Source organism: Schistocerca serialis, chromosome 2 (genome assembly GCF_023864345.2).
Source record: "Schistocerca serialis cubense isolate TAMUIC-IGC-003099 chromosome 2, iqSchSeri2.2, whole genome shotgun sequence".
Taxonomy (NCBI): domain Eukaryota; kingdom Metazoa; phylum Arthropoda; class Insecta; order Orthoptera; family Acrididae; genus Schistocerca; species Schistocerca serialis.
The window spans coordinates 277,503,516-277,575,604 of record NC_064639.1 but is presented as its reverse complement, the minus strand read 5'-3'; the positions used below and the strand labels follow the sequence as shown (position 1 = coordinate 277,575,604).

The following is a 72,089-nucleotide window of genomic DNA, read 5'->3' as shown; positions in this document are numbered from 1 at the left end:
GCTTTCTGGTAGTAGTAGTTTGTCGCAGATTGCTGGGGCAATTGAGGGTAACTAGCGACTGGAAAAAAAAACGCAGGAAATTCCAGTTTTCAAGTAGGTTCGTAAGGATAGACACATGTAATTATAGTCCTATACAGCTCACGTCAGTCTGTTACAGAATCATGGAACTACAAAATTATGGAATGTGTTATATGCTCACGACCTAGGACTTTTATTGGAAAGCGAGAAACTGCTTTATAGAAATCAACACGTATTCTCCAGAGATCTAGTGAAACCCAGCCCTCTCTGTTCGAGATCCACAACTGCGTAAACATCGGCGCCCAGGTTGACGCCGTGCTCCTTAACTGCAGAAAGACTTTCGGCAGAGTTCCGCATTATCGTGTAGTGAACAAAATACGAGTTTACTGAATATCGAACAGATCTGTGATTCGATTCAGGACTTCCTTGCAGACAGAACACGACATGTCACTCTTAGCGGAACGAAAATCAACAGATGAGAAGGTAATTGTAGGAGTTTTACAAGGAATGTTTACAATCTGTGTGGAATATAAGTAGGCTGTTTAGGTTTTTCTATGTAAGCAGGCTGTTTAGGTTTTTATGTTGGTAACGCCACGTGGTGCTCTGTACGAAAATCGCTGACTGCACTGTGTGCAGTCTGTGGCTAGTCGGACTCATTGTTGGAATATTCGCTTGTGTTGTGTTGGGCAGTTGGATGTGAACAGCGCGTAGCGTTGGGCAGTGGTGGACGTGAGGAGAGAGATGCCAGAGTTTTGAGAGGTTCCTATGAGCGGCGGTCTGGACGTGTGTCCGTCAGAAAAAGGAAATTCCTTTAATTGAATGTCACAAAATTATAAATATATGATGACTGTTGAACGCTATTAAGTTAAATACATTGTTTGTTCTTCATCAAAATCTTTCATTTGCCAACTATGCCTATCAGTAGTTAGTGCCTTCAGTAGTTACTATATTTTATTTAGCTGACAGTACTGGTGCCCGCTGTATTGCAGAAGGTCGAGTAACGAAGATTTTTGTGAGGTAAGTGGTCCATGAAAGATATAAGTCATTGTTAGTCAGGGGCATTCTTTTGTAGGGATTATTGAAAGTCAGGATGCTTGGCGCTAAAATAATGTGTGTCAGTTTAGTGATGATCAGAATAAGTAAAGAGAAAACTGTCTGAGTACTTTGAGTTTCGCTCAGCTACTTGAAATTCAAATGACGTAAGAGATTTTCCAGCACTGTCATTCTTTACATTCAAAGGAGAAGTTTCATGAAATGATCACATGCATAAAGTCAAAAGCTATATGAGGTTATTTTCAGATGATGTAGTTGCCCATGACAATGTAGCACCTCTAGAAAGACAAGCGTATTGCGTTAAGACCTGCAGAAGAGAGATTACACTTTTCGATTGCGATATAATCGACAAACCACTGGGAACAGTAACAACCATAGAAAATCTAGGCATAAACATCCGGAGTGACCTGAAGTGGAATGATCACATAAAACAAAAATGTCAGGTTAAGCCTCACTGGAAGTGTCTGAAGGAAATGTAGTTCATCCACGAAAAAGGTTCGACCAGTTCTTGGTTATTGCCCATCAGTGTGAAACCGTTATCAGGATGGATTAATAGAAGAGACTGACAATATCAACGAAGAGTGACATGTTTGGTTACAATATTGTTTACTTGGAGCGAGAGGTTACAGAAATGATCAACAAACTCCAATGGCAGACGTTACAAGTGAGGTTTTGTGCTGAAAGGGAAACGTAGTTTCTTCTTCACGGTTCTTTTGCTAGATCAGAAATCATCCCATGATCTGCTATTTTTTTGACATAAATTATAGTATACAAGAACCTGTGCAGAGGAGTGGGTGGTTTTTTTCTGGAGTTTGCGTTGCGTATGATATGCTGTACGTGTATGCATGTGTTATCTGCCACATGGCTGCAGTGGCTTTCATAGCTTTTGCAACTGCAGTTCCAAGTTGTTGCCAACCTGGGTGTGTGAGTCAGAGTTGTAGACGGAACTGCAGCTGCAGTCTGCCATGGTTGGCTATACTCGGAAGTTCGTCTTTCCCCCCACCACGAACCAGGGGTCCGGATGGTCTTTGTGACCGCCATGTTTCGCAGCTGGACGTTGGATGTGGAGATGCGAAGTTGTGTTTTACATGTGCACCGCAAGTTCACCACGTTGAAGGTACTGTATGTGAGGCAATTATGTGAATCCGATCTTTCACAAGAAATTCTTGTCGATAGGTTTGAGAAAAATTTGTATGACCATCCTTCCAACTGGAGGTCTGAAGGACATCGGCCGTTCACGTATGTAATAAAACTGAACACCTACCGCCGTCCTTACGGTCTTATTTATTATATGGCTACCTGTTTCGGTGCTTGAGTACGCCGTCGTCAGCCCTTAGGGGGTAACTGACGCTTAGGGGTAACTACAATCGTATACACGATTTATCAGTGACCAACATCTATGAACTGGTTTTCGCAGACTGTTGTCAACTATGGCAGTTGTTTCGAGGCACAACATCTTTCTTGCAGCTAGTCTGCGAAAATCAGATCATAGATGTTGACCACTGATCAATCGTGTATACTATTGGAGTCAACACCCAGTTAAGGCCTGAAGACATTCTACTGAAACACGGAAACTGGTAGCAAAGAATAAATAACATCGCAAGGATGGCAGTAGATGTTCCATTTTATTACAGATTTGTATTTTGTTCATTTTATTAGAATATTGAGTCTGAAAGTACTGAATCAGTGAGGGCCCTTTGTCCTTGCAACAGTCATTTACCTCAGGCAGTCCTTACCATAGTCATGAGAGTGCGTAGTGTTAAATTGCGGCATACATGCCGTATGGTAGAATAAGTTCTACAATTTACTTGCGTGTGACTCATTTTGTCCGGACAAGCACAATTCATAGGCCTGTAACGGAACCGTTGCCTTCGGGGCGGCTCGTGATCACTAGTTGCACGGAGAATGAGGTGAAAGGATGCTTGTACAGATTCGTGACAGATTTGTTTGTATAGTAATTAGTTACAATATCTTGTATATAATATCGACCGTATTAATTCTCAATAACTCCGGAACGGTCTACATTGAGTAATTATGCCATTGCTCTCACGGTCCGTAGATGGATATTGCACGAGATAATGTGACTTACCCTTTCTGAGGAATGAAATTAAACATAGGAAGTTCACGAATGTGAAGTAATTAGCAAAGTTCTAGAGTTCATTGAGTCGAGGTGAGTGAAGGATAGCGCTGAATTTGTCTGTTGGCTACCGCCCTGGAGTATACGGGGGATATGTACGAGCCTGTCATCCATGAATGTACCTGAAATACACTGAAGCGCAAAGAACCTGGGATAGGCATGTGTACGCAAATACAGAGATATGTAAACAGGCAAAATACGGCGCTCCGGTCAGCAACGCCTATATAACACAACAAGTGTCTGGCGTAGTTGTTAGATCGGTTACAGCTGCTACAATGACAGGGTGTCAGGATTTTGGTGAGTTTGAACGTGGTGTTATAGCCGGCGCACGAGCGATAGGATACAGCATCTCCGAGGTAGCGATGAAGTGGGGATTTTCCCCTACGACCATTTCACGAGTGTACCGTGAATATCAGGAATCCGGTAAAACATCTAATCTCCCACATCGATGCGGCCGGAAAAAGATCCTGTAAGAACAGGAACAATGACGACTGAAGAGAATCGTTCAACGTGACAGAATTGCACCCCTTCGGCAAATTTCTGAAGGTTTCAATGCTGACCCATCAACAAGTGTCAGCGTGCGAACCATGCAACGAAACATCATCGATACGGACTTTCGGAGCCGAAGACCCTCTCGTGTACCCATGATAACTGCACTATACAAAGATTTACGCCTCGCCTGGGCCCGTCAACACCGACATTGGACTGTTGATGACTGGAAACATGTTGCCTGGTCGGACGAGACTCGTTTCAAATTGTATCTAGTGGATGGGACACTCTCCTGAGTTTAAAATCTTCAGCTGGCAACCAAACTCTCCAGACATGAACATTATTGAGCATATCGGGGATGCCTTCCAACGCGCTGTTCAGACGAGATCTCCAACCCCTCGTACTCTTTAGGATTTATGGGCAGCCTTGTAGGATTCATGGAGTCAGTTCCTTCCAGCATTACTTCAGACATTAATAGAGTCCATAAAGGCGTCGTGTAGCGGCACTTCTGCCACTCGCGAGGGCCCCACACGATGTTAGGCAGGTGTACCAGTTTCTTTGGCTCTTCATTTTAGAACATAATGCAAGTGAACGTGTCAGTTTAGATGAGAATAGTATTTGAATAACTTATTTTATCTACGGGAATTATTGTTTTGTGGAGTAACATTTTGTGACGTTTGAGTGTTCTTCGTAATCAGTGTTGTCGTGCTATTTTCATTCAGCGACATTGAATTAGAGGAAATTACAGCGCGTTTTTATCTGTGTGTGTGAGAGGGTGTGTGGGAGTGCGAGGAGTTTGAGACAAAATGGTTCCAGTCACTAAATAATCGAGGCACATGCTGATCCATATTTTTCTGTGCAGTTCACATATTCGTAGAACATTTAGACTTGATTTGAGAGGAAGTAATAACGAGTGGTTAGAAAACTGAGAGGTCTTTTTTGTAGGCAGTTACATTTATGTTCAGTACCATAGAATCATTTTGTGGACGTGTTTCTTTCCCGCCAAATGTAGGTGGATGGTTCGAATAAAGACCATGAATTGGGTGTCCATATTGTTTTTCCACTCTGTCACATAGGGCCTTACCCACTGTTTTGTCGGCCGTCCACTGTGGCCGAGCGGATCTAGGCGCTTCAGTCTGGAACCGCGCTGCTGCTACAGTTGCAGGGTCGAATCCTGCCTCGGGCGTGGAGGTGTGTGATGTCCTTAGGTTATGTTTAAGTAGTTCTAAGTCTAGGGGACTGATGACCTCAGATGTTAAGTCCCATAGTGCTCAGAGCCATTTGAACCATTTGAACCACTGTTTTCTCAAGGCGTACCGCCATAATTCAGAATTCCCATGATTCAGGTTGCACTTTGGAATATCTTTGATGTGTAAATGGGACTGGACTGAGCGAAGCCTTCATCATTATTCAGTTAATTACTGGCGTTATCCGTTGCTTAGTTTAATTATCATCCACCAATAGAGAATGGATTTGTCATTAGCCGGTGTCGAAATACCTCGCCGATAAAGTCGTTTGAATGCAGTGCAGCACCTCGGTAGCGTGATTATCTGTGATCACAGGAGAATGTACACTTAATGTCCATATATTCTACATTACATAAAAATAAAAATATTTGACTGAATGTGTTGGTAGGAATACGTAGAAAAGACTATTTTCATATAAAATACAATTATTTAAATTAAAGCCAGAGTACACCAGTTGTAAATGGAAAATAATTAATCATTCCATCGGTGTAGTCACCTATCACTGCATATGCCGTGATTTGGTGTTGGATTTCCTAGAGAGTAAGTTCCGAACAGGGTAATTTCCGCCGCAAACCGTAAGGTGGCTTGCGGAGTATAGATATATATATCTCGATGCAAAACCAGGAACTCTCAAGGCGCCTCCCAGTACCTAGGCTAAACAACAAACTCCCGATGGAAAAGCAACTGAAGGGTCAAATTTTACGAGTTACAAGATTCTTAACAATTATGGGATGGACCCGTGGTCTAGGGGTAGCGTCTTTGATTCATAATCGAAACGTCTTCGGTCCCGGGTTCGACCCCCGCCACTGCCTAAATTTTGATAAATAACCAGCATTGGCGGCCGAAGACTTCCGGCATAAGAAGTCACCCTCATTCTGCCAACGGCCTTGTCAAAGAGAGCGGAGGAGCGGATAGAGGTTCAGGGCACTCTCTTGTCCTAGGGGTGGGAAATTGCCCCTAAAGGCGGCAATGATCAACGACATGAGGATGCAGAAGCCAATGGAAACCACTGCATTAAGGACACGTAACGTGTATCCACAGGACATGTGGCCTGTAATAGAACAGTCGGCTCGCAGCCGTGATAGCGTGCGGAGCTGCTCCGCGCGCCGTGGGCCGCTCCGCTTTCGGCGGTGTTTACTTCCGCGTCGCGGTGTTTGTGTCTATCGAGTCCAGTACTAACGTACACCATGGCGCACTCGTACCGCCGTGCAACGATCAAACTAACGTTTCAGGCCGAACATCCACCACCCAGAGCTTTCGAAGTCGAGCAGTTCGTACGTGAGGATCTACGTTTGAACCCCCAGGACGTAATCGGCATACATTTTTCCATCACTGGAAGTGTTGTCTACATCAAGATGTCGACGGAGGAAATTTGCAATGACATAATTCACCGTCATGCCACCGGACTGAAATTTAAACACTCTGATGGACATATGGGTGCTGTCACAGTCGCCCATGCTGGATTCGGTCTCCGGACATTGCTGGTGTTTGAGCTCCCGTTCGAGGTGCCTCAGGATGTCGTCATTGCCGCTTTCCAATCATATGGCACCGTCTTGGGTCACGTCGCGGAGAAGTGGCAAACATTTACGACCTACCCCGTATTAAATGGCGTCCGGCAAATAAAAATTGAGCTGACGAAACATGTCCCATCGTACCTGCTGATTGGCGGTGTGAGGGCCATCGTCATGTACTATGGACAGCCACGAACGTGCGCAGGATGTGGCCAGGAGGGACATGTACGTTCCGAATGCTTACACCGCCGTTTAATACAGACGCCATTACGTGAAGAGACCCAGGCTTCGATGGTCACGTCCTTACCCATCACCTACGCCAAGGTTGCACAGGACCCCGTCGTACCAATCTCGATTGCGCCAGTAGCATCGTCAACGCCACCGCAGCACAACGCGCCGAGGACACAAGCACGGCATCGCCTCCCGTGCTCGCTTCAGGACCGTCCGGGTTGCAGACCGAAACCGATGTTCCTGTTGGAACCATGGACGTCGACCTCGATGTCGTGCCGACGTCTACCTTTGTCCAGACGGGTTCGGCGTCCGACGACGGGCGACCACATTCTGATTCAGAAGGCCACGTCAGAAAACAACGGTCGCCTCGCAAACACAGGAAACGACGATGAACGCCTTCCGATGACGCCCTTTCTCAGACGGCCCCGCGAGATGTCGACCTGATGTCTGACGGTGATCTCCCACATTGCGTCCAGTCACGCGATGTGGCAGCAACAGGCGCCCCTCCAGTGACGCCTACTCTCCCAGCCAGGGACGTGTCCTCGCCGTTTTCAACGAATGATGACGGCGGTCCCCCTGCCACTCATGTTGCGGAATCCACAACACCCGTTCCGGAAGTACGTGACCGTCACATGTCCACGTCGTCAGCTTCCTGGGCCGATGACGTTGAAGAAGAAGTGGAACAGACTGCCAGCGTGTCTGCACTGGAGTCCACTTCGGTGACACTGGGGCTGGCGCCCCGCCAGTAATAATCACCACTGCGAGACCACCGGCGGGTCTCCACCTGCCGGCTACTTCTACCGCACGTTCTGCAAATACTGAGGATGGCCGTACACAGCAATATCGTATCGCCACGATGAATCTTGCCACCATTCGTGCCCCCCATAAACTGGCCATGTTCAGAGACACTATTTACTCTGCGGATGTGGATATAGCACTCTTACAAGAGGTGTTTGTGGCTGACTTCCTAGTTCCCGCCGGATACAACGCCCATGTTTCCCCCGCATCCGATACCGGTAGCGGCGTCGCCATCCTGCTACGTGACGGACTCCCTGCAGAGGACGTCATCTACCTCCGCACTGCGCGAGGCATGGCCCTCACACTGTTCGGTGTGCGTATTATTAATATCTACGCTCCGCCCGGCACTGGCCGCCGTCATGACCGACAAACTTTTTTTGCCGAAAGCGTCACACCCCTCTTCACCGGTCCGCAGGACGATTTGGTACTCGGTGGGGATTTTAACTCGACACAAGAACCAGCCGACCAACTCCCGCGACATTCCCCTTGTGCATCTCTCTCAGTGGTCATCGACCGTCTACGACTTGTTGACACATGGAAGAAGCTCCACGGAATTCAACCGGGCTATACATTCTACACCTCTCACTCGTCAAGCCGCATAGATCGCATCTACGTTACCCGCTCCCTTGCTGATGGCACACGTCATGCGGAAGTCTGGCCCTTGGCCTTTTCAGACCATGATGCGTACCTCTGTGACGTCACTCTCGCCCGACAGCAAGTGTGGCATAGTCGTGGTCTGTGGAAACTCAATGTCGCTCACCTGACCTCCTCAGCCTGTCGCCGTATGGTCGAAGAGGCGTGGCCACGCTGCCACCGTTGTCGCGAAGCCTATGACTCCACCTTATCATGGTGGCTCTCCTGTGCAAAGCCGACCCTCAGGAAGACTCTGATGAGTTATGGGAAGGAATTAAAGGCGTGGCAAACTCATACCCTGCACTTCTACTACACCATTCTACGTGACTGTACGACGATGCCTTTCTCGCCAGCCCGGCAGTCGATGGTCCATCGCACGAAGGCGCAGATCTCCTTGATCATGCGGCGTAACTTGGAAGGCACTGTAGTCCGTTCTCGAGCTTCTAATCGCATCCCTCAAGAACGTCCGTCGATGTTCCACCTCCTTCAGGAAAGACAACGACGACGACGAGCTCTGATCCAAGTCCTCACTGATGTGGAAGGGCGCCGGCACGACACCCAACAAAGCATCGGTCGTACTCTCCATGCTCATTTTGCCGGGCTCTACGCAGCAGTACCGCATTCTGCAGCACTGATCACAGAAGTCGCTCAGCTTACTACGAACACTCTTCCGGAGGATGCAGTGCATGACCTCCAAGACGACGGAACCACAGATGAAGTGGTAGACGCTATCAAGGCGGGTTCCGATAACAGATCTCCTGGACCTGACGGTATATCCATAGAATTTTATAAAAGTTTTCACTATTTGTTGGCTTCCACGTGGACGGCAATCGCACAAGAGCTGATGTCACCGATGACAGTGGTCCCGAGCGCCTTTCTAGAAGGCATTATTATCCCCGTACATAAACCACGCGGGTTATCGAGGATCCAGGACTATCGACCAATTACTTTGCTCAACAGCGACATGAAAATATTCACACGGCTACTCGCATCGCGTCTCAAGAAGGTCGCCCGTTACGTCACATCCTGCGACCAGACTTCCCTAGGAGGCGACAACAACATCCGTACGGCTCTTTGCCGTTAAAGAGACATGATAGCATTAGCGCATTATCAGCGTCTCCCTGGCGCCTTGGCTTCACTGGACTTTAGCCAGGCTTTCGACCGTGTTGACCACTTCTATTTACGAACAGTTCTTCAGCATATGGGTTTTCCTGGCGGTATTGTCACAGTGGTTATGCGCCTGTTGAGTAGTGCAACCTCTAAAATCATGTACAATGGTCGCCTTACACCGTCCCTGCTCATCGCACGATCTGTACGACAAGGCTGCCCTCTTTCCACGATTTTGTATGCTTTCGCCTTGGAACCCCTGCTCCAGGGCATGCGCCAACGTTTGGAAGGCATGGCTGTTCAAGGCCACCGTTTTTGTTGTACAGCCTACGCAGACGACATAGTACTATATCTGCGCAGTGAAGATGAAGTACGAGCAGCACTGACATGGGTGGCGACTTACGGCGAAGCTTCGGGGAGCAGCCTCAGCGTCTCAAAATCCAAGGTCCTGTTCATTGGTGAGGGCTTGCCGGAGAGATGCGTTGCTCCCCTTAGTGTCGCCGCCACCATACGGATTTCACAGCAGACCTGCGCCGCTCAGCGACTATCAATGGTAGACGCTTGCTACAGACAATCAGAGCAAATCTCGCAGATCACCGGCTACGAGCTCTCGACGTTATCCAACGCGCGCACTACGTGAATATGTATCATGCTTCCCGTATACCACACGTGGCTCAAGTACTACCAGTCCCAAATCTCCTGGCGCGACGACTGTTGATGGCTTTCGGCTCCTTCGTCAGCTCGGGGATGTTATTCAAGGTGCAGTATGAATCCCTTGCACTGCCACGAGATCGTGGCGGGGTGGGACTCATCCACGTGCCGACTCGTGTCAAGGCACTATACGTCAGCTCCCAACTAAAACTTTGGCATCGTTGCCCGCAGAGCCTTACTAGCCTCCTGCTTCACAACTTTGCACCGGCCTCCTTGTCCGCCCCAGTACTGGTATCGACCATTCCAACCCCCTTTTATTACATCCAACGATATTTCCTGGAGTTCAGTTATATCTACCGGTCCTTACCAACCCCATCGAACGGAAGTATCCACAGTACGTGTGGCGACACATATGGAAGGCGACCCATGCGCGTTTTCTTGAATCAGACGTTCAATCAGCGTGGTACATCACCGTGAATGGCAAACAAGTTAACCGAGATCGTCTGCACCGCATCCATCTCGCCGATTCATCCCTCTGCATCCACTGTGGAGTGGATGACACGGATGTCCACCGGTTCCACTGTGGCACAGCATTCGACGTCTGGACACTTGCGCGGCGAATTTTGGCGTTTCTTACTCGCCAGACACCGGCTCAGATCGACGTCCACATGCTTTTGTACCCAGATAAGACTTTCTACCCCTCCGCCAAAACTCACTCTGTGAATTGGATCTGTAGCCACACGATCCGCTATCTTTTTACTTCTGGCGACAAGTCTGCGCTAGGATATTGGACTTATCTCAACGAACGACACTGCGTCCTGATACGCAACCCACGCTATAAACAATATTTTTCCAATTTCTTACGGAGCACTTTCGATGACCCACCTAGTAGCTGGAACGTCCAAGCCCTGAGAAGCTGAAAACTGTATAAACCGAACCGAACTGAATAGATCTGCTACCCAGAACCCACGCCTACGTCATGAGAAGACACTTTTGGACGAGCTGGCATGCTGTAGGCGGATACACTTCAGGAGCTCCTGTAAGAACTGGACTTTAACTACAAGTCGCACTACGACTTTAATTTAAAAAAATAACTTTTCCTTATTTATTCCTCATAATTTGCTTAAAGGAAAAAGAAATTTGATTTTGGCTTTGAGAAACTTTTTTTTCTTTTTTTGTCCCAAAAGATTGCTTCTTCGCCAACAAGACGAAGGAGACTCATTTTTGTTTCCTGGAAGGAGAAACAAGTATAATTGGAGTCTTTGTTTTCTTTTGAAAAAAAAAACTTTTCCTTATTTATTCCTCATAATTTGCTTAAAGGAAAAAGAAATTTGACTTTGGCTTTGAGAAGGTTTTTTTTTTCTTTTTTTGTCCCAAAAGATTGCTTCTTCGCCAACAAGACGAAGGAGACTCATTTTTGTTTCCTGGAAGGAGAAACAAGTATAATTGGAGTCTTTGTTTTCTTTTGAAAAGAAAACTTTTCCTTATTTATTCGTCATAATTTGTTCTTAAAGGAAAAAGAAATTTGATTTTGGCTTTGAGAAATAAAAAAAAAAGAAAAAAAGATGGATAGAGCGTCTGCCATGTAAGCAGGAGATCCGGGTTCGAGTCTCGGTCGGGGCACACATTTTCAACATGTCCCCAATGAAGTATATCAACGTCTGTTTGCAGCTAAAAAGAAAGTAAAAAAAAAAAAAAAAAGAGATGGATAGAGCGTCTGCCATGTAAGCGGGAGATCCCGGGTTCGAGTCTCGGTCGGGGCACTTAATGCCTTTTAACTAAAAAAAAAAAAAGGGGTAGCGTCTTTGATTCATAATCAAAACGTCTTCGGTCCCGGGTTCGATCCCCGCCACTGCCTAAATTTTGATAAATAACCAGCATTGGCGGCTGAAGACTTCCGGCATAAGAAGTCACCCTAATTCTGCCAACGGCCTTGTCAAAGAGAGCGGAGGAGCGGATAGAGGTTCAGGGCACTCTCTTGTCCTAGGGGTGGAAATTGCCCCTAAAGGCGGAAGAATCAGCAATGATCAACGACATGAGGATGCAGAAGCCAATGGAAACCACTGCATTAAAGACACGTAAAGTGTATCCACAGGACACGTGGCCTGTAATTGAAGAATTGTCATCATGATCTCTCCATTGGCAAAAGATTCCGGAATAGTTTCCCATTCGGATCTCCGGGAGGGGACTGCCAAGGGGGAGGTTACCATGAGAAAAAGATTGAATAATCAACGAAAGGATAACAACGTTCTACGAGTCGGGGCGTGTAATGTCAGAAGCTTGAACTTGGTAGGGAAACTAGAAAATCTGAAAAGGGAAATGCAAAGGCTCAATCTAGATATAGTAGGGGTCAGTGAAGTGAAGTGGAAGGAAGACAAGTTTCTGGTCAGATGAGTATCGGGTAATATCAACAGCAGCAGAGAATGGTATAACAGGTGTAGGATTCGTTATGAATAGGAAGGTAGGGCAGAGGGTGTGTTACTGTGAACAGTTCAGTGACTGGGTTGTTCTAATCAGAATCGACAGCAGACCAACACCGACAACGATAATTCAGATATACATGCCGACGTCGCAAGCTGAAGATGAACAGATAGAGAAAGTGCATGAGGGTATTGAAAAGGTAGAGCAGTATGTAAAGGGGGACGAAAATCTAATAGTCATGGGCGACTGGAATGCAGTTGTAGGGGAAGGAGTAGAAGAAAAGGTTACAGGAGAATATGGGCTTGGGACGAGCAATGAAAGAGGAGAAAGACTAACTGAGTTCGGTAACAAGTTTCAGCTAGTAATAGAGAATACCCTGTTCAAGAATCACAAGAGAAGGAGGTATACTTGGAAAAGGCCGGGAGATACGGGAAGATTTCAATTAGATTACATCATGGTCAGACAGAGATTCGGAAATCAGATACAGGACTGTAAGGCGTACCCAGGAGCAGATATAGACTCAGATCACAATATAGTAGTGATGAAGAGTAGGCTGAAGTACAAGACATTAGTCAGGAAGAATCAATACGCAAAGAAGTGGGATACGGAAGTAATAAGGAATGACGAGATACGTTTGAAGTTCTCTAACGCTATAGATACAGCAATAAGGAATAGCGCAGTAGGCAGTACAGTTGAAGAGGAATGGACATCTCTAAAAAGGGCCATCACAGAAGTTGGGAAGGAAAACATAGGTACAAAGAATGTAGCTGCGAAGAAACCATGGGTAACAGAAGAAATACTTCAGTTGATTGATGAAAGGAGGAAGTACAAACATGTTCCGGGAAAATCAGGAATACAGAAATACAAGTCGCTGAGGAATGAAATAAATAGGAAGTGCAGGGAAGCTAAGACGAAATGGCTGCAGGAAAAATATGAAGACATCGAAAAAGATATGATTGTCGGAAGGACAGACTCAGCATACAGGAAAACCAAAACAACCTTTGGTGACATTAAAAGCAACGGTGGTAACATTAAAGAGTACAACGGGAATTCCACTGTTAAATGCAGAGGAGAGAGCAGATAGGTGGAAAGAATACATTGAAAGCCTCTATGAGGGTGAAGATTTGTCTGATGTGATAGAAGAAGAAACAGGCGTCGATTTAGAAGAGATAGGGGATCCAGTGTTAGAATCGGAATTTAAAAGAGCTTTGGAGGACTTACGGTCAAATAAGGCAGAAGGGATAGATAACATTCCATCAGAATTTCTAAAATCATTGGGGAAAGTGGCAACAAAACGACTATTCACGTTAGTGTGTAGAATATATGAGTCTGGCGATATACCATCTGACTTTCGGAAAAGCATCATCCACACAATTCCGAAGACGGCAAGAGCTGACAAGTGCGAGAATTACCGCACAATCAGCTTAACAGCTCATGCATCAAAGCTGCTTACAAGAATAATATACCGAAGAATGGAAAAGAAAATTGAGAATGCGCTAGGTGACGATCAGTTTGGCTTTAGGAAAAGTAAAGGGACGAGAGAGGCAATTCTGACGTTACGGCGAATAATGGAAGCAAGGCTAAAGAAAAATCAAGACACTTTCATTGGACTTCTCGACCTGGAAAAAGCTTTCGACAATATAAAATGGTGCAAGCTGTTCGAGATTCTGAAAAAAGTAGGGGTAAGCTATAGGGAGAGACGGGTCATATACAATATGTACAACAACCAAGAGGGAATAATCAAGAACGAATTGCTCGTATTAAGAAGGGTGTAAGACAAGGCTGTAGCCTTTCGCCCGTACTGTTCAATCTGTACATCGAGGAAGCAATGATGGAAATAAAAGAAAGGTTCAGGAGTGGAATTAAAATACAAGGTGAAAGGATATCAATGATACGATTCGCTGATGACATTGCTATCCTGAGTGAAAGTGAAGAAGAATTAAATGATCTGCTGAACGTAATGAACAGTCTAATGAGTACACAGTATGGTTTGAGAGTAAATCGGAGAAAGACGAAGGTAATGAGAAGTAGTAGAAATGAGAACAGCGAGAAACTTAACATCAGGATTGATGGTCACGAAGTCAATGAAGTTAAGGAATTCTGCTACCTAGGCAGTAAAATAACCAATGACGGACGGAGCAAGGAGGACATCAAAAGCAAACTCGCTATGGAAAAAATGCATTTCTGGCCAAGAGAAGTCTACTAATATCAAATACCGGCATTAATTTGAGGAAGAAATTTCTGAGGATGTACGTCTGGAGTACAGCATTGTATGGTAGTGAAACATGGGCTGTGGGAAAACCGGAACAGAAGAGAATCGAAGCATTTGAGATGTGGTGCTATAGACGAATGTTGAAAATTAGGTGGACTGATAAGGTAAGGAATGAGGAGGTTCTACGCACAATTGGAGAGAAAAGGAATATGTGGAAAACACTGATAAGGAGTAGGGACAGGATGATAGAACATCTGCTAAGACATCAGGGAATGACTTCCATGGTACTAGAGGGAGCTGTAGAGGGCAAAAACTGTAGAGAAAGACAGAGATTGGAATACGTCAAGCAAATAATTGAGGAAGTAGGTTGCAAGTGCTACTCTGAGATGAAGAGGTTAGCACAGGAAAGGAATTCGTGGCGGGCCGCATCAAACCAGTCAGTAGACTGACGACCAAAAAAAAAAAAATTATGCGACAATTTTCGTTCCCACTTGGTGACGTAGTGTAACAAGACAAGAGCCTGTGTTTATGCGGAGCGTCGTGTGTGGAGCTAAGCACTGGGGTCAGTGTCTTAGCCATGGCGCAGCAACACGTCTGACACCTGGTGCAGCAGAGAGTGAAAGAAGATTTTGTGAGCAATTACTCATACATCAAACTATAGTCTGTCTGTAAACTCAAGAGCGAACAGCGCTTTTGGTGGGGGAAGGGGCCTCTTCCGGAAGAACCCTGCCACCGGCCTACAGGGGCACCAAAACTCAGTTGCCCGTTACCAGTCTAGCATTGTAGACTGGCGTGCAGTGATATACGTCGTTTCTGTTAGTGTGATCTTAGTTGACAATTTCAGCTCGTTAACTCTGTATATTCACTGATCTACTTCGGTTTCCTGAAGAGATGGGTAATCACCCTGCATTGCAAGCAAATGAGCAGAATACGAAGAAGAGGAGGTATTTGGGAAGCAACTAGCCTTCGATCGTTTCTAATGTTATTACAGCGTGTGTTAAGGAGGCGACACAAAAAGATCTGTTGGCTAATATTACCAGTCCCAATCAAAGGGTTGCAATTTATGCAAACGTCAGCGTCGTCGCAATAGGACGCACAATGAAGGAACGCGAAAAAAACCGCATGGTTTACTGGAATCGCCACGAAGGAAAACTAATAATTTTGGGAGGAAACCCATCGTTATAGACAGTTTCACAATCACGTAAAACCTTTGATGCTATCGAAGAGCAGCATTTGAATGTATTCTGTCACTAAATCTCTATCTCGGCTACTACTCACTTCATTCTAAGACATATTGCTAAAAACATGCGCAATAGCTATTCTAAACACTGCTGAAATTTCCTTCGGAACATGTACACCGATTCTGGACTAGTAGTAAAAAGCTTTACATACGAGGTGCGTTCACACATAATTTTTTTATTTTTTGGTAATAACTTTATTTGTTAATCTACAGAAATGTTATCGTCTTCAAAATATTCCCTATTACATATTATACAATTAGGGCAAGGCTTTTTCCAATTCCCGGAACAATTTAGGAACTATTTCCTCGCGATATCTCATCCATGTTTGTAAAACTGCTGTCCTTTAAGGCCTGCTTCGAAATGTTTATACCTCTTGTATGCACTTTGTTTACTCATAACAGTTTCACTAAAAGCAATATTTAAGATTTATAAAAAATTTATACATTTTATACCATTATTATAACGAAATGTAATACAGATTCTGTAATCTATTTTTATACAAAACAAATAATCGTTAATGCTACCAAAATACTTATAACCTTTCGGACAGCTGACAACAGAGTAAATACCCAATATGTATAACATCGTACACATACTTTTATGACTTCTTTACGAAGACAGTGATAAAAAAATGGTTCAAATGGCTCTGAGCACTATGGGACTCAACTGCTGAGGTCATAAGTCCCCTAGAACTTAGAACTACTTAAACCTAACTAACCTAAGGACAACACACACATCCATGCCCGAGGCAGGATTCGAACCTGCGACCGTAGCGGTCGTGCGGTTACAGACTGTAGCGCCAGAACCGCTCGGCCACCAGCGGCCGACACAGTGATAAAAAAGTAATGCCAATAGGACTAATACAACACGCAAAATTATAAATTTCTGGTTACTTTTTAAACAATCTTCGTGTTGCAAGAATTGTTAAGTTTCAATGCAACCTTTCAAAGAAAACTTCTACCGTTTAGTAGAAACACAATGTAAGAACAGACCTTAAATTCTTCAGACCGATTGCATTATATGGGGTTCGTTTTGCGAATAGGAATAGAGCAAAATACAGTCATATGAACAGGCATTCTGTTCTATATTAGTACGCGTAGTAGAATCCTGACTTCCATTCTTATCTTAATATTATTTATTGTATAATGTTGTGCTTCGGAAGAAGCTATTGTCTTTTGTATTCGTTATGGTCTTCACGCATTTGCCTAAAAATAAACACAGACGGGACTTATCTGTATACGGCGTCGCCACAGATTTAAAGCGCGCACCGCGGCAGGGCCGGTACTACGTTGTGAAACTGCCTGTAGAAGTGCCTTCTAACGCAGCTGGGTAGGCAGAGCTCTTCAGTTTACCGACAGACTATACATGGTCAGAATGATATACGGGAGAATGAAAAAAAAATAGAAGATCTGTCATAATACGATCACCTTAGTCTGTGGAAAGTTAAAGACAGCAGAAAGGTTGTTACACGTTATGACCAACAAGGGAAGCAAGAATAAAGAAACATCAAAACATATATTCATAGGATTCTTTGACCTAAAAAACGTGTTGGACTTTGGAAAGTGATAGAAGATGTTTGAAATCTTTACAAATATAGTTATACCCGACGGTAAAAGATAGGCAATACACAACAAGTTTAAGTAAAAGGAGCGAACAATGAGAACTGAAGACGAGGAGGAAAGTGCTTTGGTTAAAATGGGTGTGTGACGAATATGGACCTTTTCTCTCCTCTGCTGTTCCACCAGTAGCAAAGGCGGAAATAAAAGAATGGCCCAGAAACGGAATGAAATTATGGGTGAAATGCTATCAGTGATACAGTCCACTGAGGAAACTGCAGCTCCATATGAAAACTACAGGAGCTGTTGGATCGAATGGAATGAACTGTCTGCATAGTACTGTATATGGATCGAGAGCGACCAAAGAAAAATGGAAGCGTTAAGGAGAAGCAGAAATTAGGAGACTGAGAAGCGTGGAATCAAAGTTGGAGATGACGTACTGAAAGAGGAGGTAAAGTAACGTGTAATGGACGACACAAGGAGGACATCAGAAGGGGCTTAATACGGGCAAAGTGACCATTTCTAACTAACAAAATTCTGTTAGTATCAGACATAGGTCTTAACGAGGAAAAGAATTTTCTGAGAATGGCCATCTGGAGGACAGCATGGTAATGGCACTGAATGCTTGATTGTGGCATTTCTTCGCAGAATAGGCAAGGAAAGCAATACAAGGAAAACATTAGCTATAACATGAGTTAAGATACAAGGGGGTAGATAATATGACACTAGAAGGACAATTAGAGAGCAAACGTTTAGTTGAAGGCAGATGTTAGATTATAAGCAACAAATAATTGAAGATACTAAGTGCAAGTATTATTCTGAGACTGAGAGGTGGTATATTTTGTATGACATATTCTCAATTATTTTGTATCTTCTGATGTAGGCCATGGTTTTAGAATCGACGTAAGTATTCGAAACTATTCAGCACTATAGATTACTTGCAAATATAAAAGAAAACTAAATAAATAAAGAATAAATTGAGTTGCTGGTCTTTTAAGCCAATGAATTGTTGGACCTGCACAAGAGAGAAAGTCGTGGCGGGTCGCATAAGACCAGTCACAGGTCCCCAATTATTATTTAATCGCGCTAAACGCAGAGCTCTCCCCAGTGTATCCAACAGATCTATTGGGCGGGTTCGCGCAGTGGCTACAATAAGCTACTGAACTCGCTTACCAGAAGAGCAACCAGCAAACCTCCGTCTGACTGATCATATTGAGGCTTTCCATGGTTTTCCCAGGTCTCTTCAGATGAACATTCGGGATGCTCCCTCGGTAGCATCACGGTCTAATTCTATCCTCATTTCTGACGCCTCAGAGATGCTGCTCTGTTTTTAATAGACTCGTCGTCATCTGGAGGTTAGGCCTAGTCCACCAGTCTTTCGCCCGTTTGACACAAACACGTCGTATGTCTTTTTTTCAATGAAATTTCTGGCTTACGTCAAAGTTTTTTACGGACTTCACGTGCACAATTCGCCTCAGTGAAAGCTATTGACGTGTCTGAGGTAATTACTTACAGATCTACACGACTGTTGCACAAAGAGTTAAAAAAAGTGACAAACGGGAATGGAGCGACAGTTTCTTGTACACAGAAGATGTACAAGGATATATATAGAGACAGGTATGAGATATACATACTTTTTGATAATATTGTCCCAGAAATAAAGTAAAATAGTCCCTAATCGCCGGTACTCGCCAAGGTTTTGGAAAGGCCCTCCTTGGTTACCACTCGAAAGTAGGAACTCCAAGTCCCCTCACAAATATTCCCAACTGCGATTCCCTCTGGGTCTCTGGCTGCAAAAAACCGCCATTCTTTAACAGGATTTCAAAGTCTGCTCTGCTCCTTGCAGTAAAAAATGAGAAGTGAAAAAAGTGCTTGATTTAGGTACGGGTACACTTCATATATTGAGCAAATCATCGGCCTTGCTCTATGTGTGCCTCAACAAGTGCACTTTCACGTACACTTAAGTTTCCAGTTTTTTCCTCTCGAACGTAATGCCCTACTGAATTAAAATTAGTTCCCATCTCCTGTTCGAATAAAGGTTTTCGAGAGATTAGCTATGGCTGCAAGTCAAATGCTATAGCAGGAAATACCCTCCCAAATATTGCACACTGAGAATATCTCGATCCCAACAGCAATCCGTCTTCCGGCTACAAGTGTTCCACCGGTACCATCCGACCGCCTTGTCATCCTCACTGAGGATGCGGATAGGAGGGGTGTGTGGTCAGCACACCGCTCTCCCGGTCGTTACGATTGTTTTCTTTGTCGGGAGCCGCTATTATTCGCTCGAGTATCTTCTCAATTGGCATCACGAGGCAGAGTGCACCCCGGAAAATGGCAACAGCGAATGGCGGCCCGGATGGTCACCCATCCAAGTGCCGGCCACGCCCGATAACGGTAAACTTCGGTGATCTGACGGGAACCGCCGTATCCACTTCGGCAAAGCCGTTGCCTCCTCGATCCCACCAAGAACTTATCTGACATTTGCCTGAAAAGTGGTTATCTCAACAAAGGTTCATTCTCGAATATCCTGCTGTGGCCAAAGAATGATAATTACGTAAAAAATTCTGAAAAAAATGTTCGTGGCCTACGGCAGACAGACTGAAAGCGTTGAATATGCCATAAATAGAATTCCCTTAAACTCATAAACGGATAGTCAAACACAAACGGAAATTCTTATTTTTTTTAGACATATTGGTCCAAAAGTTCAGCTCCGATTTGCCTTACCGGCTAATATTTTCGTCTTTGATGTACAGCAAATTCTGGAATTCAATCTCGCCCTCCAAATCACACACACACACACACACACACACACACACACACACACACACACACACACACATACACATACACATACACACAATGTAACATAGCTACAGCATGTAAATTATGATTGATATTCAATTTTTACACAGTTGGAAACATTATATTTACACTTAATATATCTAACATGTCATCAAGATTGCATAAATGTGCAGAAAGTATAAAGTTACGTAAAGCTGACAGAAATGGGTCTGTTACCACTGAAGGCATTTGCATTTACATTTATTTTCATTTACGCACTACACAATCTAAGATCAGCATTAAGCTTTGAGACTTTGAAATGGTATTTTTTCCTGTATGTTCTTTGAACTTAGTATTTTCTAGACACCATATTGGCTCCCTTCAGTGTTCACAAAGCGTGATCATGTATTTCATCTAACACAACAGGGGAAAAGATTCTGTTAGCACTGGATGTATTTTTATTTTACTTTAACATTTATGTTTTGTTCATCCTTTCAGTCAAAGACAATCACAAAACTTTGAGCAACGTTCAGAAACACTGCTCGTTTTTCTCTGTTGCACAGTGACACAGGGTACTCCAGAGTCGTAAAACTACACATAAAAGTCATATCAGGCCACATAAATTCATCTGGTGATGGAGGTTTCAACACGTTGTGGGAATAAATAATGACTGGTAACAACCACCTAATCTGTGCTTTCGCCGTCCTGACAGATCACTGAAAACCAACACGAGAAATAACTGCCAAATTTTATCTAAGTATGTTCACTCACTTCTCAGCTGAGAGCCTCAGATAGAACATTAGATTTTTAGAATCCCCCATCCAGTTCTGATTCAGAAACACCATCTGTTAAAGAAGTAAAGGAAATAATCAACTCTTTGAAGAACAACAAGTCTCTCGGCGAAGACGGAATCATAGCAGAAATATGGAAAATAATATTAATAATGACCGGTATCAGTAAAACTGTTGTTAAATTCGATAAGAGCAACTATTTCACTTCAGAAATGTGATATGAATTACCACTTTCCAGTAGTGGTCACCCTCAATAAGTGCAGTTTCGTATTGGAGGCCTTCACTTCTGCTCACCTGTACATTGCGAAGAAACCGAAGTCCACGGACAGATCCAACACTAATACAACGCTTTTGGTGGCCATCTTCCTAAAAATTTGGGTCATCACGGCTTATTATCCATCTGTATAGACTAAGTGTTTCTGTGGTGACGCAACCGCTGTTTGTGGTTGTCAACAATAGGCGGAGTCCTCGCTTCTCTTCGAAAGCGATGCTCACTCACTCACACTCTAAGACGTCTACCACGGATTCAAGTACGAGAGATGAAGTGCGCAACAATGGGCGAGGGTGATGGCTATAGCTTTGTTCGAATAGCAAGCGGCAAATACTGAGAGACTATGTAAGGAGCACCGATCCGGAATTCTCTCGCAGTTCGTCTGTGCATGACAAGCATGATTTTAGTAACTTTACATCATGGTCAGACAGAGATTCCGAAATTGCAGTGCAGCGTCGCTCATTCATCCATCGCCCGCCAAAGTTTACATTTTTGCCTTTTCCATACATCTTTTTCCATGAAGTGTTCCGCAAAGGGCATGATCAAATAGTGGCCTTCCACTTTACTATCTGAATACTGCAATAAATCGTCTCAAAACCGGTGTCTGCTCACATCTTTCAAATTGCGTGTGTTTCTTGTAATGGACATGCATAATTGTTGCCAATGAACGAAACCTAGAGTTCGTGCGAAAGCTTTCCTGTATGGTCGCTTAAAGGGTTAATTGTACTGGTCAGTAGAATGAATATGAATAAAAACTAGTTGCTGCAAGCTCTCCCTCAGAACTGACCGTTTTAAAAATATAAATTTGCCTGTGATTCGACGTTCTTAAGTTTAAAGAATAAACACGGCAATAACAATTTTCATTTCGCACGGAAGGTAAATACACTCTAGCGTTAATTTAAACGTGAAAAATTTTGATACAAATGGCAGTATAATAAATGCAACTCTTAGGAACATTCTCATTGGCTCCTTGTACGAATAATCAGCGCTAACAGAAAAAGAAATGATTTTTATTTTATGTTTTGCTTTGTAACATCTTCCTATTGGCAGAAGAAGCTGATGCGCAGTTTGTTTCTTTCATAATTTGCAACCAAGCGCAGGTGTTGAAGTTTCAGCAATTCACAGCTAACTGCAGGATACAAAAGAGTCAGCCCCGACAAGCATTAGAGACTGTGTTCGCACACAAATGGCATCTCCAGGATGCACCTGCAGTCGTTGATGGTTCCGTCCGCGTAAATATTCCCGCAGTCCTCGCCTTCCGGAGAACCGGGGAACATCCAGTTATTGGGCTCCCCCTTTGCCCACCTTACGCGGCCACTCGATTTCAGAGGTTCACCTGAAGCATAGGAAACAATCATTTCAGACACGTACAATTTATTATTGGAATAAATGTTAAATTTGCGCAGTGAGCAAAAACCCTTATTCCTAGGCTAAATACGTTTTGCAGGCTCGAAAAAATGGCACTCATTTATGATAATCCAAGTTCCCCACGTCATCTTCCGGTCCTTTTGCAGAACCAAAGTCGAAGTTTCAAATTTTTATTGAGTTCTTACAACTGAATATCAAATGTGAAGTGACCCAAACTGCTTCCTACTGAATCACTCATTTTCATGCTAATGCAGCCATAAAAAAAGTGTAACGTGCTAGCAGCTGAAATGCGATTCAGAGGCCCACAGGCACGTCATGTCCTAGAAGTTTACTCACTCGCGTGGCTCAGTTTCAGGACATGGTTAAATGTCAGAAGTTCACGGGACTTGGACGACAATGGGTGTACGCTGAAGGTGCGGGGGGAGTGGGGGATTTAGAGATGTCCCACCGACTGTACATGTAACGTGCTGAAATTATAACGTACATACTTTACTCATAGGAAAGAAGTAAACTGAAATTGTAACCTACATGTGATGTTCATGTAGTGTACTGAAATTGTAGCCCATATGTTGCACGTGTAGATGGTGATTTTTCCCATCGTGTACAAATTCTAGGGATTGATGGATGAGAGGATACGGAACAAAAAAGGTCTAATGAACTTAAGTTCAGAAAAGCTTTGTTTGCATGCAAGAGACCATTTATTCAATCATACTTTGTTGTAGAGACAGCGGTCTAATACACGCTGTACAATTCAGCCACAGTTACAGTGTGCATCGTTTCCTCCTAGAGGGTCGTACTGTATCTCATACGTCACGCCCGAGTGCCCTCTCCTGTCATGGTAATTGGTAATGTTGCGTCCGATTCACTTCTCTTGCTAACTCAACTTGTAGTGGATTTGATACAGCATTGTACACAATGGTTCCTTATGGTCACTGACACACAAGCTGCACTTTGCGTCGATACTAATCACGAATCCGCGGCTCTCAGTGCCTCTCTGATGATTGCTCGGTCCTCACGTCCTCTCTTCTCTCTAGGCTGAGCGCTCTCTTCTTGATGCTGTGTTCGGCCAGTGTTTACACAGCGTGTGCAGGGCGTATTACCGACTTTCCACATCGGGAGCAGTTTTGTCACTGGTTCCTTCACCACACAACCACGATTTCGGGGTTGGTATCATCTACTCTATTCATAGAGTTCAGTGGCATCTTAAACTTTCATAACGATTATCAATGCGATAGTATGCAGAGCCCCATGGTATGGTGACAGCATATCATCAGCATCGCTGACGCTGGAAACAGTGGGCAGGGAAATTGGCAACCATATTTTGGGACTAGTATTCTTCCCCCGACGCATAACAGGCCGGAACTATCAGCGTTTCTTGAGGGTGATTTTGCTTCTCCTTGCCGGAATAAGGCCAGTGATAATTCAAAGAGTTATGTGGCTGCTAAATGAGAGTGCTCCAGCCTACTTCACCATTAACATCTAGACGCATTTCAGTAGAGTCTTTCCTCGTCGGTGGATTGGACGAGGGTTGAAAATAGCTCTGAGCACTATGGCACTTAACTCTATTCATAGATGACGCCACATTTACGTTCAGTGGCATCTTAAACTTTCATAACGATTATCAATGCGATAGTATGCAGAACCCCATGGTATGGTGACAGCGTATCATCAGCATCGCTACTTAAACCTAACTAACCTGAGGACATCACACACATCCATGCCGCCGGCCGCGGTGGTCTCGCAGTTCTAGGCGCGCAGTCCGGAACCGCGCGACTGTTAAGGTCGCAGGTTCGAATCCTGCCTCGGGCATGGATGTGTGTGATGTCCTTAGGTTAGTTAGGTTTAAGTAGTTCTAAGTTCTAGGGGACTGATGACCGCAGCTGTTAAGTCCCATAGTGCTCAGAGCCATTTGAACCACACATCCATGCCCGAGGAAGGATTCGAACCTGCGACCGTAGCGGTGACGCGGTTCCAGACTGTAGCGCCTAGAACCGCTCGGCCACTCCGGCCGACAAATTGGACGATGAGACCCGGTTCCATGGCCTACTCGTTCGCCGGATCTCAACCCTTGCGATTTCGTCATGGGGCCGACTCAGAAGTATCGTGGATGCAGAGCCCTTTCCAGATGTGGAGACAGTGGAGCAGCGTATTCACGCTGCCTTTGACACTGTTCGTGTGCAGCCAGGCCGATATGAATGTGTGAGACAGAACATGCTACGGCGCGTACACACATGCGTTGAGGCACATGGAAACCATTATCAACACATAGTATATCTGTGGCTGCATGGTACAGCGCGTATTAGGCCACAAACTCTGTAACGGTGTATTATTGTATAAATTGTCTCTAGCATGGGAACCATGCATTTCCGGACATAAGTTCATTTGTCCTCCTTTGCCCCGTATCCTCTCATCGATCAGTCCCTAAAGTTTGTACACAGTAGAGAAAATCATCGTTTGGAAAAGGTGTATTGGTAGTAGTAAATGAAATTCTAACCTACATCTTATAGACATATTATGACGCACTGGTTGAAGATGTACTACGAAAATGTGATTGTAACACACTTGTCGTAGATATACACTCCTGGAAAAGGAAAAAAGAACACATTGACACCGGTGTGTCAGACCCACCATACTTGCTCCGGACACTGCGAGAGGGCTGTACAAGCAATGATCACACGCACGGCACAGCGGACACACCAGGAACCGCGGTGTTGGCCGTCGAATGGCGCTAGCTGCGCAGCATTTGTGCACCGCCGCCGTCAGTGTCAGCCAGTTTGCCGTGGCATACGGAGCTCCATCGCAGTCTTTAACACTGGTAGCATGCCGCGACAGCGTGGACGTGAACCGTATGTGCAGTTGACGGACTTTGAGCGAGGGCATATAGTGGGCATGCGGGAGGCCGGGTGGACGTACCGCCGAATTGCTCAACACGTGGGGCGTGAGGTCTCCACAGTACATCGATGTTGTCGCCAGTGGTCGGCGGAAGGTGCACGTGCCCGTCGACCTGGGACCGGACCGCAGCGACGCACGGATGCACGCCAAGACCGTAGGATCCTACGCAGTGCCGTAGGAGACCGCACCGCCACTTCCCAGCAAATTAGGGACACTGTTGCTCCTGGGGTATCGGCGAGGACCATTCGCAACCGTCTCCATGAAGCTGGGCTACGGTTCCGCACACCGTTAGGCCGTCTTCCGCTCACGCCCCAACATCGTGCAGCCCGCCTCCAGTGGTGTCGCGACAGGCGTGAATGGAGGGACGAATGGAGACGTGTCGTCTTCAGCGATGAGAGTCGCTTCTGTCTTGGGGCCAATGATGGTCGTATGCGTGTTTGGCGCCGTGCGGGTGAGCGCCACAATCAGGACTGCATACGACCGAGGCACACAGGGCCAACACCCGGCATCATGGTGTGGGGAGCGATCTCCTACACTGGTCGTACACCACTGGTGATCGTCGAGGGGACACTGAATAGTGCACGGTACATCCAAACCGTCATCGAACCCATCGTTCTACCATTCCTAGACCGGCAAGGGAACTTGCTGTTCCAACAGGACAATGCACGTCCGCATGTATCCCGTGCCACCCAACGTGCTCTAGAAGGTGTAAGTCAACTACCCTGGACAGCAAGATCTCCGGATCTGTCCCCCATTGAGCATGTTTGGGACTGGATGAAGCGTCGTCTCACGCGGTCTGCACGTCCAGCACGAACGCTGGTCCAACTGAGGCGCCAGGTGGAAATGGCATGGCAAGCCGTTCCACAGGACTAAATCCAGCATCTCTACGATCGTCTCCATGGGAGAATAGCAGCCTGCATTGCTGCGAAAGGTGGATATACACTGTACTAGTGCCGACATTGTGCATGCTCTGTTGCCTGTGTCTATGTGCCTGTGGTTCTGTCAGTGTGATCATGTGATGCATCTGACCCCAGGAATGTGTCAATAAAGTTTCCCCTTCCCGGGACAATGAACTCACGGTGTTCTTATTTCAATTTCCAGGAGTGTATTACGAAAAATGAAACGAAATAGTTCTTCATGAACTACATATTTCAGTGATTTAATTGTGATCAACCTGCTTGGTAGGCTGAATACTCCACTGTGATATTATCTACCATACGGACTGGAGGAACTGGTTGGTAAGGTAATCCTTACGAATATTTTAGCTCTAATATAGAAATATTATCCAGAGCAACGCTTGTCTGAAGTGAAGTTCGAATTGTTTTCATTCGTAACTGCGCCCCAACGAAGAAATTTTGTACTAGTCCTCACTCGTTGCTATGTTCATGCAATGTGCTGTCCAATGTGTTCTTCGTTTCCACCTCAACGCAATTCGTAAACAGTTGCTGTACTACCAAAGGTAAGATAGTGTTTTATGGAACAACAGTATGCACTTACAAATGTAAAAACACTGTGTTGCTATGCGCAGGACATGGAATCTTTTGTGTGGAATGTACCTGCAGACATGCACTTGGCCTTTGGAGCAGCAGGAACTATGGAAAGAACACGGCGTTTATACGCAGAACGTTATCCAAACAGACGAATACCAAATCAGAGGCCATTTGGGGCTGTGGATCATCTTCTCCGTGAAAGGGGCACACTGAAAGAGATTTCTCTGGTCGACGTCGACCATGGAGTACACACAGTCATGATTTCGATAAACGAGTACATCAAATGTCCGACAACAAAAATTCAATCTTTGTACCTCCGTTGCTCATGCTCTAAATGTTAGTTCTAGCAGGGTTATGAGAACTCTGTGTGACGATCATCCTCATCCGTACAAGCTGAGTAAGTTACAGGACTTTGTACCAGCTGGTTTTCCAATTCGGGACGACTTTGCAGCAAAGAATACTAATTCCCCCAATCACAAACATTGTTCTGTGGACTGATGAATTGACTTTCAAAAGCCAAGGAATGTTCAATAGTCTCAATTCCCATATATGACCTCGTGAAAATCCTCGGGCTACGGCTGTCAACCATTTTCAGGAATGATTTTCAGTTAACATTTGGGCTGCAATTATTCACAGGCAAGCAGTGCCGCCTTATATTCTGGCTCCGAGGCAAAACCAGCTTCCTCATTAAACACAGTAGACCTCCACACTGCATTCACATAGCTCTTTCTTGACACCACTGATTTCGGAAATGGTGGTGGTGTCGTGCCAGTGGAATGTGCGCTACAGGGCGTCTGGCTCGTAGCTGTCCTTGAATTAAGCGATTTGTAAAAGTTCGGTGTGTCACTTTGGGGCCAACTGCTACACTAATTTCTGCTGCCAAAGCCATACGCACAACACGATGGTCTTCCCTTTCGACGGTGCCACGTGGCCGCCTGGATACCGGTCCTTTTGCGACAGTACATTGTCGTATCCACCGCTGACAGCAATTATACACTTGGACACGTTTCTGTCAAGTCTTTCTGCATTATCGCAGAATGAACATCCACATGGAGTTAATGTCTAGAGTGGGATTTCATACGATAGCAAGAGCCCTCTCGTGGTTTTTCCTTGCACCCCGACAGCAAATTTGTACGTTAGACTGGTGATTCGAACTGTCGTCCAGTCTTTCATGAATATTATTCTAGGGAGTGTTTTCCGACAGGATAGTGCCGGCATTCCATTCTGTACAGAGTGTCGACGTGTCGCCTTGATCTTGTCGATCACGGATCTGTATCCAGTCGAGTACGTATTGGACGTCATCGGATGACAATTCCAGCATCTTCCATAAACAGCAAACTTTCCCTGCATTGACCGACCAAACGCAAAAGGCATAGAACTGACATCCGGCACCTGTACAATACAATGCAGGCATTCAACATTATGGCGATTGCACCGGATACTAAGGTACCAGCATATCACAATTGCTATAGCTTGTCTCACGCTTGCAGTAACCAATTTTTTTCTATGTTATTCTATGTTAACCACATAGATATGTCATCCAGACGTATTTTCGAAATATCATTACTCTACAGTAACTATTTTTTGGTGTTGCGATTTTTATTGGGTGATCAGAAACGCACTGAACAGCTTTGTAAGGGTGTTTCAGTGTAGGCCGTGTTAAGAAATAATTACTCAGAAAAAAATTAGCGCTCTCACCTAAGCTTCGAGAACAAGTGACACTAACTGCACCTGGCGGGCCGCTTGAATCTGGGCGCGCAGAGGCCTGGTTGGCTAACTTCAGTAGCAATTAATTAGGAAATGGTGCCATGTACCGAATTTTTTTCTTAACAATCCCATCTCAGCACAGATTACCTTGTAATAGCATTACGAGCATTTCAGCCTGTTTCTGATCGTCCTGTTTGATGAAAGAGAAAATTAGAACTCCTGATATTTGGATGTTTCCTCATCCTGTACGAACCACATCTGAAGTCGTCAACAGGACATCAACCCTAAATGATCACTCCTGCTGTTAACGTCATACAGTTACTTACTGCAAGTACTATCAGCAAAAGATGGAATGCGGTGGAAAGAGAGAGTCGAAACTTCTCTCAAATACTGGGCATCTCTTCAGAAATTACACACGAAATACTGACTGATTTGTTCTGTGAGTTCCGTTTTTCTTTCATGTTGAAGGATTGAAATACGATTCTTTCCAGCCAATCTAAATATGTTACTTACATAATAGTGATACTCACCCAAGACAGTGACGTATTCCCCTTCCTTGAAGATATCGTGGAAACCGATGAAAGCAGCGAAGTTATCTGACGAGTGTGCTCTCATTACTTCGCGTATAGCATTTTCTTCCGCCACAGAGTTCACAATGGCGAGGTGCGCACCTTCCTTTGCGCATGTTCTCCGAGCATTTTCCCAGTTCATTTTCTCAGTGTGCAGCTTATAGTATCCAACATTTCGAAAGAATTTGTAGTCGGCACCAACACGGGGAGGGGGTGCTGTCCGTGATAAATCAAATGACACATTAGGTTCATGATACAATAGGGAAAATAACGCTAATCATACAAAGATATGTCAACAATAGGTTAGTACAGACCGTCCTGTAAAAATCGTGTGTACTCTTATAGGTAGGCCAAAGACTGTTGCTATCGAATGACTCTGGGATGTGGCTAATTAAACTAACTGTGTATTACTTTTTGTGTATTACAAAGAGTATGTTGGCTACAATATATTGAAACTTAGTGCATATTAGGTTGGTAACACTGCTTACATGTATGCGAGATTAACTCGAACATTGGCATTGTTGTTGCGGTAGTGTCAGGCTGTAAAGGTTGTTGAACGTCCGTAGGGGTCTTGATTACACTAATGTGCGTTCCGTTTAGTTCATTTATGCACACTGAAAATAATAGCTTGATAAATACACAGTTTTGAAACATATACTGTGTGTAACTTATAACTGTTTCTTTTCAGTATTAGCCCTATATTATTTTATTTTATTTTTCAGCGACATTGAGTTAAAGACTTATAACAGATGACGATATACAGTATATACTGCACTTTTGGATGGGTTAGACCAGGAAAACATTAATTTGGAGGTCTAGATTCCGATGAAAATCCTGATTCGGTCGAAATACAGGAATCATCAGGTGCAGAAGAGAGTGGAGAAGACGATGATGATAGTCATGGTAGTTCCTTCATTTCAAAAATCTTTCTAGGTGAGAATGGCTATAAGTCGTCTTCAACCACACCATCTAAGAGAGAAAGGACTAAATCCAGAAATTTAGCTACTCACTTCCCAGGACCAAGGGGTCAAGCATGTTTTATTTCTAGTCCAATTAAAGCAAGTCAGTCATTAGTGACAGAAGAAATGCCAGACATGATTGTCACTTACGAGAACGACGAAATTACTCGCAAAAGTTCTTCAACCTGAAACCTGGAAAGTTACCATAACACTACAATAATATTGTAGAGCTAAGAGCTGCAATTGGACTCTTGTAACTTTGTGGCGAAAACATGGCTGGTCACACAAATTTAGAAGAACTTTGAAAATGCCCTGTTTTGCGCTACAATGTCACAAAGGCTATTTCAGTTTTTGACTAGTTGTTTAAGATTCGATGACAAAGCAACCTGCATGAAAGAAAACAAGAAGACAAATTTGCACTCATTCAGGACATCTGGACTAAATTTATTGACAACTGCAAATCCCTACACACCCCTTTCTTATACTATACAATAGACGGGCAGCTAATGGGCTTCCGTGGCAAATGCCCATTCAGAATATACATATCTTCAAAACCGGACAAATATGGAATTAAGATTTTGATGCTGAATGATTCCGAGACTTATTACATACTAAACGCTATTCCATACATTATGTGAGAAAGTTATTAGAACCGATCCATGGCACTAATAGGAACCTGAAGTTGACAACTGATTTTCGTCCATTCCACTTTGTCAGACAATGATTGAAAACTTTGGTTTGACAATGTTGGCAACTGTAAGAAAAAATAAACCTGAAATACCATTTTTACGTTCTAAAAATGACAGTAAAACACAATTTGCCTTTAATGCCAAAATATTCCGTAAAAATCAAATAATCCACTATATTACATTACACTATATTACTTTACACATTCAAGTCAGGCTCATGTAATAAAAAATATATATAAAACCTTATACTCAGCATAGTGCTGAAGTGTAACACTTACCAAATTTATAAATACCGTATGGTACTAATTGTAATAACTAAATAAAGTGAAGTAAGACATTCTATTCCATTATACACATTCAAATATGAGACAACTAAACATAAAGTAATACAAAATATCATTTATTAATAATACTATGCACATTTTATAAATACCATATGTTACTCATTCTTGTAATAATAAGAAAATCACTACAGGTAACTACATAGTTATTTACAACATCATATATACGTAAGACAGTCCAATGTATGTGTTAATGAGCTTGGAACACATGATGTATGATAATATTTTACTGGGCTCCAGTGGACCCCAGTGTGAGGTGCAAGGTAATGCAAATCAAATTTGCGGTGCGATGGTTAATACACAGGGTGGTCAGAAAAGGTCTGAAAAGCTTGTAATGGTGTAGCAGGATACGTTTCGCTGATAATAACTGTTAAAGAAAAATTTCTAAACTTTTGCTGGCTCTGAGTCAATTAACGACAGTTGATCTCACAGCCTAGATGATAGTGCACGAGACTACTCAGCCTTTGGCTCGGGTTCGATCCATACTATTGAACCACGTGCAGTTTGTGTATCTCTCACATTTTCGGTTTTAGGACACTAAGCGAAGAACATATTTGGCGATACCGTCTCTGATGGGGCTGTTGAACTTGCGCACCTGTCGGCCTGACTGGCTACCATAAGTGCTAATTAAGTCGGAAACGGCGCATCACATCGATTTTTTCCTTAACAATCATTTCTCAGCATAGACTACACTGCAACACTGTCAGAAGCTTTTCAGAATGTCTATCTGAAAGATAAAGGTTATCGTCATCTACAGTACAGTTGCGAAAGTTAATCAGTTCCAGTAGAAGCCGACTGTATTCGATATATCTTCATTAATATGACACGAGGCATGTAGGTGACTCTTTGTCGTGAGAATATCGCCTGCAAGGTACTCATTCCACAAGACTCAGGCCAAGTGTAGAGCACATACAAACATTACAAATACCAAGAGACGGTGTGAACAGATTTTATTGCATGTGCTCGGTTAATTTAGAACGAGGACCTTCTTCTAAATATACGGAGATAGACATAGCCTCAATGAAATTGCATAGAATAAACCTGCAGTACTTCTTGCTGTTCTTTTTTATATTACTTAAGTTCGACATTGTCAGACAAAACATACTTTCACTTATTCTAGAGCATAATTACTTTAGCTACAACAACAAACTGTACCAACAACATGAAGGTTTGGCAATGGGAAGTAGCTTAGCTTGGATATTGGCTGACATTTACATCAACCATATAGAACAAACATTTTTCTCAACCAACCAGCACACCTCAAACAAAATAGTCTGCTACAGAAGATATGTTGATGTTACAATCTTGCTTTTTGATGGTACAAGCAATGAAATAGGTACCTTAGCAGCAGGTCTAAGCAAAATGAACAAAAATATTAAATTCACAGTTGAACATGAAACTAATAAAAGCATTAACTTTCTTGAGCTGAAGATTTGCAATAGTAACAGTAAACATCAATTTAGTATTTACAGAAAACCTAACACCACACATGTCAGTATTGACAACTCATCTTGTCACCCCTGCCAACAAAAAATGGCATATTTCACAACGATGCTACACCGAATTAAAAAAGTGCCTATGAGTGACACAGACCAACAAAAGGAAATGAATATAATTAAAACAGTTGCTCATAATAATGGATATAAACCCATAATAATAGAAAAACTCCACAACAAAATGCAGACAAAAACCACAGATCCACTTCACAGCAGTCACCTGAAGCCAAATTAGTGTGCCACAGATGCCAAACCTAAATACGCTACTCCCCCGTACATAGGCCCACTATCATAACGAATAGCAAACTTATTTAAAAAGAAAAATATCATAATCAGCTTTTCCACAAATAATAAATTACAACAAAAAGTAATCCATGATGTAAATACCTCCAAGAGTTCCTACCGTAAGTCAGGAATATGCAAAGTGAAATGCGATACAGGCCCAAAATTCTACATTGGACAGACAGGCAAAAACTTTTGAAATTAGATACAAAGAACACATTGATGCTTTAAGACTTGGTAACTTGAACAAATCTGCATTTGCAGCCCATATTGCTGAAGAAAACCATCCAGTGAGAAACACTGAGAACAACTTAAAAATTTTACATCTAGCAGGAAAGGAGCCACCTTGAATATATTAGAAGAAACAGAAATACACACACACAAAAACAGCACCCCAGACTATATCCTTAATGAACAAACAGAGTTTGGTAACACCCCTTTCCTGAAAAATTTCCAAAAATTATTTTCCAGCCTCCAAAGCAAATAATATTAGTACGCCTATTTGCAGATCAAGCAGCAAATTTATATGTTACTATAATTCTCATGATGCTAAATGTAATTAGATAATGTACTATACCTATACAGTAACAAAATAAAGAAACAACTTTATAATTAATGTAACAGTATCAACTCAAAAAATGAATGTCTATATGCTAGTGTAAAATGCATTTCAGTTGCGTAAGTGAAAATATGATCCTTTCCAAACGTAGGACATCTTCAAATGTTACGATATATCATAGCATCTTTGACACTCATATGTTTGTAAGCTCTTTATATGTATCTAATCATGTGGTGCGTGGTAGAAATCTTCTCTGTGACAAATCTAAAGTGTTCAGTGAGAAAAATTTATATGTGCAACAATAAGAATGCAGTGGGATGTATTCACATCTGTTGGACGAATGTTATGGAAACAAACACTCCAAACCGACATCTCACGTAAGTCACATGCAACGAAAATCTGTAACGCAACCACTTGTGTGTGGCGTGCTTATAGTTATGTACTACTTATATTTTAGTACAATTAATCTGTAAAAAACACACCACATGTTATAAGGAAATCGTGTAAACCGTCTGAAGATGGACCACAACGATTTGAAACCGGTAACGGTACCCTTTGAATAAACGAACTGAAAGTAAATTTGTGGCAGGTTGATGTCCCAAAACCATCAACATTTGTCTTCAAATAACAGCCACGGTCTCCAACCATGTCATCATGTGAGAAAATTGCAAAACACAGTGATATTTGATAAAACTCTGAATGTTGATTTGTTAATAAAACTTACCCAAAGCTAGACGTAATAGTTTTTTTGATTACAATCCAAAACGTAGGGTAAGAAAGGATTATAATCGTTCCCGAAATATTCATCACTAGATAGAGAAGTGGAAACGGATTGAATATCTGATGTCGCAGACTAAGTATCTATACGTATTTGCTGTCTCTAAGGATACATCTCTTCCCACTGATCTCGCTGGAAACGACCGAAACACAACTAAAGTGTTTTCACCATGTCCAGACTATAAAGGGTGAAGATAAATACGTGCACCCAACCTTCGCAGCGCGATTCCTCACATACTAGCAGTACACAAATATCTATCACAAAATTTCGTTCTCCGCGTATTTCCGGCAGTGAATGAACGTTAAAGATTGGAAATCTGGCCATACGGTAATCTCATGTACAGGAACCACCTCTGCCAGAAGGGCGGAGCAGTGCCGTGCGTTTGGTGGATAGCGGTTTGGCTTGGCTTGGCATGAAGGAGATCGGCCGTTCGAATCTGGGTCAAGGTGTATTTGTTCTTGTAAGTTTCATTGTTCCAAGTAATACTGCAATATACACTGCTTCTTGAGCCACTCGTATCCGACATTTACATAGCACAGGCTTTTGAAACGGTGGACATAAAGAAAGGTGGTCAGACGAGTCAAAAAGAGACAGTTGAAACAAATGACATGTCTTAGGACAGAACAACTACAAAAAAATATCAATTTCGAGATGCCAAAGATGACTGCACAGTTAAATAACTCAACATCTGCTAGTCATTAATATTATATGCAGTATGGTTGCTCAGATGTAGCACATTAGCAACCAGTGACAATAATAATTTCCATATTAATGACCGAATGATGTTTAAAACAGGATATGTTGTTCTCAGAGCAGATCGTCGAAGTGACCTCCCTGTAGTCCAGTCATTAAACGACCCGACGGCTCGTACGGCTCTGGACTCTTCGCAACGTGGATGCATTCACAGACACAAGAGCACCATGAACACGCACAAGCAGCTCTTCCACTTATGTCGGCGGGGTAGAATACACGTGTCCTTCAAGTGTTCTCATGGGAACATGTTGATGTTTGGTTTGTGGGGCGCTCAACTGCTCGGTCATTAGCGCCCGTACAAAGTCCCAATTTCTAAACAGACCAACTTTTTTACACAGTTCACTCTAGCCCCTGTTACGAATGATGATGATGATAAAACGACAACACAAACGCTCAGTCCGCTGGCAGAGAAAATCCCTAACCCGTCCAGGAATCGAATCCCTCACAGGACGAAATGCAAGGGATTTAGGTCAGATGAACGCGGAGACCATACAACTGGACCTCCCCGTCCAACCCATTCCCCTGGAAATATTCTGTCTCACATGAATTCCAAAGTGTGGAGGTACACCTTCATGTTGGAACCATAATCTCTACCGAAATGAAATGGAACATCTTTCAGTGCGTCAGGCAAATAGTTTGAGAGGAATGTATGGTACATTCGTGCACTTAACCAGTCAGCTAACAAGCAGGGACCAAACTCCTGTCTCCCAGTTTTCCGTACATGCGAAAGCGAACTTGATATCCATAGTTGCGGGTGGCGAACGGGTTAACGTTACAACAATTTTGTGAGCTTTGTGCATATTGAAGACACCTTCACGAGTGAAGGTTGCTTCATCCGACCATAATACAGTGTTTATGACGACTTCGATGGCTTCCTGATGTTGCTGGAGCCATTCACAGAACTGCACCCATCTACATCTACATTTATACTCTGCAAGCCACCCAACGGTGTGTGGCGGAGGGCACTTTACGTGCCACTGTCATTACCTCCCATTCCTGTTTCAGTCGCGTATGGGTCGCGGGAAGAACGACTGCCGGAGAGCCTCCGTGCGCGCTCGAATCTCTCTAATTTCACATTCGTGATCTCCTAGGCATGTATAAGTAGGGGGATGCAATATATTCGATACGTCATCCAGAAACGCACCCTCTCGAAAACTGGACAGCAAGCTACCCCGCGATGCAGAGCGCAGAGCGCCTCTCTTGCAGAGTCTGCCACTTGAGTTTGCTAAACATCTCCGTAACGCTATCACACTTACCAAATAACCCTGTGACGAAACGCGCCGCTCTTCTTTGGATCTTCTCTATCTCCTCTGTCAACCCGACCTGGTACGTATCCCACACTGATGAGCCATATTCAAGTATAGGTCGAACGAGTGTTTTGTAGGCCACCTCCTTTGTTGATGGGCCTACATTTTCTAAGGACTCTCCCAATGAATCTCAACCTGGCACCCGCCTTACCAACAATTAATTTTATATGATCATTCCACTTCAAATCGTTCCGTACGCATACTCCCAGATATTTTACAGAAGTAACTGCTACCAGTGCTTGTTCCGCTATCACATACTCATCAATAAAGGATCCTTCTTTCTATGTATTCGCAATACATTACATTTGTCTACGTTAAGGGTCAGTTGCCACTCCCTGCACCAAGTGCCTATCCGCTGCAGATCTTCCTGCATTTCACTGCAATTTTCTAATGCTGCAACTTCTCAGACGGATGTCTCCAAGAAGCAGGTTTGCGTTAAAGTATAATGATAGGGGTGCAGCCGATGATCGCGCAGCTCATCAAACAACGTGCTGACTTGTTACGCTACGCGTACTTCACTGGGGTTCTTGGTGTATGACGTCAGTAGCTAAGAGTCCGTGGACAACTATTGTCACGCGATGGTGGAGGGAGAGAACCTGTCTCCCGAAGGCGAAACTCCAGATGAGGAAATACATTTTTATCAGTATGACGACGACCAGGACATATGGCTGCATATTCACGAGCTGCAACACCAGTCCAGTAATCAGATGCACCAAGGACCAGAAGCATATCCACATATTCATCGTTTGTGTATGTGATACGTCTGCCACACTGTTTTGAATAATGCAAGAAGAAAATACTATTTGTATAAATGTACGTGGAGTCGGCCACGGGCGCGTTACTTCGCTGTCAGCTAGTCCGTGTCTGGTGAATGGCGGATCCAGTAAAACAAGTCATAATTCGCAGTGGGCTATTCCACCTCTTTTACAGCTTTTGTTCTGCACGATTTATCCCCACACTGCCGATTTTGCAATGTTTATTTTCGAAATACACTGTTTCCTTACCGGTAAGAGACGTGATGTTCCCGCATTTCCATTGATGATAATATTAATAATAACAGTAACGCATGCAAATACCTACTAAACAGCATACATTTACCAGATTCCACGTTGAAAAGCATGATTAGTGTAGACAATATATACAAATGGTAACCGAGTTTGTAAATTATTTGTGAAGCAGTTTACTATCCCTACTGGTGACGCAAGGCCGGAACGAAATGTAATGGATCGGAATGCGGCAAGAATAATAGTTGGTAATAATCGATGGGACCAATGAGGGAGTGTATGCGTATACAGAAGACAGGTTTGGAATCTAGTAGAGGGAGTGGTGCGAAACATTTCGCATCCATGATGTGGTTCAAATGGCTCTAAGCACTATGGGACATAACATCTGACGTCATCAGTTCCCTAGACTTAGAACTACTTAAACCTAACTAAACTAAGGACATCACACACATCCATGCCCGAGGCAGGATTCGAACCTGCGGCTGTAGCAGCAGCGCGGTTCCGGACTGAAGCGCCTAGAACCGCTCGGCCACAGCAGCCAATTCCATGATGTCCAAAAATCTACTTTAAAAGCTAACCAATGAAAACTGTGGTACTTCCATTCCTGATTCGTTTTACGTAAGTAAAATCACTTTGTAGAATACCCACTGTAATCGCTGTATAACGATTACGATGCAAAATAATGTACCATGCAGCCTACATTTAGCACATAAAAGCACTTACGCCTCGATGGAGACTCGAACCCTCAACCTACAGCATGCTGACCCAAAACGCTGTCTACCGCAGCAACTTCACGGTACTACTGCTCTTTTCTGACAGAGATAGTTACCGTACATGCGGTTACAGTGTTGCTGATTGCCAATCTTAAACGTCCATTTACTGCCGGAAATATGCGGAGGACGAAATTTAATGACTAACATTTTTTTTATTGCTTGTATGTAAGGAGGACCGAGAAGGCGAATTTTTCTTCACCATGTATAGTAATTTTCTGACACATACTACAGAAGGTACCATCTTCGTAATGTGTCCCATTTGGCGATGCACTGCTGTTCACGTCGATATTTTTCCCTTCATTTGCTGCAGAAAATTCACTCTTCGTCATTTACGTTTTTATAGTTTACAATATAACTAAGCACTATAAACACTTCCGACAAATTCAATCGGATTCGTTTTATTTTTTGACACTATGAAACTTTTCTGAAAAACTCATCTCGATCATCGAAAATTTTGGACCACATTCACCTTCCTTATCTTACACAGAACTGAAGCACGTTTTAATTGTGTTGCTGTAACTGTTGACAATGAAGTAGAAGATAACTCATAAATATTCACCAACTTGAGATAAATATCATTTGGCGATAAATTATAAATAACAGAAGTCTGGCCGGCCGGAGTGGCCAAGCGATTCTAGGCGCTGCAGTCTGGAACCGCGCGACCGCTACGGTCGCTGGTTCGAATCCTGCCTCGGGCGTGGATGTGTGTGATGTCCTTAGGTTAGTTAGGTTCAAGTAGTTCTAAGTTCTGGGAGACCGATGACCTCAGCAGGTACGTCCCACAGTGTTCAGAGCTATTTGAACTATTTTTGAACAGAAGTCTACAAAGATGCAGTTTTACATGTCATTGATCCAAACGAAATAAATAGAACACTGTAACTAAACTAAAAGTCTGTTGCCGCTGATAAAGATGACTTTTGAGTAACATACTTTCACTATATCTGCAACGTAACATATATCGTAACATTTCATTGATATGAATACCATTTTTGTGTCACTTACAGAAATTTTCACTCTGATCTTTCATGGCAGCAATATTGCAAGTATATTTGCGTTCTTTATGAATTATCTTAATTGAATATTGGCGAAAAAGAAACGAGCAACATAGTCGGTAGTTTCTCAACTACCCGCACCAGCCAAGGATGAGGCATATTTTTTAAAAAAAGTGTAAGAATATTTAAAGATTATTGGACCGTTAGCTTCGGATATTGATATGCTTCGGAAAATCCTCAATAATCGGAAACATTTAAGACTTGTTTTTACATCTCACATTTGTTTATGTATTTATTTGACGGATAACATTCCACTCTGTATGAAGTGCTATTGCGGTTATCAATGCGAAGCATCTCGCAGATGTAAGTGGAGCTGCGGTAGGAAATGGAGAAATTGCAGTGGAGTGCAGAAGTTACGAACGAAAGTAACTTGCGTGATGTGTAACTGGCGATAAGCAAAGCTCGGTGAAAGTTGGACTATATGTAGATAGAAAGATAACTGAATCAATTACAGAATGAGATGAACAGAAATGAAACGTCTGTTATACAATAATAACACTTAAGTCATTGCGATTTATAATGAGTCCAAAGACATCACAAAAGCCGGGACATGGTTCTTAATAGTGTGTGTGGCGACCATGGGCAACAGTGCAACCTCTGCATCGTGTTCCCATGCTAGGAACAAGGCTGCTAGGGAGTTCTTGCGGTATGGCGTTGCATTTCTCCACCAGCGCGGTTGACAACAGCGGTTTGACAACTGCGGGATGTTCGTTGGTGCAAGTGTCCGTGCTGCAGCAGTACATCACCCGTCGCATTTTACTCGTGCCCCATGACATTTAACTCGGGCGAACGATCGAATCAGTCTATGCGCCGAATATTATTTCGTACCAGGAGCTACTTCACTTGTGCCGTTATACGCAGTCGCCCATTTTCATTCATAAACACGAAGTCAGGGCTGAATACACCCCTGGAAATCGCACATAGGGGTGAAATACAGTCTCACATTAACGTTGACCGGTGAATGGAGATATGGAAGTTAGTGCACCCATGCGATACTATTCCTCCTTCACAATAACACTGGGACTACCAAAGAAATATTTTTCGACAGCGCTCCTGGGTGCATTACATTCCGTCATATGGCGAGACGTGGGAACACGCGTTACACTCAGAAACAGTTCTGAATGTCTTGTGATACCTAATGATGATAAGAGAACTGAAACTCGTCAGTGAACTACACACCCGAAAAAAATGGCAACACTATGTAAGGAGTTCATTAGGGGTCCATTACTATTTTCTAGCGCACTTGAGCAGATGTAATTTCGATCGATTGCTCACCCGCTTCCTGCGATATTGAATATCTATGCTGCAATAGAATCGCAGGTCAGAGCAGTGCTAGCAGTAAGTCGAGTTTAGTAGCTTGCAGAGAGCAGTTGTGTTTTGTAGCTCGCACAGAACACTTGAGTTATGGATTTCGGACAGGGCAGTGCTGCAGTTGACTTGTGTTGGGCCGGTCGTGCATAACGATGGTGGTGCCTGAGCGATGCGGTATAAGGTAAAAAAAAATTATTGTTATTTGTTGCCTCACGCATATGTTAATTGCCACAACTGATTTAACCACAACTGTAAAGTTAAAGTCCCATGTAATTCCTTGCAGAAATGTTTCAATAATAACTTTTGTTCTGAAGAAAACTTTTGCAGTCATTTATCTGAGTTTGAAGATTTTACGAATTTTTCCTGTGCTTACCCATGTTGATTAAGCAAAAGAAAATCAGACTAAGAGCAGCCGACCAGTTGCAAAGGATAAAGTAATCTTTACCTAGGTTTCAATAGATATAAATCTATCTTCTTCAGAAGACGGCAGTATTATAACAACATGAAGTGATATGTCCTTATCGTTTAGGCAAACATCTGCATAGTTACATTAATCATATAAAATATAGCCCTGAAAACAGGGTTTGTCAGACAAATAAAATAGGTACATAGAAGTTGCAGAGCGCCTAAGCTTAGGCGCTCTGCAACTTCTATGTACCTATTTTATTTGTCTGACAAACCCATTTTCAGGGCTATATTTTATATGATTAATGTAACTATGCAGATGTTTGCCTAAACGATAAGGACATATCACTTCATGTTGTTATAATACTGCCGTCTTCTGAAGAAGATAGATTTATATCTATTGAAACCTAGGTAAAGATTACTTTATCCTTTGCAACTGGTCGGCTGCTCTTAGTCTGATTTACGTGGAACCGTTGCTGTAGCGCAGCTATGTTTAAAGTACCAAAAGAAAATCAGTTGTTTTCCTACAAATGAAAATCTGTTGGCCAGCATTGCACTGGGCTGCGCCAAAAATTTCTCATAGGAGCAAATATAAAGATAGCTTTATCCGGCGACAACATTGTGAGGTACGAATTTTTCAGCTTATTCAGGATGCTTTCACAGGGCCATGACGGAGCGCTGCTGGCGTCAAAACTTATGAATCTCGATATGCGGTCACTCTTTAATGCAAGATCACATTAAAAGTTGAAATTTTATTATTGGAAAGAAATTTTTTCTATTGGGAACCTAAAGGCGATATTTCTGTGGGGAGGTTACACTAAATGTGAATATTATAATTATTTTTTCTTTTGGGGGGTTACAACCAGAAAGGAGTTGCGTGACATAAACGGAAGTTGGTAGGTATGTTTCTACACATCTCGAGCGTTAGTTACCTATGAGACTGGACGTGGTGAATTGATGTTAGCCACCACTCCCTTGCAGACGACAAAGACGTCATTGTCAGCACTTCATTGAGTTTGAGAGAGGTCATGTAATAATGCTACGAGAAGATGGATGTCCTTTCTGCGATATTGCAGAAAGTCTTGGTGTTGTGTTGACTGAAGAGCCGAAATGCACGCGTTTTAGCTCACGCAGGCTGGCGTGAGGAGCGAAGAACTATACTGACGTGAGGTCTGGAACATGACAAGGAATTAGAATTCAGAAAGCGGACGTAAGTAGTTTGATACTTAACTTTAATCAATTAATGATGAACGTCGCTCTTGACGGTACATGAGTCACAATATTATCTGTTCAGAAGACATAGTAACTGGATATGGCGCCTTGCTAGGTCGTAGCAAATGACGTAGCTGAAGGCTATGCTAAACTGTCGTCTCAGCAAATGAGAGCGTATGTAGATAGTGAACCATCGCTAGCAAAGTCGGCTGTACAACTGGGGCGAGTGCTATGGAGTCTCTCTAGATTCGACCTGCCGTGTGGCGGCGTTCGGTCTGCAATCACTGATAGTGGCGACACGCGGGTCCGACATATACTAACGGACCGTGGCCGATTTAAAGGCTACCACTTAGCAAGTGTGGTGTCTGGCGGTGACACCACACTAGGCAATAATGCAGCCACTGTACCTTTTCTATTGGGAACTTAATCGAGATTTTTCTGGTCGAGGTTACACTAAATGTGAATATTACATTTATTTTTTTTCTGTTGGGAGGTTACAACCAGAAAGGAGTTGCGTGACATAAACGAAAATTGGTAGGCATGTTTCTACACCTCCCGAGCGTTACTTACCTATGAGACTGGACGTGGTGAATTGATGTTAGCCATCACTCCCTTGCAGACGACAAAGACATCATTGTCAGCACTTCGTTGAGTTTGAAAGATGTCGTGTAATAGGGCTACGAGAAGATGGATGTTGCTTCTGCGATACTGAAGAAAGACTTGGCAATAATGGAGCCACTGTATGTACCTGATCGGTGGCAGCGGTGGTCACGAGAATGTATGATCGCAGGAGGACTGCGCTACAGATGGCCACGTGGCACTACTGACAGGGAAGAACGTCGTGTCCAGTGTATGCCTCTGGTGCATCGTACTGCATGCATCATAATGCATCTACAGCAGTAATGTGAGCAGCATTTGGCACCACTGTGACACAACGAACTGTTACAAACCGGTTAATCCATGGACAGCTCGAGCGAGACACCAGTATTATGCGTTCCACTGACCCCGGTGACTTCAGTAGCGTAAAGTGAGAACTCAATGGAGGCAGGTTGGAGGGCTGTAGTGTTTTCTGATGAAAGCTTGTTCTGCCTCGAAGGCAGTGATGACTGTGTGTTGGTATGAAGAAGGTCAGTTGACGGTCTGCAACCATCCCGTCTGCGTTCGAGACACATGGGCCTACGTGTGGATTTATGGTCTGAGGTACGATTTCGTATGACAGCAGGAGCAGTCTCGCGGTTCTTCCACGCATCCTGACGTCAGTTTGGTGATTCGGCCTTCTGTGCTGCCCTTCATGAACGGCATTCCAGGGGCTGTTTTGCTACAGGACAACGCTGGTCCACATAACGCTGTTGCAGCCAAACATGCTCTTCAGAGTGTCGACATCTTGGCTTGGCCTGCTCGATCAATAGACCTGTTTCCAATTTAACACATATGAAACGTCACCAGCAGACAACATTACCGTCATCAACAACAGCATTATACGTTCCTGTATTTGCCTAGCTACTGAAACACGCATTGAAGTTCATCCCACAAACTGACATTCGGCACCTGTACAACACGATGCAGGCACGTTCGCATGTCTGTATTCATAATTCGGGTGTCTATACCGTTTATTAATGTACCAGCATTTCACATTTGCAATAGCTTATCTCGGGTTTCCATTAATCTGTGATCTTGCAATGTTAATCACTTGCATATGTTACGTAGAAAAATGTAATGCAGAAATTTCATATCCCTACACTGATTACATTTGGTCTTTCGATTTTTTTGTTTCTTATATGAAGCTTTTAGAAGGAAGAAAGAATCGTTATAACAATCATTCGTCGTAGAGGTCATGAGAGATGGCGTAGAAACTCCGATTCTGGGAATGAAGGAAAGCGGCGATGCCTTTCTTACGAAATTATCCCGGAATTTTCCTCAGACGACTGAGAGAAGGGGCGGAAAACCTAAAACTGGATGGATGGAAAGAGGTTTGAATCGCCCTGCTCCTGAATGCGAGTTCAAATACACATAAGCAAAATGTGCGAACAACACTCTGATGACCATGGAAGGAGGGGAAAACCAACAACATCAATGAGTAGCACAGACAATCTTCGCTACAGAGCCTAATTCGCGAAGATAGAAGCAACAGGAGAAAACAGAGAAGAGATTTCTTTCATTCTGATAGAACCAAGGTTTCCTTCCTTCTTTGGTACTCAGAGGCGAAACTACACTTAACTAAAATAAAAATTAGCTGGAAGTCGGAAGCTACTTTCGTGATGTTACGTACTGACCTACAACACTGAAAAACGTCGTCAGGGTTTCGTCGTCACCACAACCTTGACGGGTAACGTCGATGTCGTAATGCAACGGCCTTTCCTCAGCCAGCAGATCACTGACGTCTCTTCTACTTTTGCGGATGAGAGCCGCCTGTAACAGACCAGACAACTGATGAGTTTCGCTGGTGTGAGGGTAGTGTTAGCAGCCGGCGAGTGTACACCCACCTTGGTTATCCAGTGACCCGTAAGGTTGCGGAAGCTGCTCGCAGAGAGGCTAACACTGCTTGCAGAGGACGACACACAGTCGTCTGCGAGGAGCTCTCGAGGCGATGCCACAATGAAGAGTGTCAGCAGAAGCTGCCAAGTGCTTTCCCAGACCATACTGTCCTCTGAAAAACCAGACAGAACACGATTAGGAAGACTTGGCAAGGTACAGAAGTCGATTCGAATGCACAAAGCCCGAAAAAGTACGTAAATCATCCAGATTTCGTGGACGGATGTCAATGTAACTTTGTACACATACTCTCCGTCATCGGGCGTGTAAAGGGTCGTAATTCTACGTGATACGTTGAATTGGCACCAGAGCACATTAAGGGGTATTCGTGGTAGGTAATATTACCAGTCTTGGTAATATATACAGTGAAGAGACAAAATTGATGACCCTTCGTAATATCGTGTCGAACCTCCTTTTACCCGGCGTAGTGCAGCTGTAGCTGAGCACCACCAGACCACCGTTCCACCAACCGCAAGTGCTTGATCTGCAGCCATGGATGCAGCAGCGAAAAATAAGGGTGGTTTCTCAAATATTCAGATACCCCAAAAGCGTAACCATTGAGGATGGCTTCATGTTGCCTATGGCCTGGCTGCCAGCGATTCCATCCCGGGGGACCGCATGCGTTCACCGGACAGCAGCACCACTTGTCCCGCATTTAATAGCATAAATGGTGGCGTTAACACTTCCACACAGGGAAACACTGCACATTTTACAAGCTGCCGATTTGTTATTGTCTACCAGTCACCACGAAAGCTGCCTACCAATCACTTAGTAGTGGCACAGACAACCTGCCAGTTCGTTGTTTCCTACCAGTTTCATGCCAGAGTTGCCTTCCAATAAGCCACCAGAGTAAAACAGATAATACCCTGGAGTTGCGTTCAGTGATCCCCACCCCCCCTTGCTCCAACCCCTAATAGTACACACAGCAAGTGTCAAGTGACATCCCAGAGATGTGACTTTGTTTTTTTTTTTTTTTTTTTTTTTTTTTGTTATCAGTCTGCTGACTGGTTTGATGCGGCCCGCCACGAATTCCTTTCCTGTGCTAACCTCTTCATCTCAGAGTAGCACTTGCAACCTACGTAATCAATTATTTGCTTGACGTATTCCAATCTCTCTCTTCCTCTACAGTTTTTGCCCTCTACAGCTCCCTCTAGTACCATGGAAGTCATTCCCTCATGTCTTAGCAGATGTCCTATCATCCTGTCCCTTCTCCTTATCAGTGTTTTCCACATATTCCTTTCCTCTCCGATTCTGCGTAGAACCTCCTCATTCCTTACCTTATCAGTCCACCTAATTTTCAACATTCGTCTATAGCACCACCTCTCAAATGCTTCGATTCTCTTCTGTTCCGGTTTTCCCACAGTCCATGTTTCACTACCATACAATGCTGTACTCCAGACGTAGATCCTCAGAAATTTCTTCCTCAAATTAATGCCGGTATTTGATATTAGTAGACTTCTCTTGGCCAGAAATGCCTTTTTGCCATAGCGAGTTTGCTTTTGATGTCCTCCTTGCTCCGTCCGTCATTGGTTATTTTACTGCCTAGGTAGCAGAATTCCTTAACTTCATTGACTTCGTGACCATCAATCCTGATGTTAAGTTTCTCGCTGTTCTCATTTCTACTACTTCTCATTACCTTCGTCTTTCTCCGATTTACTCTCAAACCATACTGTGTACTCATTAGACTGTTCATTCCGTTCAGCAGATCATTTAATTCTTCTTCACTTTCACTCAGGATAGCAATGTCATCAGCGAATCGTATCATTGATATCCTTTCACCTTGTACTTTAATTCCACTCCTGAACCTTTCTTTTATTTCCATCATTGCTTCCTCGATGTACAGATTGAAGAGTAGGGGTGAAAGGCTACAGCCTTGTCTTACACCCTTCTTAATACGAGCACTTCGTTCTTGATCGTCCACTCTTATTATTCCCTCTTGGTTGTTGCACATATTGTATATGACCCGTCTCTCCCTATAGCGTTAGAGAACTTCAAACGTATCTCGTCATTCCTTATTACTTCCGTATCCCACTTCTTTGCGTATTGATTCTTCCTGACTAATGTCTTGAACTTCAGCCTACTCTTCATCACTACTATATTGTCATCTGAGTCTATATCTGCTCCTGAGTACGCCTTACAATCCAGTATCTGATTTCTGAATCTCTGTCTGACCATGATGTAATCTAACTGAAATCTTCGCGCATCTCTCTTACTTTTCCAAGTATACCACCTCCTCTTGTGATTCTTGAACAGGTTATTCGCTATTACTAGCTGAAACTTGTTACAGAACTCAATTAATCTTTCTCTTCTTTCATTCCTTGTCCCAAGCCCATATTCTCCTGTAACCTTTTCTTCTACTCCTTCCCCTACAACTGCTTTCCAGTCGCCCATGACTATTAGATTTTCGTCCCCCTTTATATACTGCATTACCCTTTCAATATCCTCATACACTTTCTCTATCTGTTCATCTTCAGCTTGCGACGTCGGCATGTATATCTGAACTATCGTTGTCGGTGTTGGTCTGCTGTCGATTCTGATTAGAACAACCCGGTCATTGAACTGTTCATAGTAACACACCCTCTGTCCTACCTTCCTATTCATAACGAATCCTACACCTGTTATACCATTTTCTGCTGCTATTGATATTACCCGATACTCATCTGACCAAAAATCCTTGTCTTCCTTCCACTTCACTTCACTGACCCCTACTATATCTAGATTGAGCCTTTGCATTTTCCTTTTCAGATTTTATAGTTTCCCTACCACGTTCAAGCTTATGACACTCCACGCCCCGACTCGTAGAACGTTATCCCTTCGTTGATTATTCAATCTTTTTCTCATGGTAACCTCCCCCTTGGCAGTCCCCTCCCGGAGATCCGAATGGGGGACTATTCCGGAATGTTTCGCCAACGGAGGGATCATCATGACACTTCTTCAATTACAGGCCACATGTCCTGTGGATACACGTTACGTGTCTTTAATGCAGTGGTTTCCATTGCCTTCTGCATCCTCAAGTCGTTGATCATTGCTGATTCTTCCGCCTTTAGGGGCAATTTCCCACCCCTAGGACAAGAGAGTGCCCTGAACCTCTATCCGCTCCTCCGCCCTCTTTGACAAGGCCGTTGGCAGAATGAGGCTGACATCTTATGCCGGAAATCTTCGGCCGCCAATGCTGATTATTTATCAAAACTTGGACAGTGGCGGGGATCGATCCCGGAACTGAAGACTTTTTGATTATGAATCAAAGACGCCACCCCTGGACCACGGTGACTTTCGTAGCTACCAGATAACCGAAACAGACTGTGTATATGGGAAGACATTTACCAGTATCCTCTAATTAATTGCCCCGAAAAGCACCACAGCAACACGGTGTAAACCTCTACTTTTAAGCTGATTTAGTGCTTCATAATAACGTGGCCTGATGCCTAAAATTATTTTGTTGAAAACCACACTACCCGTGGAAGGCTACGATACCATTGTATGCAGTTGTAAAACGTTTAGTTTGTGCTATTAGTTAGTGCTAAGCGAAGTATTATGTTTGATTACGCTATCGTTTGAAAGCTGCAGGAACTATAAACAACGAGATAGGCGGCAGCAAACTTTCTTTGTATATCGACGTGTTTGTCTAAATTGAATACAGGCAATAAGCGTAACAACCATTCTCATCACGGTGGGCGCTGAAAAGCTCGCCGTTGAGCGCCGACAGGCACCAAGCACAGAAACACTCGTTACGGTGACACCAGTGGAGAAGTGGTACGGTTCGTTTATGCTGCGATAATACGGTCAGCTCAGATAGAGAGAATACAGCCCCAGTAGTGTTGCCAGCTGCTTCTTACGGACTAGTAACTTCTTTATCATTGTTATGATTTTCTGTAATGACACCACACCTCAGTTTCGGGTATTTCAACAAAGTCAGTTCCTGTTTCGTGAACTCGAAGTGTCTTTAACGAAGTTATTTATTCCAAAGTCACTGTCCTCGCTTATTTTTTAGCTGACTCTTTAAACGCAACATAACTAATAGCAACATCTGGTCAGTCTACTGTTTTTGAAATTAAATTTTTTGGAACAATTGCGTCTCTTCTGAAATGCATCTGCACACTTGATATTAAAGTGTGTGATAGTTTGCACCAACACATGCCAAGCAAAATTGTGTTTTGTGCATAATTATATGCATGTACATAATATTGATATATTGTTACGAATGAGGTAATGTACAGATTTCATGTCACTTTCTGATACGCACTTCTTCAAGTAATGGAGATATTAATGGTGTTTTTAAGAATCTGGGACAGCCTACAAATGCGTTGTTATACACACAGGGTGTGAGAAACACCACAAATACAACGCATAGCCATGCCTTACAGGGAGTAGGAAAAACGTTGACGTTCAAAACATTTTCCAGTCATTTTGAAATGCGTTAACACAGATCCTCTATGGTTTTCAAGGGAATCTTATTCCATACTTCCCACAAAATAGTGGAAGGTGGAGGTAACGAAGGAGGAGTTGCATAGCGGTCGCACACCATTCTCTCCAGAGTAGAGCACAAAAACTCAATAATGATGAGGTCTGGCGACTTTCACGGCCAGGAGAGATGCTACAATTCTCCCTTGTGCTCACGAGACCAATCCTGAACGATGCGACTTTGTGGACACGGGCCCTGTCGTCTTCGAGCACATCATCATCACTGGGAAACAAACACTCTACAATACGATGGACCTAATTATCCAAAATAGACGTATGATCTTTGGCAGTAATGTGACTTTGCGGAGCAACAATGGAGCCATGGTTACCGAATCCCCGCCATGGTTTACTCTTAGCACATTGGGAGGGAAGCTGAGAGAGTGAAACGAGACTCATCCGTCCAAACGATATTTCTAAGTTTAATGGTTTCGGCACTACTGTTTGCTGTTATGAGAATCTGGTTCATGATGAATTGTTTTGAAATTCCAGCTCGCCTTGCAATGCTCTGTTTCTGGAACCCTCTTAATTTTGTTTCAGTGCTGACAGCGACCGCGATGGGACAAACTCTTGTGCAGTGACTTTTGTAGCTGTCGTCCTTAATTTTTTGTCCCAATCGTGTTCAGTGACGTTTATAACGATCACTCAACACAAATGTTGGTCGGCGTTGTGATTTATCATATGATGTTTTACCGAGTTCCACGAATGCGGTATAAATCTTCGACTCGGTACCTCTTCAAATAACAAACACTTTGGGTCTCTTGGTTACGTAACCACCTGCCATACGAACACCAACAATTTGCTCGCGTTCGAATTGTTCCAGCTGTGACATAACACTACACAGACCACTGTTCCGATCGCGACTGACACTTGCGTCGTATTGAGGCTACTGCACAGGTGCCGTTCGTGGCCAAATACAACAGCGCAACCTCCGGACGCGGCTATCTGCTATTATGTTCATGTATGTATGTCCCGCGGTGTTCCCATATTTTTATCCAACCCCGTTATTGAAGAAATGTTATTCAGAGGGATATATCCATGGGTGTGACGTGATATTACAGTGAATAAAGTCTTCAGTTTTTGATATTTTATAGTAAATCGAATTTTTTGTGTTTTTAATGTACTACCATGTTCAGAAGTATCCGAACGGAGTGAATTGCTTTCCGCCTGATTTGTATACGACATACTAAAGTAACTTTCTTGTAGGTCCCTTATCTGTTCTCGGTACACTCGTTTGACAAGTGCAGATGCAAATTAATAGAATAATAATGCTAGTATCAGAAAACACGTTATTAGAGGCGACAAAGCTTTTAACCCTCATAAACACAAAGTTTTATAAAAATCAAAAGTTAAAAAGGAAGTCTCAACTGATATTACGTGGCGAAAATTTTTGTACTTGACCGAAACCCTGATGTTCTATCCAGAAACTATAGTTCCCGTTGACTAACCAAGAAATTTCTTAAATATGATTTCATCCACAAGTAACAAAGTACACACATGTTCAAAATCGAAGTGACGTGACTTAAGGCATTTGTTAGACGGTGATTGAAATCCAATACATAATGTGATTGTTAAATAATAATAATATTAATAATAATAAATAAGCAGAATCAAATGATAGATACCGACATCCTTCAACGGATATAACAGAGATAAATGTAACTGAAACGACGAGAAGATAGAAGTTTCGGCTTACCCGGATTTGAATCCTGCATCTGTCGACATTGTTTTATAGTCACCAATAGAGGTCAAATAACGCTTCCTTTCAGCATGCAACATCGTTGCATGTACGAATTGGAGATGACGTGACAAAAATTCCGTCTCTGACTGGGAGTCAAAATCGGCACCAATCGAGATTGTTGACAACACACGAAGAAATTTTAGAAATCAGGATAGTTTGTACCGTTAGTTATAGCTATAAAATGACATGATGGAAATTTTTGTGCCGGAACAGGATTCGAAACTAGACACCTGCGTATCGTGGAGACCTCGAAGAATTAGCACGAAATATGAAATCGTATCGCCCCGAAGCGGTCAAACCCGCGAAAGAACAGATCTCTCTTAGAATTCCAGTCCAGCACATGTATTTTCAACGTCTCAAGTACAAATACATAACATTGGTTTATTAACAAATAAAAATTTGAGGTGTAAGAACGGTTACTGCTGATAGCCTTTAAACTTGCCGCGACTTTCCACCCTACACCCACTTTTCTCTCGTCGCTAGCGAAGGGACAACAAGTTTAATGTGGATTTGGAAAAGCTGTGACATTTACATGTTGTTCCCAGAGACGAACAACTTCTGTTCGTGCATATTAAAAAGCACACAAAGCCATACTCATTCCAACAGACTAGTGAACTATACACACGCAGCTGCCTCATGATTTTCTCGTAATAGAGGATACTTCACTCTGGATGAGAATATTGACTTCAAGGAGGTGAAATATAGCCTCTTTTCCTTGAGCGTCCGCATCACCTAAAAGAGCTGCCAAGACAAGCCAATACGTTTCTTCAGTTTGATTTTGTAATCACTAAAATAAAATCACATAGTGGCCTTCTGCATCTTTCATGGTCAGATAATTGAGGCGAAGGTTTCTGAATATGATATCTGGCTTATGGCCCAGAACAAAATTTTCAGAAGGTAACCTGCTTTTAAATTTTTGTTTATTATGATAAATCTGAGATGACGAGCGTTAAAGATATATCATATCCAATAACGTGTTTCGTGATATTTGTATTATCACGGTAGTAATTTGCGTATAGACTGGTAACCATACAGGGCAGTGTTTTCTAGTGGTCTCTTGCAGTATCCGTTTGGAGTAAGTAAACGACTGTACCGGAAGTAGATTAAAGGGCCACAATAAAGTTATGTAATCTGTGTTTCGTACAAATCAGAAAGAAAAGAATACTTTTAAGCATCATATTCGCTGTTGGGCATATAGTTTGGTAATGTATTGAAATCAGTAAACATAAGCCTTTCATGCAAGGAATCGGCGTTTTTCTACTTTCTTTTAATTATTTATAACTTTAAACATTATATCTTGTATTCACACCTATGCGTCAAGACATACAATCACGTGAGTAACAAAGAAAACTACCCGTAGGACAGCTTAATTAAGATGCGAATTATAAAGCCTACAATTAGGTCAGAATAGTTGATATAACAGTATGGAACCAAATGTTATAAGTGACTTTAGAACTTTTACGTTATAGGAGAGTATCGTTCGACGCTTGATAACACGTCTTTGTTGATATAATTTCAATGACCTTTTTTTTGTATGTTGAAGAGGCAACGTCGCTTGAATGTATAAATTTGAACTTCAATAGTCAGGCCATTCTCACATATTGGCTTTGAACCCCGCCACCCCTTATATTTTGAATAAACATCACCAGCAGTGGCGGCAGAAGACACCATGTCGAAGAGAGCAGAGGAGCTGACAGAGATTCAAGGAGCTCTCTTGTTCTTGGGGTGGGAAACTGCCCTCTAAAGTCAGAAGAACAGAGATGATCCATAACATGAGAATGCAGAAGGCAATGGAAACCACAGTACTAAAGGCACTTAATATGTACCCACAGGACATGTGGCCTATGATTAAAAAAATTGTCACAATGATCTCTCCCTCAGCAAAAGATTCCAGACTAGCACCCATTCGGATCTCTGGGACAGGATTGCACAGTGGGAGGTGACCATGATCAAAAGATTGAATAGTCCGACGAAGGATAACGCCAACAATTCGGAGCGGGGAATGTCAAAAGTTTTAACGTGGTTGGTCTAACAACCCTACCACAACAAAGGTCAAAATTTAATAATGATTGTGGTGTTGCTCACGCTGCTAAATACTGCATTTTCGGGCAACAACAAAGTTATTATGTGGCAGGTGTCATTAGAGCACAGTTAATAGTCATTTCATGTAATAATGAAGAAACTAGGCACTCATCTTTTCGTGTTTCCCACGCTGGTCTCGTTGTAAAATCATGGCTCAATCGTCGAAAATCTAGGTGGTGATGATTTCAAGCTCGGATGCAAAGAGGCCTAGGTTTTTTTTATGCGACATTCAAAAGTTTTATAGATGTGTTTCACAAACCATTCTTGAAGATTAAACCTTTGAAAGTTAGCACAATGGTGATGTAAAAAATAATCAACACTCCGGATTTAAGTTACAAGTTACACTTCCTTTTTATTGCTTTTGTTGCAATATCGCGTAACACACAAAACATCACTTCACAATACAAAACATACTTGAAAACATCTTCCTCACTGTTAAAAGTTCACATTTTATAAGCTGAGTACGTTATGCGTCTTTCCAACATGATGATCGACTCTCTAATTAACTAACTAATAATCGCTTACGTGCCCAAAAATCAGAGTTACAAGTACATCATACATCATAGTGACAAAAGAAAGAATACACATAAGAATAATATCGTTGCAACATAAACATATCGATGTATCAAAGTATCTCTACATTAATGAAATCAAATCTGAATGTTGTCTCATAAATATGTTAACTACTTTACAGAAACACAGTAGAATACTGCTGGTATCCAGAGGTTCAGGTGAGCTGCCGTAATGGTTACGTAATTAAAGTACCATTACATTGGGAAGCTAAATAAACTGTAAAGGGAAATACAAAGAGTCAGTCAAGAAATGGTGAACTTAAATGTAAAGAAGATGAGGATTTATGGTCAGATTAGTGTAGGGCAATATCAACAGCACCAGAAAATTGTATAACGGGAGTAGGATTCGTTATGAGTAGGAATATGGGGCAGAGAGTGAGAGTTCAGTGATAGGGTTGTTCTAATCAGAATCGACAGCTAACCAATATCAAAAACGATATTTCAGGTATACATGCTGACAGCTGGCATTCGAGAGGACGACGGTTCAATCCCACGTCCGGCCATCCTGATTTGGATTTCACGTGATTTCCCTAAATCGCTCCATGCAATTCCGGGATAGATCCTTTGAAAGGGTACGGCAGACTTTCTTACCCGTTCTTACCTAATCCGATGAGACCGATGACCTCGCTGTTTTGTCTCTTCCCCCAAACAACCCAACCCAACCCATGCTGACAGTGTGTAACGCCGGAAATGCATATCCTCCTATTTCCATCTATTGTACTATAATTTGTTTTCCTTATTTTTGCTACCTGAATGTATGATATTTCTGTGTCTTCACATATTGTAATTGTTTTACTATTTGTATATATATATTTATGCATTTATGTCGATGTATAATTGGTTTGTTGTGTAACGATTATTTGTATTTTTACGCTGGGTCTTGCCTAGGGAAAACTGCTATCGAACGATTACATCGATAGGTCGTGTGAAGAATCAAAGTGTGTAGGATCTTTGGTAGTGTTAACTCTGCCGCGTGGAGCGCGGGCAGAGAGAGTCTGGCGGGAGTAGCGAGTGGAGCACGTGTTGTGTGACGCTCCCGCGAGTTGCCGCGCTTTCGGGGTTTGGCAGCATGTAATTGCGCTCGACTCGCGATGATAGTTTCTGACATGGTGTCGCGGACGGGAAGCATTAGCTGGCGCACATCAAGAGCCCGTTTCGCCTGGTGACCGTGTCGAGAAGAAGGCGCGCTAACATCCAGCTTCTGCAACAGCGACGGCCGACATTGAGTGACTGTCGCCACCTCCTCGATCGACGGCTTCAAACCTTCAATCAACCAACAAGGAAGACTAAAAGCACGTAAAGTTTCAGAACTGTATGGCAGACCCCAGCTTTTGAAATTGTTCCATTTGCCTCGCAAAATTACAGCAACTTAGCATGAACCTTTGTTGCTCATTGTCCCAATTGCATTGCCAAGCAGGGTCCCTTCCTTTTCCGAAATGAACCCGAGTGTCGTTGAAATTCAAACGCCAGCATAATTCCATTTCACTGCTTTAATTTCAAAGTTCAATTTAAGCATTAGCTGGCTACCATAGTTAGATTACACAAGCACAAATTAAGAGTGCGAGTTTTGGTTACCGTATTTTAGCTTACCTGTGACTGCAGCTCAGCTTGGTACGTACTAAATTTTACTATTGTTAATTGTTCAGAATCGTTTAATTCAAGTTCAAAGTTAAATCTCTTCTTTCTAAATTGCGTAGATTCAAGTAGCTTTAGAAATGATTGTTGAGGTAGTCCAAGACTAACTGTATTTCGATGTGCTTCAGAAAGAAAGCTCACTATTAACTTCAGTCACTAAATTAACTCTCGATTTTCCGGTTTCATTAATTCTTTTGCTAAATTAAGTGTAGCGAAATTTATTACTTCTGACAAACTTTCAGTTTTCACGCTACACGTGTCAACCTTCAGTTGCCACGCTTCTAGTGCTAATTATATGTCTAATAACCTTTCTTTTTCAGTTATTATAGTAATTGTCCATAGGACTGGCGACCGTAATTTCCCCCAAATCTCAAATATCTAATTACCGCTAGTTAATTGTTAACGTAACGGCCGCACATTTACTTTCTTCATTAACTTTACCCCTTTTCAAAATTAATTTCCACCAGTTTCACTTGCATTTTTCCTTTCATTTAGATGTAACCCTTTCCTCCCTCTTTACCGACAGGTTAACTTCGGTGACGATTGCTTTTCCAAAATTCCCATTAGGTACACGCGGTTTCATTTTTCACTGTTATTAAGGTCGATAAGTGAGGGGGAGGTTACACGTGGCGACCTGGTGACAGGACAATCTTCAGTTTTGAGGTTGTTCTGGACACGAATTTTGTATGGTGCAAATCTCGTAACAAAGTACTGGTTACGTACAGGCCGTTACGTCAGCGAGAATAAGTAGTGGGAGTAATCCTAATTATATTTGAGATTTGGCATTTATATTGAAAATTATTAAAATGAGTGAAGGCAACAATTGCCAAAATTTGCTAGACTTGGATACGGAACAATCGGTCGAACAGTGGGAAACGCGCACCGCGGTACCCATTGTTCAGGGGCAGGCGGCTAGCATGAAAGACGCGACCGCCGAAACGCAACAAAGAGCAGAAATGGAATTCCAAACTTTAGAAAATGTTTCGGAGTCGGAAGTGAAAACCAAATGCGAATCCCTTGATGACGAATACGGGGGGACAATTAAAGAGGAAGCCGCTACGGAAGTAAAACCGGTAGTTTCCGGGAATTTAACTGATTTATTGAATGTTTTGATTAACGAAATCAAGAGTCAATCGGCCAAGCAAGAAGATCAGGCTGCCAAGCAAGAAGCTCAGTCTGAAAAATTTGAACGGATGCTAGACAATCAGAACAAAGCTATTAACGTTGTTATCAACAATGTTGGAGTTGTTAACACAAAAGTTGATAAAATCAAAGAAGATATTGTTGTAATTAATACCGAAATCGGTAATCTTAAACAGGAAATGATAGGCGTTCAGGCGGAAATTGCGAGCATAAATACTCGTTTTAATTCTGAAATTAGCAGAATCGAGAAAAGTGTAGGAGAATCAGTTGCTCCGATCATCGAGAATAAGGTGACGGAACAAATTCAATTAGTGAAAAAAGAGGATCAAAAGAAGGTGGAAACTTTAAAGGCTTTAGTATCCGAAGTAGATACCAAAGTGACGAAGCAGGCTAATACCTACGAAGAGAAAAAAAGGGAAGTAGAAACGATTGCGACAACCACTTGCCAAGTAATTACGAGAGTGTCGGAATTAGAAAAGAAACTTGACGAAAAACAGAGCTATGTGCCAATCTATGCACATAGTTCGGAATTGTTGACGAAAGAGGAGCGGTTCGACCCCTTGAAAAAAGGCGGTATACACGCGACGGATTTCATTAAGAATTGTGAAAGAGTTTTACCCAGATCATGGACTGATGAGAGAAAAATTAATGCGATTATTGATGTGTTGGCTGGTAATGCCAAGCGTTGGGGCCTAAACCTCAACATTACGAACCTGACTTTTGATGAATTTAAAAATTTGTTTCTGGCTGAATACTGGTCAGAGCAAAAACAGCAAAGTGTCTGGCGCGAATTTGTCGTATCGAGGCCTTTCGATGCGAATTCGCGCTGTTCGATGAAGGAGTTTTGTGAGGGCTGGATCCGCAAGTTGGAATATTTACGTGATCGCCGCTCGGAATCCGAAATAGTCTGGGAACTCTACAAGAAGCTTCCAGATGATACAAAACGCTACGTAGGAAGCAATTACAGGACAATAAATGATTTCCTGGAAAGAGTGGAGGACGAGGACAATTGGCGCAATAATCGCGACAGTGGTAGAGGCCGTGGTAACAACAACGGGTACCACAGCAACCACAACAACGATAACCATGGGAATAATGCATACCACAACCATGGCAGCAATAACAATAATGGTTCGGACCGTAATAACAATCGGTACAATGCAAATAATAACAGGAATGACGGAAACCAGTATCATACTAACGTGATACGGGCTTCACAGAATAGTAATAACGCCAGAGGGTGTGATCAGCCGCCTCAGCAGCATCCGGGGAGCGTATCTGCTGGGACGAGACAGGGAAACCATTAGCCGCGCCGGTAAGGGGCCGACCTGGCGTGGAGAAATTTTGGCGGCCCAATAACAGGAGAAAACCCAGGTGTCGTCGTTATGAAAATTCCGTGTGAAATAATCAACGGCGGGAGAGTGTGCCAGTGTTAGGAGAAAGGAGTGCGCCCACAAGTAGTAGATCAGCTGTATACACGGCAGTAGAAAATACATTCACTGTCGGTGAGAACAATTTAAGTAGTGTTCCGGAAATCGATTATAAAGTGGCAGCTGTAACACCCACAGCGGAACTGGAGATTGAGTTTAAGAGTGATTCGCAATTGTTGAGAGAAGATCAGATGTCGGATAACACGTCCGTCATTGAGCGAGGGGATGCAGAGAGGGATGAGGTCTGGTTGAGGCAGTTCGGTCGCTTATACGACGAACTAAGAGATTATAGGGGCCTGTACGGGAGAAGCATTTATGGAGAGCGCGGGCAGAATTTGCCGCGTCTCGTCCCACAGGAAGATAGTATTTGTGAAGTGATGGAAAGTTCTGGCCCTAACCGGCAGACTTTACCAGAAATAGTTGATGTTAATGGGGAGCACGAGCAAGATTCGTCGTGTTTCGCCCCGCAGGAGTTAGATGTTGAAGTAGTAACGGAAAGTTCTGGCCCTAACCGGCAGACTTTACCGAAAGTTATAGTGGTAGAAGTAGCCGACCCATCCGACGCAAACCTCCAGTTTAAACGTTGCGAGAGTATTAAGGAGAAAGATTACGAAAATTTTAGTGATAGCCGGACACGATTGGTAGAAAAGCACATAGATTACAGCGTGTATGAGGTTAGAGCTGACGTTATGCGGTCAGACGGTAGCAGTGTGGGTTGCGCAGATCCAGAGGAAGTAATTTCAGATGCGACTGGGCACATTCCTCCAGGTAGATTGGCAGATGAGATCAATCTGGCCAAAGAGGAATCAACAATGGTGACAATTAGTGAATTGATAGCAAAGCGACACTCACTAGTTGACAAGTTACAGGAAAAGGTTTCGGTATTGGAGGCGAAGCTACAGACTAAGCCTCAGGACAAACGTGTTGAAATTAAAACTGTATGTGAACAGAGGCCGAAAAAGCCGCCAGATAAACCGGATTTAGGATCAAAGCCGGATGGTTTTTCTGGAATGACCTGGATATAGACGAGGATTTACTGTGGGAAAATAATGAAACAGTCGAGGACAAGTGTAGACAGATAGTAGTGTCTGTTAGTATGCACGACCTACAACTAAACGTGTTGATTGACACCGGTGCAGAATTGAGTGCTGTATCTGGGAAAATATTTGACTTACTGAAAGACAGACCTGGCATCGTAGTTATGCCAGTAACAGGACTGAAAATTATCGGTGCTACTGGGAAGGCCAGTAAACCGGTCACAAAACAGATTTTTGTCAACTTCGAGATATGTGGGGCACGATTTGAGCAAGAGTTTGTCGTCGTGCCAGACTTAACTACGGAAGTAATTATCGGGTTAGATTGGCTATTAAAGTACCGTGCAGTGATTAATTGCGAAAGCAAAACTTTGACATGTATGTCACTAGATAAAACAATGGTAGTTGGTTTTGACGAGGCAGGAGACGGTGTGCATAGGCAATACCAGCCTATACACATTGTTAACTGGCCGGATGACATTGACGTAGGAATGAGTTTGAACTGCCGTAACATGAGGAATTTCGGCATTGACAAAAGTGTAGAAAGTGAATTGGAAGAGATAATCAAATTCCCTCCACGGATTAACATTAGTATTGGTGTGAAAAAAGATCGTTTGCGAGAAGTAATGAAGCTAAAAGCCGATGCTCGCATACGTCGTCATGACGCTAATGCGCGTTTTGCTAAGTTTGCAATCGTAGACGTAGTACTTGTAAAAGCTCATGAGAAATCGAGCGAGATAGACAATGAAATCTCTAAATTTAAGTTTGTTTATAATGGACCATATAAAGTCATTGGTATACCTCACACAAATGCTTATTGCTTAGAGTATCCAAGCTCTGGAAAGCTATTAGGTATACGAAACATTGTAGACCTGAAATTGTACCAACCAAGGATTGACTAGTACCACAGATAGGGTAATTTGTACAGTATGTAGATATAGAGTGTAAGATTTAAGGATGTGCCATGTGGCGATGCTTTTGCCTGACCTAGAGGTCATTAAAGAAGTTGTAATTAATAAGTAATTTATGTTGATTAAATGATTTAAGAGTTACTGAATATTAATCAATTTAAAAATCCAAGCTGCTAGTTTAAGTTTTCAGCTGAGTCACAGTAGATTAAGGAATGTAAATATGATTTTGTAAATAGCTGTAAGATTCCATAAATATGTGTTTTACTAGTCATTGCCGATGTACGTAGACGCTGTTTTAAGTTTCAGGCTTGTACATGTGTGATGATGGACAGTGTTGAGTTATCCACTGTGATAGTGTTAATGGACTCCTTGAGATTACTCGGGAGTGAGTTTTTCCTAAAGAATTCAGTGAAACGGACGTTCTGGAAATGCCGTTAGGCAAGCGAGTGAGATCAAGCGTGCCGCACAGGCGGGCGCAACAATACTGGCGAGGCGGAGCCGCTGTCTGCTCTTGTGCCGCTGTCGGCTCTTGTGCCGCTGTCGGCATTCTTTGTACTTGCGGGTACGGAAGGCGGAGTTGTTTTTCTTCCTGGACAGCTGAAAGAATTGTACTGTCAATATTTATGGTTTTTTCGATTTGCTGAATATTAATTTCTTGTTTAGCGTTAAATAGATTCTCGTGACGAGAATATTAATTATGAAAGGTTATATAAAATGTGTAGTCTATTTAATTGTTTATTTGCGTGTTTTGATCTACCTGTTTTTATGATAATGTACTCTGATTCATTTTGTAAATAGTATTCCATTTCTTGATAGTGTTACGGATTTTGACGATTTTGGAATAGCTAAACCATTTTCTATATTTTCTATGAATTTTAATATGTTGTCAACCTGTTTTATTTTGTGCAAGATGACAGAGTGGAATAAGATTAGGAGTGTCTCCACTCAGTTATTATTGTCTAAAAATTGGTTCATGGTTAATTAGACGAATGCTAAATTTTTTTGATGTTTTGAGCATATGCATTTCCGCTGTTTCTTTTTTGGGACATTTTCTGAGTCTGTTTACGTTACACGAACATCCGCAGACAATGTGGGGCACGTGTAACGCCGGAAATGCATATCCTCCTATTTCCATCTATTGTACTATAATTTGTTTTCCTTATTTTTGCTACCTGAATATTTGATATTTCTGTGTCTTCACATATTGTAATTGTTTTACTATTTGTATATATATATTTATGCATTTATGTCGATGTATAATTGGTTTGTTGTGTAACGATTATTTGTATTTTTACGCTGGGTCTTGCCTAGGGAAAACTGCTATCGAACGATTACATCGATAGGTCGTGTGAAGAATCAAAGTGTGTAGGATCTTTGGTAGTGTTAACTCTGCCGCGTGGAGCGCGGGCAGAGAGAGTCTGGCGGGAGTAGCGAGTGGAGCAGGTGTTGTGTGACGCTCCCGCGAGTTGCCGCGCTTTCGGGGTTTGGCAGCATGTAATTGCGCTCGACTCGCGATGATAGTTTCTGACATGGTGTCGCGGACGGGAAGCATTAGCTGGCGCACATCAAGAGCCCGTTTCGCCTGGTGACCGTGTCGAGAAGAAGGCGCGCTAACATCCAGCTTCTGCAACAGCGACGGCCGACATTGAGTGACTGTCGCCACCTCCTCGATCGACGGCTTCAAACCTTCAATCAACCAACAAGGAAGACTAAAAGCACGTAAAGTTTCAGAACTGTATGGCAGACCCCAGCTTTTGAAATTGTTCCATTTGCCTCGCAAAATTACAGCAACTTAGCATGAACCTTTGTTGCTCATTGTCCCAATTGCATTGCCAAGCAGGGTCCCTTCCTTTTCCGAAATGAACCCGAGTGTCGTTGAAATTCAAACGCCAGCATAATTCCATTTCACTGCTTTAATTTCAAAGTTCAATTTAAGCATTAGCTGGCTACCATAGTTAGATTACACAAGCACAAATTAAGAGTGCGAGTTTTGGTTACCGTATTTTAGCTTACCTGTGACTGCAGCTCAGCTTGGTACGTACTAAATTTTACTATTGTTAATTGTTCAGAATCGTTTAATTCAAGTTCAAAGTTAAATCTCTTCTTTCTAAATTGCGTAGATTCAAGTAGCTTTAGAAATGATTGTTGAGGTAGTCCAAGACTAACTGTATTTCGATGTGCTTCAGAAAGAAAGCTCACTATTAACTTCAGTCACTAAATTAACTCTCGATTTTCCGGTTTCATTAATTCTTTTGCTAAATTAAGTGTAGCGAAATTTATTACTTCTGACAAACTTTCAGTTTTCACGCTACACGTGTCAACCTTCAGTTGCCACGCTTCTAGTGCTAATTATATGTCTAATAACCTTTCTTTTTCAGTTATTATAGTAATTGTCCATAGGACTGGCGACCGTAATTTCCCCCAAATCTCAAATATCTAATTACCGCTAGTTAATTGTTAACGTAACGGCCGCACATTTACTTTCTTCATTAACTTTACCCCTTTTCAAAATTAATTTCCACCAGTTTCACTTGCATTTTTCCTTTCATTTAGATGTAACCCTTTCCTCCCTCTTTACCGACAGGTTAACTTCGGTGACGATTGCTTTTCCAAAATTCCCATTAGGTACACGCGGTTTCATTTTTCACTCTCATTAAGGTCGATAAGTGAGGGGGAGGTTACAAGTGCAAGCCGAAGATGAGTTATAGAATGTATACGACGATACTGAATGGGTAATTCAGTACATAACTGCAGATTAATATCTAATAGTCATGGGGAATTGGAATGCGGTTGTTGGGGAAGAAGTAGAAGAAAGGATTACTAGAGAAAACGGATTTGGTACTAGGAATGAGAGAGGAGGAAGACTAATTGCGTTCTGCAATAAGTTTCAGTTAGTAATAGCGAATACTCTGTTCAAGAGTCGCAAGCGGAGGAAGTATATTTGGGAAAGGACGGTAGATACAGGAGGATTTCAGTCAGATAACATCGGGGTCAGGCTGAGATTTCGAATCCATATACTGGACTGTAAGGCGTACTCTGAAGCGGATATACATTCAGATCACAGTTTAGTGGTGTTGGAGAGTGGGTTAAAACTCATGTGGCTAGTCACCCGTGGTCTGGGGGTAGCATGTTTGATTAGTTATCAAAATGTCCTTGATCCCGGGTTCGAAACCTACTAGGGTTTACTTTTTGGTTAATAATCAGCACTGGCGGCCGAAGGCTTCCGACATAAGACATGACCCTCGTTTTGTCAAAGAGGTCGGAGGAGTGGACAGAGGTTCAGGACACTCCTTTGACCTTGGCATGAGAAACTGCTGCTAAAGGAGGAAGAATCAATAATGATCAACGACATGAGGATGCAGAAGGCAATGGAAACCACGGCATTAAAGACACAGGACGTGTATCCACAGGACATGTGGCCTGTAATTAAAAAAACTGTCGTGAGGATATCTCCATTGGCAAAAGATTGCGGAGTAGTCCCCCATAGAGGACTGGCAATAGGGAGATGACCTTCAGAAAAAAAATGAATAACCAAAGAAAGGATAAGATTCTACGAGTCTGGGCGTGGAATGTCAGAATCTTGACCGTGGTAGGAAAGCCAGAAAATTTGAGAAGGGAAATACAAAGGCTCAATCTAAATGAAGTAGGGGTCACTGAAGTGAAATGGAAAGAAGACAAGTATTTCTGATTAGATGACTGCAGGGTAATATCAGCAGTAGCAGAAAATGGTATAACGAGAGTAGGATTCGTTATGAGTAAGAAAGAGGGGCAGAGAGTGAGTTACTATGAATAGTTCAGTGGTAGTGTTGTTTTTATCAGAATCGCCAGCAAACCGAAATATTCATTATTTTTAGTGATTTCTTTTATCGATTCGCTAATTTTTTTTTCAGTAAAACGTAACCCAAAAATTTAAGTGTCAGTAGTGAATGTGACTTTTCACAAGATATGTCATACTCATACTTCCGGAGCCTTCTTAGACGTCTGCAGGATGTTGGGAAATTTCCGTTACATAGTTCTAGGTAATTGTGAAGGGGAGTGAGTAAATAATATTTTGAACAGGAACCACGTGTCATTAGTTTCTAGTGCATTGGCAAGAACTCATTCTAGCAGATCATCCTCTGCCTCTACAGAGTCTCGTACATTAAATTCTGTACCCAGACATCAGATGATCGTCTGACGTAGTACGCGTTATCCTGTCTACACTATTGCATACCACCACAAGCAACTCTGAGACTTTTCTCTTTCCCTCAGCAGCCGTGGACGCGTGACACATCTCAACTGAAACCTCTGATTCATATCAAAGTATTATGTATTCACTCCTCTCTACAAGACCTAGAAGCACAGAACGGGGCGAACACACCGTACACAGCATTAAAAAGTATTCTGTAAAAGAAAATCGACGACAATTAACGAAATTAATAGTTTTTTAAATTTTTTGTGGTGGGCAAAATGTGTCCCACCACTCGGTGAAACACTGGGAAAAACTGGGTGGTGTTGTTATCACTGTACTAAATGACATTTTCAGGTTCTGTATCCTAGTTATAGAAACACATTTCATGAAATATGGGTTCTTTAGGTTTTTTGGTCGTGGGAAAAGCGTAGCGTCCCCCACCCCGCTCCCCCTTTACTTACGCGTTAGGGAAAATGCGTCGACATTGCTATGATTACTCTAGGTAAGAAGATTGGGGTATCAGGATCGAGTGATGCTAGGTTCATTTAAGCGGAACTCAAGTAAACATTGCGTATAAGGCTGCAGCAATTTGTTCGCACCTTTCCAAAGGAACAATACTGGTATTAACACTTGTTTGTATAAGGAAATAACGGAAACACCAATCTGAATTTCTAGAAGAGAGTTTGAAGCTTTTTCTTTCGAACTAGTGTTCACCGCTTATACCCTCGCAGTATTTTAAGCGCAATTCTGTTACCTAAAGCCGGCCGGTGTGGCAGAGCGGTTCTAGGCGCTACAGTCTGGAACCACGCGACCGCTACAGTCGCAGGTTCGAATCCTGCCTCGGGCATGGATGTGTGTCGTGTCCTTAGGTTAGTTAGGTTTAAGTAATTCTAAGTTCTAGGGGACTGATGACCTCAGAAGTTAAGTTCCATGGTTCTCAGGGCCATTCGAACCATTTTTTTTTGTGCTCGAAATATCTAAAGAGTCTAATTAAACCATCACTTCACATGAATGATTTCACAATTTGCTAGTTTTTATCCATTCGTGCACCACAAAGGCGTAGGAAGCGGTCTATAAGAAAGGGCGGTAGAATGGGCAGAAAAGACTGACTACAGGTTAAGCTCAAAAATAAGACCAATGTAAACATTAATAATTCGTTTCCGTTTCTAAGCCACTAGATTTAGATAGGTTGGATAAATCTGCATGGTTTCTCTATCAAATTTTTATTAAAAAGTTTGCTATTTCTCCTCACATGAACGCATAAGAATTTGTGTATACAGTCCTTCAAACGGTGGTTGTTTCTCTTAATTTAGAAATCAGTCGTTACGACAGAATAGCTTTCGGATATTTATGGTCCTTCAATCACAAGCTACAAGGCTACGGTTACGTTGTGGAAGTTAGAATATGGATAACTGTCCGGATTGACAAAGAGTGTTTGTTTCCAAAAACTCTCCTCCTTTACACTACTAAAGATCACTCGAAATCCACATATCCTGTGGACACACATTACACTGGGGTGACAAAAGTCACGGGATACCTCCTAATAACGCGTCCGACGTCCATTTACTCGCCGTAGTGCGGGAACACGACGTGGCATCGACTCAATACGTTCCCTGCAGGAATACGCAGCCACGCTGCCTCTTCAGCCGTCCATAATTGAGAAAGTGTTGCCAGTGCAGGTTTTTTTGCACGTTGTGGACTCTCGATTATGTTTCATGCTGGGCGAGCTCTGTGGCCAAATCATTCGCTCAAATAGTCCAACAGCGAACTACTGTGGCCCGTCGATATGGCGCGATGTCATCCATAAAAACTGCATCCTAGTTTGGGAACATGAAGTCCATGAATGAGCGCAAGGGGTCTCCAAGTCACCGACATAACCATTTCCAGTCATTGATAGGTTGAGCTAGAACAGAGGACTCAGTCAGATCCACGTAAACACAGCCCTCACCAATATGGAGCCACCACCAGCTTACACAGTGCGTTGTTGTCTACTTTGGTCAATGGCTTCGTTGGCTCCGTGCCACATTCGAACCCTACCATCCTTTCTTACCAACTAAAATAGGACTCATTTGACCAGGCTAGGACTGTCCAGTTGTCTAGGGTAGAGCCCTGGAGAAGCGCTCCAGGCGATATCGCTGCTGCCTTAGCCCATTAACGCCATGTTTCGCACCATTGTCCTAATGGATGCGTTTGTTGTACGTTCCACACTGGTTCCTACGGATATTTCACGGACTTTTTCTTGTCTGTTAGCAGTGAAAAACCTACGCAAACGCCGCTGCTATCGGCCGTCAAGTGAATGCGGTGGGTTGTCGGAGGTGTGGGCTAATGCCTGAAATTTGGTATTCTTGGCACACTCTTGACACTGTAGGTCTTGGAATACTGAATTCCTTAACGATATGTGAAATGGAATGTCCCATTCATCTAACTCCAAATACCACTGCGCGTTCAAAGTCTTAATTCTCGACGTAAGGCCATAATCACATCGGAAGGCTTCTCACATGAATCACCTGCTTACAAATGACAGCTCTGCCAATGCACTGCCCTTTTTTACCTTGTGTAATCGATAGTACCGCCATCTGTATGTGTGCACTTCGCTACTCCATGTGTTTTGGCACCTCACCGAATATGTCTTTAATGCAATGGTTTCCATAGCCTCCTGTCTCCTTATGTCGCTGAGCATAGCTAATTCCCCCGCCTGTTAGGGACATTTCCCACCCCATGGGCAAGACAAGGCCCCTAAACTCTGTCTACTCCTCCGCCCTCTTTCACAGGGCTGCCCTTGGTCATGATTTCTATACAGAATGTAAGCAGTGATGAGGAAGCAGTACATTTTATTGCTAGTCAGACACTCTACCCCTTGACCACAGCTGTCAAGATCTGCAAAATATTTATGTCATTCCATCTTTCTCATGCAGATTTGCTACCCTGCCACAAAATATACGATAGATGCACTTTTTTAAAATAATTGGAGGTATTGTTGCCGAGTGGAGAGGTGCACTCGTAAGACCGCGGACTTCAGTACCACGTCACGATATCCAGATTTACCTAAAACCAATGATTTATTGAAGAGACACGGACGAATTTGCTTCACCGTCTTTCTCTTAAATCAAATAACAACGTCGTCGACGTTACGTTAAACCTTAATTTTCCTTCTTTTTCTTTGCTGCTCGTATTATGTTAGAATATGTTGTTCACATGAATTTCGGTTGCGTAAGCACATACGGTATGTGACCCAAACAGGGCAGCAGTAAAACAAACTGAAATTTGGTGATATGTAGTTGAATATTTTTTCATAAAGTAATAGTAATTAATGTTCGTACCATTTAATTTCAAATATCAGTGCTGTAAATGTATCTAGGAGTGTAGAACGTTGCACTTAGGCGTCTACTAATAGTATTTTAAAAAAGGAACAATAATCGATGAGAAAATTATTTGAAAATTTTTTCGGCGAAATTCCTATTGTGTATCGTAAGTCTTAATTAATTCTTAATTAATTGTAAGCGCCAGTTTTAGATAAAGTTATCTGTTATGCATTGTTGGTTGCCAAATCATTGTCAAATATGTGAAATATTCCTTCCCAAGTGAGATTCCTACCAAAAAATATTATTCTTTCAAACCTGCCGTCGTACGATGGTCGACAGGTTGGAATTTCTGTGTGTCGGGTGTTTCTGCGATCGGTATCATCCACAATAATGCACCAAATAGTCCTCAAGAACAAAGAGAAGAATAAAGTAGAGATAAAGGTGTTAATATAAGACCTCATATAAGACTGAAATATAAGAATATGAAAATTTAAAAAGATTACAACTTTGAAAATACCATACGTACAGGAAACAAATAATAAATGTATTTATGATATTTATTGCAAAACGTATGTGTAATTTTACCATTAATATGACGTCCTTTTATCCCCTAACTTGATAGGAAACATTCGTTTAATATCATTCTCCAGACATAGGTAAATAAATAAAAAATAAAAGAAAACAAAATAAGGCAAATAGAAACATAATTCGGTTGAGAAAGCAGGCCGCAAAACTGAGAGACCGTGGCGGTATCCACTGCGCCACCAATACAGCTGAAGTTTTTGTGTCGTAAAAATCGTCTAAATCACGTCGAAAACTTTGATCGCCGTTTCTTCAGAAGTTGCTGGGAAATTCGGTTGTGGCAGTGGCCGTGTTCTCGTAGGTTCCTCTACATATAGTACCATAGTATTATAAGGATCATGGTTTTGTTTAATCGCTGTTTATACACATTCATACAACTGGAAATTTAGTACCGCATGCAAGTTTATTAGAGAAAATACCATCTAACGGGACACAAAGCTAAATTTACGAGTGTGATGTCAAACACAGACCATTATCCCGTTTCGCTGGTTCAGAAATCATTCTCAAAAATCGCATGTGGTAGGCCTATTGTCATTAATGTAGTATACTATTAATATAATATGTTGCTAATGTACTAGATGTTGTTATCTGAAAATCCCTACATGTAGCGCTGATAACACTAATGCCTAGTTCTCTTTCTGAGATAAATATCTCTTTCGTTATGAAGGAATGCAGATTCAATTTTTCAGGCAAGCAAATGGGAAGCTAAGCTTTGTAAAGATCAACATCAAAAGGAGAAATCAACATCATAATTATGGACATGTTGACAGCTGATATAGTGTGTGTATGTTGTGTGCAGTGATTGGAGTTGAGAAATAAATTCTATATGTCGAGTGCAGTGACTATTGATAAGAAATGAATGTACAGTCTAACATTAGTTACCTACGTTACGAAAAGACTTTTTTGCAGTAATGTATATGCGAGACACTGTTGTTCACCCGGGACAAACCGAAGAATTTTGCTATGTTTCAAGCGGATGGGTCTCGTGTTCGGGTCTATGGAAGCTCTAATACCACCGGAACTTTCTGATTCTAGCTTGCTATGTTTCAAGCGGATGGGTCTCGTGTTCGTGTGTATGGAGACTCTAATACCACCGGAACTTTCTGATTCTAGCTTTACGCGATTTGCAAAATTACTTCAGACAAATAATGGGATAATTGCCCTATAAGGTCACGGACAGCTAAGTGTGCCAATCTTGTGAAAGTAGACCGTTAATGACGTTCATGTGAATTACTTTTTGTTTTGTAACTTTAATAACATGTCGTGTACAATACCGTAGTACAAATTGTACCAAGATCAATAACACTACTACAGTTACAACATCTTACTCCCCCAATGGACTATGACACTGCAAATCTCGTAGATAACAGGATTTACGTTATTGTACATCGTATTTAAAACATAAAGAAATCTGAGATCGCGTCTGAAGTGAAAATTCACAAATGCAGCTATCAAAATAAAAGATATCCTCAAAACAATTATTATGAGAACATCGACAAAAGGATAAATTTACAAAAATCGTTTGCGGTGTTCCTGCACTCGAATTTGTTGGATAATTGTTATGTTGGATTAGCGAAGGTCAGCGTATATGCTTACAGGCTCGTTCACCTTACTAAGTTATTAATCTTACATGTAACAGTCCGTAACTTGATTAAGGTGGCATCACTCTTTAACACTGTGCAATACTGTGATAGTAATTGCGTCCTGCAAGCGTAAGCTTGATAGTTGGTCAAAGTAACTCGGCTGTGCGACGCTCTCGCCATTTCCGTGCAGCATACATTAGAATGATGTTGAAAGTTTTTTGTGTCAAACGAATTTTTTCTATACTCGGTAGTGGAAAGCGTTAATGAAGATATAATATATTCCGTACGCTGTGCAATATAAATTAATTTTTCATAGATATAAACATCACATCAAAACTGAGGTCTTTTTAATTGCTCTTATGCTGTAATATTGTGTTGTCGCATAAGTTCGTAGCGTTTTTCTATACAACAAACATAACAAATACACATAATCGAGACTTAAGCCATCAGTAATGTATGACGAAGTAATCGGCAATGAGTTGCATAAAAGAAATTTTGTTTCCTTAACCGGTTACAGGCACTAAGTGCCCTCCTCCAAAAGGTTATAGCAACCTCATTATTTACAAGTGTCAACAGTATGATGCCTACAGCATACAGCTACGTTCAAGTGGTTCAGAAATATGCTGCGTGCATCTTAATTGTTGACAATCGTAAATCATGTGGGAGTTGTAATCTTCTCAAAACGGGCTCTAAGTGCCTGTTAAGGAAATAAATTTTTTTTATACAACTGGAAGTCATTATTTCAATGTATGCGACTACAGTGGCTGAAGATGGATAAAATACTAATCATCAATAATATATTCTACCTCAGTATTTACAACATTCTGCCAACACTCGAGTACCTTTCCGATTTCGTAACTGTAGAAATCACGTGGCTTTGAGACGAAGAACACGTCAAGTCATGTTCGAAGCGTAGTTTCATCCGCAAATAAAGTACCTTTTATCTACTGAGTACATATGTATTTATTATATGCACAAAAAGTATAACCTACGCTCATATGTTCATTAGAGTATCGTGTAGAAATCTGGAGTAAAGCGGTCAAGAATTTTTCTATACTTTTGGTGACAATGTTTCCCCTTTATACATTACATACTTACTAATACAAAAAGCAAGTGTACAAAAACACACACGCACTCAAACACAACACTGTGTTAAAATTTTAGGTGAATCGACTAACTACCTTTCAAGTTTTGCGAGCACAAACATACGCAAGCGGAATGTTTATATATGAAGTTATCAAGATGCGTAAAAGTGGGAAAGACATTAGGATCAGAACGTCACATGGAAGAAGACGATATTGCAATTAGAATGTATTCTGAAAACTGTTACCATATTCTATTGACGCAAACATCTCAATTCCCTCGGTTTCACTGCTTGATAATGTTTTAGTATGTAACAGTACTGCCATTTCGCGAGGCTGACTTTTACTTACGATGATGAAGATCGGTGGCGCTGTCTCCTTCAGAACAGAAACGACTGCTGGCCCTCTCAGTACAGAAGAGTTGGAAGAGTTGGAGTAATCGTAGTGACCCCACCATGGGTCAGTCCCACTTCCTATCAAGGAGCAGCTGCGTCTACGGAAAGTACAGAAACAGCGCTGTATATACAAACACAGACCCGGATAAGGACGACAAACGAGATTCTTTGTTGGTCCACAACTGCTTTAATTTTTTTAGAGCCTGGAAGAGTAATCTTACTAAAAATACGTAGTCCTAACATTTACAGCTGTAACCCAAGAGGCTGTCTGTTTTGTACATGCCTGGTGAACGTAGTACTGTTACTTCAGACATGAGAACAGAGTAGAGCTGTCAACTGCGGATTCATCCGTTTACGTTGCTGTTACCTAAGCGATACTGGCTGATGGTGCACATATTAATAAGTGGGCGTACTTGTCTTGGAGTCCATTCTTTGACTTTTACCTGCAGATTTATTACACACAACGTAGTTTGCATTAAGTTACGTTGTTGCACGTTAGCCTATAAATGCATTAGTTACTTTCTTCCTTTTGTGCAATGAAAGTGTTCCACGCACTTCTGAAATGCAAATGGTTCCTCAGTTTGTCACTTACGGATGTTGAAGTAGACAATAGAAAACAAAGAAGTCTGAACAATTCGCCAGAAAAGAGATCGTTGCGCATATTATCAAACAGTATATTTGCACGTGAAACGTAGCACTGTATCTTGACCTCACTATCCGCTCAAAATATGACGAGAATATGTTAATGGACTGTTGGTCGATATTCATATTCTGTAAGTTCCTAATTCTCGTTATGTTTTAAGGAATGACGAGGCCAAGATACACAGTACGTAAAAATAGTAATAAATTTCAGAGTGTTGGATTCGGAAGCACTATATCGTTTCAACCAGATTGCGAGTAGGTACGCATGGCAGTTAATAGATTTGACATTAATGGGTACTTTGATTAATTTTCTTCTATTTTTGAACAACAGAATGATTAAGAAACGACTGACGATTAGTGTAAATGGTTTTAACAAAAACTCATTAAATAGCAACAACATTTAGAGACACACTTTCTCTCCACAAGTCCACAATAATACATTCCAACCACTAGATTAAAGTGGGTTCATTGACATGATAGAATTAAATCGCAAGCTAGAGCATGGAAATCCACTAACATTAATTTAAATGAAGTACTGATACGCAAATGTCGTAATGAAGAAAAATCCTGATTTAGCAGTATAAGACTACATTTTCTTTTTTTTAAATATGAATGGACTCCATTTCCGAAGTGCTGCTTTGTATGGTCTGCAAAATAACCTTCGGCACACATACTCTTCTCATTCCTTAACATGCGGAA

The 72,089-nt window shown here is 42.4% G+C and overlaps 1 protein-coding gene across 1 annotated transcript; it reads right to left on the bottom strand.

The window, feature by feature from the left end:
• Nucleotides 1-20,521: 20,521 nt before the first annotated feature.
• Nucleotides 20,522-70,841, bottom strand: LOC126457038 (hemolymph lipopolysaccharide-binding protein-like). The gene is made up of 6 exons (XM_050093026.1): nucleotides 70,705-70,841; nucleotides 44,579-44,742; nucleotides 44,369-44,504; nucleotides 29,663-29,788; nucleotides 29,136-29,390; nucleotides 20,522-22,484 (listed from the first exon to the last, which is right to left on the bottom strand). The coding sequence occupies exons 1-6, from the start codon at nucleotides 70,808-70,810 to the stop codon at nucleotides 22,312-22,314; spliced, it is 960 nt and encodes a 319-aa protein (XP_049948983.1). The 5' UTR covers nucleotides 70,811-70,841; the 3' UTR covers nucleotides 20,522-22,311.
• Between the last annotated feature and the right edge of the window lie 1,248 nt (nucleotides 70,842-72,089).

Excerpts from the sequence above, each read along its gene's own strand:
- LOC126457038 (XM_050093026.1), bottom strand. The coding sequence starts at position 70,810 with ATGGTGGGGTCACTACGATTACTCCAACTCTTCCAACTCTTCTGTACT. Across the intron at positions 44,743-70,704 it reads CGCCACCGATCTTCATCATC|AGGACAGTATGGTCTGGGAA; the intron begins GTAAGTAAAAGT and ends CTGGTTTTTCAG. Across the intron at positions 29,391-29,662 it reads CGAGTTAATCTCGCATACAT|CACCCCCTCCCCGTGTTGGT; the intron begins GTAAGCAGTGTT and ends TATCACGGACAG.